This window comes from Podarcis tiliguerta, assembly GCF_965153285.1.
Source record: "Podarcis tiliguerta genome assembly, chromosome: 7".
Classification (NCBI taxonomy): Eukaryota; Metazoa; Chordata; class Lepidosauria; order Squamata; family Lacertidae; genus Podarcis; species Podarcis tiliguerta.
The window spans coordinates 51153509-51209804 of record NC_139540.1 but is presented as its reverse complement, the minus strand read 5'-3'; the positions used below and the strand labels follow the sequence as shown (position 1 = coordinate 51209804).

The window sequence follows — 56296 nt, the reverse complement described above, 5'->3', positions numbered from 1 at the left end:
AACCCCTGTTTATGCATTTCTGTGCACAAATCTTGGCTGTAGAACTGCATTGCAAAATCTGGAGAACAGCGGATTTCAAAAGATGGCTGTTTGGTTCCTCCATTGTTTCATAAAGTATGAATTAGGTAGGTTTGCCTTTAGATGCAAACTGAGATGAAATTTTCTCACACCCATGTTCAAAGTAGATATTTTACTACAAGGCTTTCACAATATTTGTATTTTTAAACACTGACAGTTTTACCTGATTTTGAGCACAATTTCAAGAAATTAAATGCAAAAGAGTTCACAATTTTTTGTTGAGGGTCAACTTAATGATGCCTGAAAGACACCACATGCTGAAGGGGGTATAGGTGAAAATTTTAGGTGTCAAAGTAAGTAAAAAGATGTTTTCTGTACTGAATGCCATAGTTGCACTGGTCTTAGGTTAGGGCCAACTATTCATCAGCAACTTTGAACTTTATTGTATAGCCGCGTATATTTGAAATGCCATGACGTATTAAAATATCAGTTACCGTATTTTTCGCCCTATAAGACGCACTTTTCCCCCTCCAAAAATGAAGGGGAAATGTGTGTGCGTCTTATGGGGCGAATGCAGGCTCCTTGGCTTCAGCGATAGCAAGGCGAAGCCTCCAAAGCCTGTGCTCTGGAGGCTTTGCGTTGCTTCCGCTGGAGCCAGGAGAGTCTGCTCTTTGAGGCTGGCGGTGGGGGAAAGCAGCGCCTCCTCCATCGCCAGCCCCAGAGGATGGGGGGCAGCGGGAAGGCGCGCGACGCCTTCCCGTTACCCTCCAACCCGGCTTTGAGGCTGGCGGTGGGGAAAGGAGCGCTTCCCCCATCGTCCGCCCCAGAGGATGGGGGGCAGCAGGAAGGCGTGCGACGCCTTCCTGCTACCCTCCAACCCAGCTTGGAGGCTGGCGGTGGGGAAAGGAGCGCTTCCCCCATCGTCAGCCCCAGAGGATGGGGGGCAGCAGGAAGGCGCGCGTCGCCTTCCTGCTACCCTCCAACCTGGCTTGGAGGCTGGCGGTGGGGAAAGGAGCGCTTCCCCCATGGCTAGCCCCAGAGGATGGGGGGCAGCGGGAAGGCGCGCGACGCCTTCCCGCTACCCTCCAACCCGGCTTGGAGGCTGGCGGGGGGGGAAAGCAGCGCTTCCCCCATCATCAGCCCCAGAGGATGGGGGGCAGCGGGAAGGCGCGCGACGCCTTCCCGTTACCCTCCAACCCGGCTTTGAGGCTGGCGGTGGGGAAAGGAGCGCTTCCCCCATCGTCAGCCCCAGAGGATGGGGGGCAGCAGGAAGGCGCGCGACGCCTTCCTGCTACCCTCCAACCCGGCTTGGAGGCTGGTGGTGGGGAAAGGAGCGCTTCCCCCATCGTCAGCCCCAGAGGATGGGGGGCAGCAGGAAGGCGCGCGACGCCTTCCTGCTACCCTCCAACCCGGCTTTGAGGCTGGCGGTGGGGAAAGGAGCGCTTCCCCCATCGTCAGCCCCAGAGGATGGGGGGCAGCAGGAAGGCGCGCGACGCCTTCCTGCTACCCTCCAACCCGGCTTGGAGGCTGGCGGTGGGGAAAGGAGCGCTTCCCCCATCGTCAGCCCCAGAGGATGGGGGGCAGCAGGAAGGCGCGCGACGCCTTCCTGCTACCCTCCAACCCGGCTTTGAGGCTGGCGGTGGGGAAAGGAGCGCTTCCCCCATCGTCAGCCCCAGAGGATGGGGGGCAGCAGGAAGGCGCGCGACGCCTTCCTGCTACCCTCCAACCCGGCTTGGAGGCTGGCGGGGGGGGAAAGGAGCGCTTCCCCCATCGTCAGCCCCAGAGGATGGGGGGCAGCAGGAAGGCGCGCATCGCCTTCCTGCTACCCTCCAACCCGGCTTTGAGGCTGGCGGGGGGGAGAAGGAGCGCCTCCCCCATCGTCAGCCCCAGAGGATGGGGGGCAGCAGGAAGGCGCGCGTCGCCTTCCTGCTACCCTCCAACCCGGCTTTGAGGCTGGCGGGGGGGAAAGGAGTGCTTCCCCCATCGTCAGCCCCAGAGGATGGGGGGCAGCAGGAAGGCGCGCGACGCCTTCCCCCTACTCTCCAACCCTCCTGTGGGCTTTTGCGGGAGATGGGGGAATTCCCCCACCTCCCGCAAAAGCAGGCATAAGCCGCAGGCTCTTTAAAGGGGCTCCGCGGCTTCTGCTGGCTTTTTCTAGGAGAAAAGCCAGCAGGAGCCACGAAGCCTTTAAAGAGCGTGCCGCTCTTGGGGGCTTTTCCCGAGGAGGGAGAAGGGACTGACTGGCCGAGTCCGTCCCTTCTCCCTCCTGTGGGCTTTTGCAGGAGACGGGGGAATTCCCCCACCTCCCGCAAAAGCAGGCAAAAGCCGCACGCTCTTTAAAGGGGCTCCGTGGCTTCTGCTGGCTTTTCTAGGAGGTGGGGGAATTCCCGCACCTCGTAGAAAAGCCAGCAGGAGCCACGAACCCTTTGAAGAGCGCGCTGCTCTTGGGGGCTTTTCCCGGAGGAGGGAGAAGGGACTGACTGGCTGAGTCCGTCCCTTCTCCCTCCTGTGGGCTTTTGCGGGAGATGGGGGAATTCCCCCACCTCCCGCAAAAGCAGGCAAAAGCCGTGGGCTCTTTAAAGGGGCTCCACGGCTTCTGCTGGCTTTTCTAGGAGCTGGGGGAATTCCCCCACCTCGTAGAAAAGCCAGCAGGAGCCACGAACCCTTTGAAGAGCTCCGCTCTTGGGGGCTTTTCCCAAGGAGGGAGAAGGGACTGACTGGCCATTTCAGTCCCTTTTCCCTCCTGGTCGAAAAGCCCACAGGAGTCGCGCAGGGCTCCTGTGGGCTTTTGGGGGAGGTGGGGGAATTCCTCCACCTCCTGTAAAAGCAGGGAGAAGGTCTTGGAGTAGCGCACAGGCTGCGTGCAGCCTGTCCGCTGCTCCCAGAGCTGCGGGGGGGAAAACATATTTTTTTCCTTGATTTCCCCCCCTGAAAACTAGGTGCGTCCTATGGGCCGGTGCGTCCAATAGGGCGAAAAATACGGTATTTTAATCAGAAAGCCTGTGCTGGCGCAACGTCTGCACTGCAGAGTATCGATAATATTCACATTACTAAACACTGGCATTTAGGGATATTAATTTCAATGCCTCATATATTAAAGAGTTCCTTTGGGTAATCATTGGAGGGTTTCAGCATCCAAGAACTGCAACAACAGCTGTTAGTTGGGTAACTCCAATCAACCCTGCTTAGTATATACATTAAAAGCAGGTTGGAGCTTTTTCAAAAGAGGCAAAGTGGTTAATCTTTAAAACTTAGCTCTATAATAAACTATTGTGGCTAATTTGGCACTCATATCCAAAGTCATGCAGTGCCATATCTTATTAGTTTATGCTGGCAGCAAGGCCTTGTCATGGACCAGAAACTGAATAGTGTGGTCAACATGCTAGCAACAATGCAAAGCACGTTATTCAAGGGAAGATGGGAAATCTTTTAAATAGAATCCACTATACAGCATCCTCTTTGCCAAAAGGGCATTAGGGGTTAAAGAAAGCTAATTCAACCATCTCCATGTGTCTTGTCCTACAAGTTTTGAGATGGGCAATGATGGTTACTCACCAGCAAGGAAAGTCATTCTTTAAACAATCAAAGGCATTGTTTTGTTCATCATTGTTTTGTATATTCCGGGACTAAACTTCAATGTTCCTGCAAAATCAGCAGCCTGCTAAACCCCCATTAGAGGGAGTTGATTACAGCTCTATTTTGAGCAAAGCTCTAGTGCAGTGGTTTTTCAAATGTACTAACTTCATAGGGAAAACTACATTAATTTATCTGTTTAGGAACCTCTAACTGCCTGACCCAGAGCTGAAGGTACGTTGGTCCTCACCATCATGTGGAATGAAATGTGAGTTTGGCCTAGACCTAGAACATACACAACACTCCCACATGGCTTTGTATTGCAAGGGGAGATTGTTGATGATGGGCCAGATTTTTGCCTGCCATCTGCAATGTTCACCTGAATAACTGCAGATTTTCCCATAGTGTGACGAAAATGCCCTGGTAAATTATTTGAACTGCAACTTGCAATTCAGTAGTCAACCACATGCTCAATACTCAACAGGTGAGATGTCACCTGTGTATAAGCCCTGAGAAATTTGAAAATGTGCTAGAAATAATAATGTCTCCCTGCCTTTGTATGCTCTAGTGGCACAGGTGCAAGAAGAGACTCATTTCATGTGCACTGGATCTGTGAATCCAATGAAGAAGATTTATTCATGCATACATAAATAGTTGTAAAACCCTATAACTTCTGTTTCCCTAACTGAAGCCATGCAAATCGGTTTCGGCTAAATACTTTGGAAAGAGGTGGAACTCTAGCAAAACCTGAAACTACACCTTCCAATAAAATGCCATGCAAAAGTTATGCAAGGCATAATGAGCAGGAAAATTACAGTGCAGTGAAACATCTGCCAGTTACAGCAATCAGAAGAATCCTAGCCTTTGTAAACAAGCTTATAAAAGTGTGGAGACTCCCAAATATGCTCAAGATGAAATAGCAACTGGAGGTGGAAAGGATACCTGATTTTTTTTCACATCAGTTACGACAAAACTGCTTATTTGCAAACTGCCGAATGATGCTTTTATATGCTTATTTGCTTCCTTTCAAATATATTCATGTTACTTTTTGTAATACCAAACTGAGTATTTGAAAAATATCTGCTAGTGAAAAGATGTGTGTAGTATTACAGGTGGTAACATGTGTAGTATTACCTGTATACCTGAACGAGCGTCTCCACCCCCATCATTCAGCCCAGACACTAAGGTCCAGCACCGAGGACCTTCTAGCAGTTCCCTCACTGTGAGAAGTGAGGTTACAGAGAACCAGGCAGAGGGCCTTCTTGGTAGTGGCTCCTGCCCTGTGGAACGCTCTCCCAACAGATGTCAAGACAATAAGAAACTATCTTACTTTCAAAAGACATCTGAAGGCAGCCCTGTTTAGAGAGGTTTTTAATGTTTAATGCTGTACAGTGGTACCTCGGGATGCGAACAGGATCTGTTCTGGAGCCCCATTCACATCCTGAATAGAATGTAAGATGCGATGGTGCATCTGCATGTGCACGGGTCACGTTTTGCCGCTTCCGTGCATGCACGTGATGTCATTTTGAGCATCTGTGCATGTGTGAGCGGTGAAACCCGGAAGTAATGCGCTCCGTTACTTCTGGGTTGCCGCGGAGCGCAACCCAAAAGCGCTCAACCCATGCACATTCAACCTGAGGTATGACTGTATTGTGTTTTTAATATTTGGTTGGGAGCCGCCCAGAGTGGCTGGGGAAACCCAGCTAGATGGGTGGGGTATAAATAATAAATTATTATTATTAGCAGTAGTAGTATTATGAAGCCTGCAGGGCATTTTACATCGGCTCTCTAGGTCACCATACTTAAGTAAAATATGTTTCAAGAGGCAGACCCAATGGGGAGGCTGATACCTTACATCTGGTGTAAGGAGATTGAGGTCTCACCTGCTACAGTGATATGTGCATGGACTGATTTACATTAGTGGATTTGCTCAGTCCCTAGTGTTCGTTTTCTACAGAATGGGACGATTGGGCTGAAAAGATAGCTGATGTAGCAGCATGGATGATACCACTCCAAGCTGCATTTTTATTAAATGACTATTAGTTTAAAAATCTCTGCAAATAGACCTCCAGCACTGGAAGCAAAATGTGGTGATAAAAGCCTTCCTGTTACATGTGCCAGTTTTATTTTTATGAGGTGTTTTATTATGTGGGCACACATTCCGAAGCCACATCCCACCTGTACTATGAAGTAGTACAGTCCATTCTACAATTCCATCATTCTACCTCTTATTCCTATCTCATTCTGCTGCATGTGTTGACCTACCATAAATAATTGGATTTTCTTATCATGCATGATCAATTTGCTTTCACAATGTATTTTACCCCAAATGGAACTATGCACGTGTTTCCACTGCAATTTCTGTTCATTTTGAACATTTGAAGAGAGTGGCTCATGCCTTAAATTTGTGTCACAAGTCTTTAAGGTACCAAAGAACTTCCTTATTTGGTGTGTGTGTGTGTGTGTGTGTGTGTGTGTGTGTGTGTGTGTGTTTTAATAAAACCAAAGAAAGTTACTTTTGTTCTCATTTCAAAGCTCATGTTTCTATAGGAAGTACTTGGACAGTTTGGATCTTTCTTCAAGTGGGGATACAAAACAGAATAAAAAGGCCTTTTGTGAAGGTGGTAATAATCAAAACAATCTGTTGCAACGCCAATAAAAGTATTTAGGGTGATAAAGTCAAAAGTAAATAGAAAAGCTAAAAGATACGTTCTCTGTAATGGCTCAAGGGTCTATTCCAAGGATGGGAAAGATCCCAAGAATCTAAAAATACTTCCCTTTCTGAATTTGTCTGCATTTTATAATGTATGAATAGCACTTCACCATCTGCACTATGCATTTAAAGTGCTATTGTGCCACTTTGAAGAGTCATGGTTCCCTCCAAAAAATCATGGGAACTAAAGGCAGGTGGAAGGGGAAGCTTTGCACTGGTGGGAGGCCAGCTGAGCTGGCAAAAGAGAACAATCCTAGAGGACCACAGATCCCAAAATAGTAAGTAGGAAAATGACATCATTTACTCCAAGGCACCACTTCCTAGGAGAAAAGAACCAGGTATAAGGGGTGTCTGTATTTATATGAAAGCAATTTTGCTTTATTTAGATCAATTTACCACTCAAGATCTAAATTTGACATGTTAGACAGGGTTGTGTATGGGGCCTGGGAGATTTTATAAATGATCTGAAAAAAGGACAATTACAATGACCCCTACCAAGGGAAAGATTCCCATGGTGGGCATATAGTTACTTGGCATATTATCATTCTATTGCCTTGCCACATTGTGTGAAACCATTTTACCATAGTTCTCTACCTGATCAGAAAAGTAGGCAATGGTCATCTCTAGCCATAAACTTGTGTGGGGCCTTCTAGGCTGTCAAACATGTAGGAATTTCTACCTCTGAGCCTGATTGATCACCCGTCCCTGACTTATTGTAAAGCAGATTTGAAATTTCTAAGGAAATTTTTTTCCTGGAATTTCTGGGTGGGGTGTTTTTCATAGGTGATTGTGCAGAATGTTATGTAAGAGAGAGAAGGAGATACTGCTGTCACTTGCAGCAACAATAAAAAAACAAAATGCAACATCTGGATACAACAGAAAGAAGCTGTGTTACTATCACTGCTAATATTGATAAAATGGAGAATGTATGATGGGATGTGTGTGAAGTATTTGTGCACAAGTCTTGCCCTGTTAGAAGCAGTGGCTGATGGTGCTTTGAGTGCCTTTCTCCAGCTTAATAATACATTCCTTGCTCCTTTTCTGGTAGCAAAAACACTCTGACTGAAGCACATAAACATTGCAATTCATGTATATTACGGTGCTCCTCTAAAACTCTCAGTGTCACTGTCATTTTCTAACATTTCGCCAAAAGTTCCATTCCGTTGTTTGTGAATGCGGATTTGGCTGCTGTGATTGCTCTTTCCTGTTCTTCATATTTTGCTTCCTTTTTAATTAGGTAGTGCAAAAATGGCAGCTATGCACAACCTGTTGCTTTAGCAGGAACATCTCTTGGTAGATTCAAAGCCTGTTATAGGCTTTTCATTATGTTCTGCAGACTGTGTTGCTTTATCAAAGTCTTAGAACATTAAGCATAGTTATTTGGGTTTCATCAAAAGAGCAAGGATGGACTAACATGGATGTAGCTGGGGGGGGGGGAGTCAGGGGGCACCTGCCACCCTCAGATCAAGAAAACAATAGAAATACTTAACTAACTGACCAATCATGCCGGTTCTGCGCCCCCAACCAAGTCCTGTCCCCTAACAAAAATCCTTGCTACACCCATGTAGACTGAGTAATAATAATGTCAGCTGACCCAGTTCAATCACAGTAGTTGTGGAGACAGGTACTCCATGTTTGAGACAGAGCTTTCCATACACTTCCTTGGGGAAAATGTTTTATCTGAAACTAAAAGCCAAGGTAAGGATAAACAGAACTGGTCTCACGTGCTCAAGGGCCTCCATGATGCTGTGACAAGAGACCTCTTCTGCAAAACTTTCCACTTGACCAACAACCATGAGAAAATTGACAAGTAGAAAAGCAATATTGGCAGTCACACACACCGAAACACTATCCAGGACAAATCTTCAGAGTGCTGCTGTGATTATTGTGACTGCCTTGCTGGTTTAGTGTAGCTGTTGATAAGGTTAACCATATGCTAACCCTTTCTCTTAACCCAGCAATGCAGGTTCTGATGGTGATAATCTTTTCAATGGTGTGCATAAGTTAAGTGCATTAGGCATGTAGATTCCAGTGCAGGAGAGGGCCACTGAAGAGGTAATCAAGGATATCTACATGGAAACTTCAAAAAATGTTGTTAACCATGAAGTGTTTGCTTCCCCACTTCCCCAATCTGTGAAATGCGAATAACAGTGACCTTCTTCCTTAACAAATTTACTTTGAAGGTGACAGGGAAAAGCAGAAGAAGAAGAAGAAGAAGAAGAAGAAGAAGAAGAAGAAGAAGAAGAAGTTTGGATTTGATATCCCACTTTATCACTACCCGAAGGAGTCTCAAAGCAGCTAACATTCTCCTTTCCCTTCCTCCCTCACAACAAACACTCTGTGAGGTGAGTGGGGCTGAGAGACTTCAGAGAAGTGTGACTAGCCCAGGGTCACCCAGCAGCTGCATGTGGAGGAGCAGGAAAGCAAACCCAGTTCACCAGATTACGAGTCGACTGCTCTTAACCACTACACCACACTGTGAAAGTGATATATAAAGTAATAATAAACTTTGGATTATTTCTAATTGCCCTTTTTGTTTTGCCACAAAACCTATATGTATCCAATTGGAGGAGAGGCATATGATACTAGGAAAAAGAAGCTAATTCTGTTTTGCAGTTTTGGTTTAATCATCGTCGTTATGCTTGGTTATATTTTTAGTCATCATGAATACTACAGCTTGAGTTTTCTTTCCCATGGAAATTAAAACAGAGCTATATTTTACCATAATAGAGAAATGGCAAACTCTGTTACCTATGATAACTCAGTTCTTAGTTATATGTGTTTAGTTATAAGCTGCAAAATGATAGATGAAGCCGTTTTTTGAAAGTGAGAGATTATAAAGATTAAAGACTGTGGTGACTTATCAAAATCTCTAATGCTTACTTTTTGCTGTTGCTTTTAATTCTTATCAGTGACACAGCATAAACTCCAACATATTGGATTGAAATGCCATTTATTTTTATATAGTCCCACTATTGTGCAGAAAAATATTGAATTTTGTAATTCGATGAACCAACATCCTACTGAGCATTAGTTATAGAGGCAAATAAAACTCAATATGCTGTGTCATAATGGAAGATAAAATTAGGGGAAACAGTTCACCAGCTTTATTTGGAGTGGTAGCCAAACATAATTTGGCCCATAAAACATGAGACTCGTGCATTTTTTGATAGGGGAGAAATGTCCTAATTGAATAATATGCAAGCCATAGTAACAAATTATATCAATTACTGCTAATCTTGGCTGTTACCAGAGTAATTCAACCATGTGAGAGAAGCACACTTGGTCCCACTGAAGCCATACATATTATATTTCTCTCCCTCAGCCTAAGTTGAGAGTGTCTCATGAGCAGGCATTCCAACAATCATATGTTATTTTCCTCATGAGGCTGTGCCAATGGGATAACTTTTCATGGCAAATTGTAAATGTATGAATTTGAGTATTGTGTGAGAGATAATATTCTTGGTGCACACAGCAAAATGACCAACTCCCATGATCCACTGACAAAGAAATAAGGTGGTTTGAATGATGCAAAATGGTCATCACAATGGCATGTTGCCCATGAAGTCATATCAGCATAGCTGTAACTGTGTTGTCTGCTGTAGCAAAAATGAAGTGCCTTGTTGTATCTTAAACAGAGTTACAGTGGTACCTTGGGTTACAGACGCTTCAAGTTACAGACGCTTCTGGTTACAGACTCCACTAACCCAGAAATAGCACCTCGGGTTAAGAACTTTGCTTCAGGATGAGAACAGAAATCGCACAGTGGCGGCAGCGTGGCAGCAGCAGGAGGCCCCATTAGCTAAAGTGGTGCTTCAGGTTATGAACAGTTTCAGGTTAAGAACGGACCTCCAGAATGAATTAAGTTCTTCACCCGAGATACCACTGTATTGTAGTATTTAGAGTTTCAGCAAATGCAGGCAGTAAGCAAAATCCTTGGTTGGTGTGTGTGTGTGTGTGTGTGTGTGTGTGTTTGGGTATAAAAATGGGAGCAGGGCAAAATGACAATGAAACACAGAAGGTGCAATGTTTCTTTACGTTATGCACTCTGTCAAAGGCTGATGTGTATTGGGAGGTGCATCGCATTATTCAATGAATCTTTGCTAGACTTAGCACAGAAAGGCGTACAGGTCAATTCAGTGAATATGATCTAGAAGATTTCAGATTTTCCTCAGACACTATGTTTATATTCTTACATTAAGTAATTTCAAAAACATCTTTGCTGAGGTGTGTCAGGAGAAATGCTACGTAACTGCAAGAAGATTTTTAATTTCCCCTAAATTGGCTTCCCACTCAGAAAACAGTCTGGGTTATTTTTGAAAGAATGTCTGAAAGGAAGGAAGACCTCAAATAAATTAATATTAGCTTACAGGACTCTGATCTAAAAGGATCTGCTTTCTAGCTACTCTTTCCTTCTGTCTCCAGTCACCTAAACATTCATCCTTTTGTATCATGTGTGGATATCTCAGTTTGGTTTTACGTTGTAGATTGTTTTGCTGCCCATTGTCTGTGGATTGTTTTTATGTGCACAGCTTAGAAATACAAATAATAATAATTTCCGCTTTGCCTATCTAGATGGATCAGGGGTATAATGATAGAACAATCTCATAGGACCCAGAGGAGGAGCTAGCTGTGCACCTGGGGGGGGGGGGGCTAGCCACCCACAGGGGCGGGACAAGCAGCGAGCATCCCATAGGGGTGGCAATGTCACCCCCCCTCAGGGATGACACCTGGGGCAGGGTAGGCCGCACCCACCACACTCCCCTTCCTCCGCCAGTGATAGGACCATAGGAAGCCCCTTCAGAAAGTGACTCTTTCCCATCCCTACCTGGAGATTCTGGGGAATGAACCTGCAACCCTCTACTGCTGAACTAAAGCCCTTCCTCTGTTCATTCTCCTCCATGTTCTTCTTGCTAAGAGAAGTCTGCTTTCTTTTGATGTTTTGCCAGCCTGCTTTTTCTTTTCTTTTAACTTGTTTTTTTTTAAAGTTAGAATGGTCCAATTATAATAAATAGCCTAGAAGCTATTTAACGCTGATGTTACCAAAATTACTACATCAGATTTCACTGGCTGTTTTGAGTCTATAATAACGTAATGGTTTCAACCATTGCAAGGTGGCAAAAAAACCCACCCCAGGCCTCGTATATCCTTGTGCCTTTCTTTTGTGTGATCTTATGCCATTAAATAATGCAGGTTACAACATGCCAGGACTTTCTCTTTGACAGAAGAAACACACAGTCACACACGGCATTGTCGCTCATTTAATTGATTGGACGTTTGTATTCTTTCCTAACAATGCCAGAAATATACAGAAATGATTTCTCTTATATTTTTCCAAGCAGAAAATGTAATGACATAAACTGGATTAAGCATGTAATATCCTTATATCTGCTGCCAAGTCCCCCCTCCTAATTTAGTATTCAATCATTATAATACAGGCCCTATATCCATATGTGTATACAAATGATGACATTGTCGGTAGAGATGGACCAGCTCCCATTGGTTTGACTTGGTCAGGTCCATCAAATCCAAGTCTCTTTCAAAATAAATAAATAAATAACCTCGGCCTCCACTTCCAAATTTGGTACTGTTGTGCTCCTGATTGCACCACTATATCTCCCCTGGGAACTGGGTGCTGCAGCATAGATAACAAAGAAGGCTGGCTTGTGGTTTTCCTGGGAACATCTCCCTGGCTACTGTTGTAGCGCATGACGTAGAATGACACTTGTTAATTCAACAATCGTTTTTCTTTGTTATTGTTCTTACATGTAATACAATCATGGAATGCTTTCCATTAAGAACATAAGACAAGCCTGATGGATCAGCTCAATGGCCCATCCAGTCCAGCATACTGTTCTCACAGAGGCCAACCAGATGTATGTGGGGAGCTGGTGTCAGAGACGGGCAGGACACTGATGAATGTGCACTGGAGGAGGGGAGGGATGGAGTCTGACTTGAGAGAGGAGGTCTGTGATTTGTGGGGAGATGTACCGGCAAGGAGGCAAGAGTCGGAAGGAGAGGAAGCTTCAGAGCTGGAGGGTGGAGCACAAGATGGGAGACCCATCCAGATAAAGGTAAAGGGTAAAGGGACCCCTGACCATTAGGTCCAATTGTGACCGACTCTGGGATTGCGGTGCTCATCTCGCTTTATTGGCCAAGGGAGCCAGGTTACAGCTTCCGGATCATATGGCCAGCATGACTAAGCTGCTTCTGGCGAACCAGAGCAGCGCACGGAAATGCCGTTTACCTTCCAACCAGAGTGGTACCTATTTATCTACTTGCACTTGACGTGCTTTTGAACTGCTAGGTTGGCAGGAGCAGGGACCGAGCAACAGGAGCTCACCCCGTCGCAGGGATTCAAACCGCCAACCTTCTGATCGGCAAGTCCTAGGCTCTGTGGTTTAACCCACAGCGCCACCCGCGTCCCATGGGTGGGGTATAAATAGTAAACCAACAACAACAACAATGCAAGTTGGTTACTGTCACTGCCACCTGTGGGAGTGCGTTCCATAGTTCATGTGTTGCAAAAATATTTTCTCTTATCTGCACCAAATATTTCAACATTCCTCTGAGATATTATTTGACTTCAAATCCCATCAGCCCCAGACAACATGTCCAACAGTCATGAACGAAGGGAGTTGTAGTCCAATAACATCTGAGGGACACAGATTAGCAAGTTCTGCCCTATAGTTTTGAGAATGAAAAAAAAGAGGGGCAGGACACACAAGAGATTTTATGATTTTAGAAGCAATAAACAGATAATTTTTCTCCACCATTCATAATGCAAGGCTTTGGGATCAGCTGATAGCATGTAGTAAAATCAGATTTTGTTGTCAGGAGTTTATGTGACTAGAATTATTAGTATTTTCATCAGCAATTATTAAGGAATAAATTGTACCTAATAGGCTAGCAGCATTGTAATTCTGAAAGAGTCACTCTTACTTAATGAAGAGACACAAGGACTGCTTTCTTTAAGTAGCAAAATGTTTTGTTTGATTAAACGTTAATGAGATTTAGGCAAATAATGACCGCTAGTTATTTATATTCAATTGACCGACTATTTCATTATTGCAAATTAGGATTCTGATGTCTGAAAAGTTTATGGCACATTGCATCTGATGAGATTGCCCACCAAAACAAAGTCACCACTGGAAGAATTGTGTATCTAAGGTTGCAGGTCTAACCACACTTTTATGTAATCATCTTCATCCAAGCACATTTATCAGGATTTAGTAGTAAATTTACGTGGCATTTACTTCCATGTAAGCCTGCTTAGGTTATCACCCAATAGTTTTGAGAGGTCTATTGCATGCAGAATATTATGGAAAACTCCCACCCTGCTTTCTTGTTCTACAGCCAAACTCCACTCCTGAAGGTATATGGGAGGTATAGTCCTTGTTCTTGGTGCAAAATGCCTGGATTGAGGCCAATATGTTTTTGGACCAGGTCTGTGGTCCCTTATCCTATGGGCAAGTCCTTGGTCCTAATTTTCACATTTAAACAGCTTACACAATGTGACCTACTTATGAAGCATGAGGAAATAACTTGCACAAGTCACGATACAGAGGTTTCTGAGTTTGGAATGTACCCTGCTCACAAAGGTTGATAAGACTCTGCCCCCTCATCGTACATGACAGCATTCATGCAAAATGTCCACTTGCATAATCTTCCAAATGTGCAAGTCAGATGCGGCAGGTACTATAGCTCAATCGGTTTCCTGGATGTGCTTGTATAGAAGCTTGTGAAGTGGCTTGGATGTTCATTCAGAGAGTCTTCAGTGTACTCCACCATACTCTCGCCTTAACATTTTAGATGGGAGCAATATCAAGGCTAGCATGGGTCAAGCAATCTATATAACCAGAAGTATGATGGCAGTGAGAGTTGTCTTATACTTAGGGATGGGGGGGGGGGATTCGGTTTGTATACCATCTTCACCTAATTTGCACTTCTCAAGGTAATACACAATCTGAAATGCAGCTCTCCTTAAATATCTGCATTTCTTCAGATTTTGCAGTGCGGTTCTCTAACTGAAATGGTCAATACATTGTTGACGTCATCCAACCTCCCCCCTCAAACTTTGTGCAAACAAGTTAGGATAAATGCTCAATAGATGGGCCACCTGGAAGCAAGCTAAGATACCTGAGTTTGATGGCATTCTACTGCAATTTGGGGGGGGGGGATATTTATGATAGGGTATACATTTCACTCACATTCTCTTTGTTTCATTTAATATGTGTATTAGTCAAACAAAGTTGTAGAGGACAAGCTTTGCCCTGTAACTATATTACTAGCTTCTGTCTTGTTTTATGACATAAAAATCTAACATCAAAGAATCCTGTCTGGGAAATGCCCAGACTCGCTGGCTTCAAAGAGCCAAAACTGGTTTTTTGGTGGGGTTTTTTGTGCACTGGAAATTCTTTTATGGTACTGTGCATGCCTACATAGCAAATCAGTAGAAAGCTCCAGGCAGCATTTCAACCAGCTCACAGCACAACAGTAGGTCCCATTGAATTCAGTGCAGCTTCCTCTTGGGTTAGTGTGTATAGGATTTCAGCTGCAGTTTCCTTGTGAGCAGATGGTACAAAAAGCTTATGATGGTTTTGTATGGCTAGTTTTCATTCAGCACCATTCCTTCAAAAGCAACAACATACCTTTCCTGCTTCCAGAAAACTGAATATTGGTAGGACACCAAAGCAGGCTTTGTTATGTAGTTTGTAAGAAAACAGGTGAGAGAAACCTGTCTTTTGGCTTTAACACCAAGGAAAGCAAGATGTAATGCTCTTCCTACAAAAGAAATTCCTTACACATAGATAATTGCCTTGTTAGGAAGAAAATTAACCTCTTCTGTTAACTGAACATTCAGTTATGCAATTCCTCCACAATAGTAAAGGCTAGCACAAGTTTACATTCTTATGTCCTGCTTTGTGAGGATAAAGCCTTGACCACACAATCTCTTACTGGCCTGATTCAAATTTTCCTCATTCTCCACCCCTCACCCTCTGTTTCTGTGTTACACACATTCTCAGCAGAATCCTCTTCCCAAACCCAATGTGCCACATTTCAGGCTCCAAGAACATCAAGTAACCATCCTTATGCTTCAGCCAAGAACCTTTTAACTGTAAAGATATACAGCAGCCCGAAAAATAGTTATGTTTTCACTTTGAACAGATAGAACTGTGATAATATTGAAGAAATCATTGAAGGAGAAAGCAGTTTTAGAAGTAATAACATCCAAGAGCTGAAGCATTAGGTTAGAAAGAAGAAAAGAACTGTCTGCCTTAACATGTCAGAGAGCAGCTAATTTCAAAGTTGAGTTGTCAAAATTCTCCATGCTTACAGTTTGTCTACAAGTAGTAATTGGAGACAAAGTGAACCTTACTCTGATGGGAACAAATCTACCCCACATCTCCAAAATATGGCTCCTCTTAACAGATTTGCACCAAATGTCACAGAGAATAGGGTTTACTTCCAGTGAATTAAAATATAGAAGATGGTACATTTTCCTCAAAGTAAGGGAAGGGAAGGTTCCTCTAAATTTAAGGATGTGCAATTTGCACAGAATGCCAAATATCAGTTCATCCAAATCTGTAAGAAGACATCTAGTGTCTCTCCTCTCCCTCAATAAAATAAATCCTGGAAGTATTTTCCTCACAAAAACATTAAATGACAAAATGGTTGTGACACTAAAAGGTGGCATTGAAATCAGGTGTTCCATTTGACTGGCAGGGCTACAGTTTCTCAAGAGTCATTTCTATGTCTCAAGTGAAATGGCTGCTGAGAAAAATCTATTCATGGTGGAACTAAAGTGGTCATGACAGCTTATCCTTAGTTTATCATTCACAGCTGGTGAACTAAATGAATTTATGCCAAGTAAGCTCTTACTTCTAACAAAGTAACAAAATAAGGAGATAATTGCAAAAGAAGCTTAAGCTTTTCACAGTTTGATGCAAACATATTAAATGGTGTGACTGACCTTATGTAATACCATAACTGAACTCATAAATGTCAGCAAACATATTCTTTAAAGCAATCAAATATCTGGGCAGCTACAAATTCCACAGCAAGAAAGCAAACAGTTCTTCTCTTGCTTCAACATCAGTGGTGAGTCTGGCTTACCAATGCTTGGATTCTAAAATAAATTTCTGGCACGTTTTATGAGCTTCAGTAGGAACTTGAGTGAAACCTCACCCTAACCACTGTAGCTTTGCATGTATGATAGGCTTGGGGTTGTTTTATTAGGAGTATAAATGCCACTAGATGGAACTGAATTTGGCTGAGAGAACATCAAAAAACTTTGATGACGATTGTCTGTCTCTCAACAGAACTACAGAACTTACTGAAAATCCACTTGTGATGGAAGGTAACTACATTTGAGCTTTAATGTTCCAATCTTAAATGTTTGTTTTGCCATGATATTAATAGAAAATTGACATGGCATTGTGCTTTGTAAGTTTAATATTTGGAACAGCAGTTGGACGCTAATTGAATAGGATGCTGAGTTGCTGAGTTATTTGTTGGTGCAGCTATTGTGTCAATAGCAAAGGCACAGGGAAATGAAAATTGCTAGCACGAACCAGACTATTGGTCCATTTAGCTCAAGTTAACTGGATGTGCTAAGGAAACTCAAAAGAAATAATGATGGCATTTGTTTCCCCCTTCTTTGAACGTGGAGGTTCTGTTTCTGGCTGTTGCAGCCAGTTGTCTGATGGACAAGTGAACATACGGAAAGTTTAAGAAAATATGCAGATTGCTTCTGTTACATAATTAGGTTCTCATTATTCACATCCTTATCCCATTCTGTATGTATAGCTCAACATTTAGCAGTCATGATATTTTATATTGTTCTGATGGCTTTTTATATTATATTTTTAATGGGTGGTTTCCCATGTTGTTACTGTGCAGATGGAAGGCATCCATCAGTGGAATGGGAAGGAATGCAATTTTGGGTTATTTCCCTTGCCCCAACAGCCCCCTCATGCTTTTCTCTAAATCTGCTCTAGAGTGTTAGTGAAGTCCAACTTTACGAGAATATTTGGCAAGATTGGGGGGGGGGGGACTTGCAAAACAAAAAAACCCACCCCCTTTCCCATTCCATCAGCAGAACAGCACCACTAGATTTCTTCCTTTGCATATTTTATCAACGCCATCAACTGCTTTAGCACTTCTGCATTGAAAAAGGTCCATAATCATAATAATAGCAATAATAATTCAGGCTGCTGTATCTGGCAAGAAGAAAAATCCTGTTAATGTGTCAGTTTGCTCATTTGTTGTATTCTGTTTCTGTAGGAAATCTGAGATCTAGGCAGCCTGTGAGAAGTGGGGGGTAGGAGTTGTTATGCTGTCCAGAGCAGCAGTAGCAGCATAATAGCAATTAAATCTAAGATGGCAGAGAAAAAGTGATGAGAGCCAAGGTGCTAAAATGAGCACAAAGACAACATATAGCACCCAGTATGGGGGAACCAGCTGTGCGGCCCTAAATCCGGTTATGTTTGTATAATCAGAGGCAATAGGCTGTGTTTCCATCTAGTACGGATACTTTTAAAGGAAATAAAATATTGTCTTCTAGTGAATGGAAGCCAAAGTTACGTGGCATGGGAGACATTATCACTACAGTGTGACATTGAATCAGTACTATTAGAAGCACAGCTCTAAGATCAGAATTTGCTAATGTCCTGCAGTGCATGGCAAATAGGAACTTTATATACTAAACTGTGCATGTAAATCCATGATTAACCTGCAATGTCCCTTACATTGACATCACGATTGATTTCATCAGAGCATTTCCAGACTCATGCAGAGCAGTTACACAAGAAAACTAATCGTTCTGTACAAAGGGTTGCAAACCTGACATTACACAGTATTAGTAGAAGAAGATCAAAGCTGGTTAAGCTTTGCACCTGAGGAGTGTGAAAATGTAAAACTCTGTCTCCTGCCATCTTTCCTTTTTTAAACAGCCCTTGAAATGCACATGGAGCAGAGCAGCATATTGCATACATTTGTTCAAGGAATTTCTAAGATACGATAGAAAAACACACACACATAGACGCAGAGATATAGCTACATAACTTCTAGATGGAGTGTTCTAGCAGCTTAAAACATGCCAAGGGTGAGGAACCTGAAGCCCCTCAGATGTTCTAGGACCAATAGTCAGGGATGATGGGAATTGTAGTCCAATAATCTCTGGACGACCCTGAGTGGATGTGCAACATAGTTAAAGTATGATGTATGCTGACATTGCACACTCTAGAGAAGAAGAGTCCCCTTGGGAAGCTGTGATGCTTTTTATCTCTCAAAACAGTATAGTATTATGCACCTTCTTCTAACAGTCAATGAATAACAGCCTGTTCCTGAGGGAACAGTCTGAATGGTATGTTGCAGCAGAGACAGCACCTTTAAGTGACATCTTATGGCATCTAAAAGATAATAAATTTATTGCGGCATAATCTTTTGTGGGCACCTTAATCAGAAGCATAATGTAGTCCTCTAAGGAAGCAGACAGTGCACTTCAGTGTTGTTTAATTACTTCTGTTGCTAAACTTGGATGGATTATACAAAGCCTCAAAACTTTGTTAAAGCTCCACAAAAATTCATAAACAAAAGGTAATAAGTGACGTATATAATAAATTCCTCGTGGAAAAACTATATAAAAGATAATGAAATCCATTTTAATCTTCTGGAGCAACCTTTCAGTGCAAGAAAAGAGAGCATTCTCTTTCATTTGTCAACACCTCAGTTTTTGTTTGTTGATTCAAATGACAATTTTGAAAAATGCTAATAGCCACATGTAGAGAAAGGGGGTGGGGAGGAGACAGATGGACAGACAGGTGTGTTTGTTTGTGTGTGTGTGATTGTCACAGCAAAAGCATAGAATGGAACCTTGTGTTCCTTCAAAGAAGCATTTGGGTTCCATTATATGCTTTAGCTTAATTGATTCAAGATGTACCTTGTGGTGCTTAGCATACCCCCCCCCCCCCCAGGAATAATTGTATGGATTACAATAGGATGTGGAAATCAGAAAAAGGGACTTTTTCCATTAAGGATAATAACATGTCTATTCCTTGCAGTTTGAAAATGATTAAAAGAGACATATGAAACTAACACAGAAACAAAAATGTGTGCATATTTATTGCTTTCCTTAGCCTTCTTCACATCTTCAAAAGTGTGGCTTGTCAATGTGTCACAGTGAATGGATTTGTGGCAGCTCTCCTCCCTCTCTTCCCCGCATAATGTTTTGGTTGGACCTGGATACACAAAGCTGGTGCTCATATATACTCATATGTTATGCAGGGTCTGTACATGTGCCTGGTTATGAAGGCATGAAAAAACATTTTTCTGGAAAGATTATTGTGGGGGGTGGGGCTGGTTCCGATTTTTAATTTGCTGCAGACTAAGTACAACATCCTAATAAAATCTGGTATGTTAATCACATTCAACTCAGAAATTTTAATTAACCACCACTGTCTTGTTGCTGATGTGCTTCTCAGGTTCACATCAGAGCTAAACAAAACTATGGCACACTCATTGGGTTGGACTCAGAAGTTCCTTGCATAAGAAGACAGATATGTTTGTTTTTCCTGAAGTTCCCCTAACCCTCAGAATCCGAGTTCAGAGAATATTAGAGCCCCATACTATTTATGGAGCAGTGGAGGAGATATTGGAAGCCCCATATCACTCATGGTGCTGCTAAGTTGGGGGGGGGGTATTTTAAAAATTATTTTAAATATTCATTAATCGGTCCTATCATTATTTGTTTTCCTGCAGTCCTTGAGGTGAAAAATGTAGACCTAAACTGTGCTCAGAACTGCAACAACCATCACACACAGTTTTTTAGTTCTAATAAACTAATTGTGAGAAGAGGCCAGCTGTTTGGGTTCTATGTGCATTTCCAAAACCGAGAATGGGATGATGACAAGGACAAGATCACATTTACGGTGGCAACAGGTAATTCTTTTATACGATAACAAACGTGCTCCATAAAGTCACTAGAGGTCTTATGTTAAAAGCTTTAGTGTTTAGGGAGAACTTCTGTTTACTGTATTCCTAATGGTTAAGTACCACCGATTTAGAGCTTTTGTTACAATCAGGTGGTATGTGAATTTTGTTAAATAAAATGTATCATACAGGATTGATGATCTTTGAGCTACTTCATACCTACTTTCTCTGCATTAGCTGATGTTGGCACTGTTATGACAAAGAGTCGTATTCATAGAGGTCTGCAGAGCTTTTCTGTCAAAGGAGAACACTGAATGAACATGAAAAAAAATCATTTTCATGGAACTATTCATAGAATTCCCTTAATACACTTCGCCAACAGTAGATGGCTCACACAGATAGATAACCTTTCTGAATATTTCAGTAAGCCAAAAACAACCTGTGTGTTGACTTGTGCAGCTTTAGCCTATGCTTGTTTACTCAAAGTAAGTTTCTGTGATTTCAGACAAGGTTACTCCCAAGTAAATAGGCATAGGATTGTTATTGCATTGAATATATGGGGTGAAATTGCAAAAAACAAAAACAAAAGCCAAACCAAACCAAACTAAACCACCCAAAATATATATTTATAAAATTGCATGCAGTTATTAGAAAAAATGAAAAGAACAGACCCCACTTACTTTCAGAATTTAGTATAAAGAGATCCATACATATTGTATCATGTTCATTCTTTGATCTTCAGAGGACCTTAATTCTAAAGATACAAATCTTTGCTCATCTTTGGAAGCCAGCCATTATCTTCATTCATTCTCCTATGGTTCTTTGAAGTTCAGGATCATATTAATCTCACAAATTATATATAAAGTTTTGCATCTTTATTCTTTCACCAACAATTGTAAATAAGTTTAGGCAAAACAGTTATTGCGTTCACTTCCTTTTTGAACAACTTTCTTGAACAGGTCCGAAACCCTGCGAATCTCTTGGAACAAAGAGCACCTTTCCTTTAGGGAAATGTCCAAATCAAAGCCACTGGAATGCTTGCTACAAACTCCATAATGAACAAAGCCTCCATGTCAGTCTGTTCCCTCCTGCCAGTGCCTGTATTGGCTGCTACACTCTGAATATGTGTCTGGTGTCATGTGAACACTCAAGCACCCAACATCTGGGAGACTTTTATGTTCTCTTCAACCCTTGGTGTTCTGGTAAGAATCAATAAGAAACTCATTGTCTGGATAGTCTTGCTAAGCAAGTGCCTGCTGAAACAGAAAATTAGTGAGAATGTGTATTTCTGTAGTACTAGTAGTGGTGAGGACAGACTTTTGAGTTGAGTCAGGAAACACACATATATATAAGCAGATATTAGGCATGGGAGTACGTGGGATGTCAACACATCACATGCTTGTATACAGAAACAAATATACTGTATTAGCACACTCAAGGTAGTATCATACGATTAATGAAACTCTGGAAATGGTATTAGACCTTTTTGTATTTAATTTAAATCCCCCCCCCATTTTCCCCCCAATTTGAAATAAACATTTTACAAACTTATTAACATCCAATGACTTCCCTTCTTCTCTTTCCATGGTTCATTTTAAATATCTTCCATTCCTGCATATTTTACTCTAACCATTCAAGTCAGTTTTCCATTTTTACACCATTCAAACATTAATTACACTGTTGAATTCATCTTAATGCCACCAGCGTTTTCAGTTGTGTACAATTATCTTTCATATACTGTATTCAATAAACACTTTCCACTCTTCTTTAAATATATGTCCTTCTTGCTCTCTTATTCTATGTGCTAGACCTGCAAGTTCTGCATATTCTAACATCTTAAGCTGCCAGTCCTCTTTGTCTGGGACCTCACTCATTTTTCATTTTTGGGCTAACAAAACACGGGCCTGGTATTAGACATATTTTTACTGAACCATTCCTTAAACTGTAGCTATTGAAAGCAGTACTGCAAAGCAGCCATTTTGTTTATCCATTATTTGATGGATTCATTTGCAGCATGTAGATCCAAATCAGTTTGCCATATTTAAAGCATGCTTGATATTAGAGGCCTGTCCCAAAGGTATGATAATAAGGGGTCATTTACATATGCAACAAAATGATCTCATCACAGCTGAATGCATGAACTGCCTGTACTGGGGGAAATATAAATCTCATGCCTGATCTGGTATGTCAGAGCTGGTGTAAATTTTATGAAAATTCTGTCCTTGATATTGGAACTTGTTCAGAGACCTTGTCTATATTGTTTTCTCAGATGACCCTGTCTATTTAGACAACCAAGCTCACAGAGAAGAGTATGTCCTGAATGAGCATGGGATTGTATTCCAGGGCCTTCCCAAACACGTAACTTCTCATCCATGGTATTTTGGACAGGTAAATGCAAGATTATGGCTCTTGAATGTATTATGAGTTTCACCTTAGTCTATAGATTAGATTAATTATACTCTTGGACACAAATCGTCTATGGAAAAAGAGACGTACATGAAGTGCTTTCTATCCAATGGCTGTAGCCAGTGTTGCATATTTAAAAGTAAAATTCCCACACACTCTTTCATGGCAGTAAGCCCCGCTGAATCAGTAGGAGTTACTTCCATATAGTTACTTCCATGTACACACAGTTTCACAAATGGAGGGTGTGTTCATTGACTTAGTCCAAGTCCTTTGTCTGCAAGCCTCAGTGGAAGATAAATAAGAATATTGCCCAGGCAGCAGCTATCCCGGTCTCCAAATACACAGGTGTTTTTAAAACAGGTAGAAGCATACATTTTTGTACCCTTAAGTTTATATAACTTCGGGCCGAATTGCAAGTGAAATCCATTGAAATTAGCTCTAAAACACACGTCACCCAACCCTGTGCATGTTTACTCAGAAGTAAGTCCCATGGTGTTTGATGGGGTTTGGTCTCGAGTAAAGTGTTTAGGGTTGTGGCTTCAATTTTGTGAAATTAGTGAAGTATCTTTCCTAGTAAGTGTTTTGCCTTATTGTACATTCATCCTTGTGTGTCTTATTGTATATTCATATAATGGACAAGGCTCCCCAGATAGGAAAAAAGCCACAATAAACTTGATAAACCTTATGTCTCTTTCTTACTACAGGATAGCCTTTAGTAATATGGTGTCCTGAGTGAGGACAAAATTTGGCTGCAAATGTTTCTTATTTTCACAATCATTCCTTTTGGTACAATTGCTTTTTAATGGATATTCTCAGTAGGTACCCATATAAATATAGGTTTAAGATGATGATGATGATAATAATAATAATGATAATAATAATAATTAATAACAACAACAACTATAATAATAATAATAATAATAATGTTGTGCCCCCTTGCCTCAGCACCCTGTGGGGGAGAACTGCCTGAACTGCCCTAAATCAATTGCTGCTTCATTATTTCCTTAAAATGAAATAATAACCTTCACTGAAGCTTTGCAGCATGTACATTCATTTACATTTTAATCATTATTTGCCGAACCAGTTCAGTTAGAAGTTTCATGGGGGGGCGGGTGGAATTTATTGGTTGTTAGCTCTAATGCAAAGCCATCCTGTTCAAATTTCAAAAATGGCACTAACTCAACAAAGACACCCCTTTGACTTGAAAAGCAAAGTGAGAAGCAGTTATTTCTACTTATATTTAGCTAATCTACATTTCTTGGTGTCAGCTGCATTTATTGATTGATTTATTGTTGCCTCACATTTCCAATTCTACAGATTCCTGGCAGTCCAGTACTGTAGTTGTCCTCTGCTATAACAGGGAAATTTTTGTTCTGAATATTTGTGTCACAAATGGCTTCAAAATGAGTGCTCATATTTTGTGTGTTTAGTTCCAAGATGGCATTCTGGATATCTGTCTGAAAATTCTGGACACAAGTACAAACTTCCTTCGTGATCCTGGCATGGATTATTCCTGTCGCAATGATCCTGCGTACATCAGCAGGGTGTTGAACAGTATGGTAAAGTTTGAGTACAGGACGTTTAATTGACTCTTGTGGATATGTTTGCCTATAACCACTCTTGGCATTCGTTTGCCTCTGTCTCTCCAGTCATTACTAGCTGCTGGCTCATCACAAATCTGTCAGCAGGCACAACCCCAGAGAAATTCCTAGGAAATGTGTGTTTGGCTTATGTAAATTGCTAAATTGCCCACTGATAGTCAGCTTTGCAAACGTGACTGTGCCTGTCTTTGTTAACGTGGGGGAAATGGTTGTTATGATGATTGGAGAACAGTAGTACATCTCTTAAATGACAGCTCCCTGGCCCCGATAAATATCTCTTAAATCCCTGGCAGCAATAAGAACTGCAACAAACATTTATATATAAATATATATGAAAAATCACCCACCACCATCACCTTTAATAAGAAGCAGATGAATTTCTATTCCTAATAGTTTTCTGCTATGTTTCAGAAACCCATCTGACTTCTCCTAGACACTAGGCATTTGGTGTTGTTGGTTCCATGCTGTGGAATGCTGTTCCAAAAGAGATTTGGCAGAGATCCTTGCTGGCAATTTTCTAATATCTCTCAAAGTTCTTTTTATGCTACCTGGCCTATTCAGTTGTTTAGTTGCCGCCCAAGATAGGCCAGTCATTTTTATGATTGTTTTGCATTGCTTTTATCGTATCTTAGTTTTACACCTGTATGTATCTTTATGCACTCCATTGATATTTTATATGAGGGGGTACTTTGTAATATATATATATATATATATATATATATATATATATATTAAAAACAACAACAGGGTTCTGGATGGTAGGATTAGAATCCAAGAGATGAAAGTGATGAAATAATATAAAATCTCACCCTACAAAGGGAGGTTTCAGGATGGGGGAGGGAAGAGAGAGAAGAATATGGCCTGCAATTCATGTACCCTGTGCTTCAGTATTGCTAAATGTATGGACATATTAGTGACTGGATGAGGACCATTGGGAGCTCTATGGAAATATTTCTGAGTATTCTATGAATAGAATATAATAGCAATATTTTTTAAAAAAGAGAAGAGGTACGCATTGCTATTTATTTTTAATTTCCCTGGAGTTTTGTCTAAACAGCTCTTAGTCAAATTTAATTTCTTCACACAAACACACATAAAAAGTCCTGTGCATGCAGATGATGTATCACATACCAGGGTAATGTATAGTGAATTTTAAACTCACTTACTGTGGAGTGGGGGAAAGTCAGAGTACCATGTGCCATTGCCCACCGTAAAGGGACTACCATTACTTGTTCTGATACTTCATGCTGACTATAGCAACTGAATGTGATCCAAACTCTGTTTTCTCTTTGTCTCACCCCCCCTTTAATCTTGTAAAACAACATGGAGATGACTGATTCTCTGTAAATATTTATATAAATGTCCATCTTCTCATAGCCAAAAGCAGAGAGCAATGACCTCTGAAAAACGGTATGCCTGCTGTATAGTATAATAAGAACTGAGCAGGTGAATTTGTGCTTTAAGCTATTGCATTTACATGCATCTCTCCCAGGTCAAGATTAATTGTTTCAGGTATATGTTAGTCACATACTGTTGCCTTTTATGATAGGAATGATCATTGTGCATGAAGTGATGTATGTTGATTCAGTGGAATGTTCAAGATGGGTATGGCAAGGATATTACTCTTAAGCACTGAGCACCAGCACCTTTCTTCTTTTCAGATCTGTTGCCATAAGAAGAAAAGCATTCTGAAACTTCCACCCAGCAATAACTACTTGCAGGGACACAATCCTTTAATGTGGAATGGAAGTGCCCCTATCCTCCGCCAGTGGTTTCAGAGCAAGTGCAAGCCTGTCAAATATGGGTACTGCGGGACTTTTGCTTCGGTCTTGTGTACAGGTAGGGGGCATGAATGGTCCTAACAGAAAAATGCTTTCTCAGATGCAGATGGCAACTTCTAAATTCAACAAAAATTTAAATGGCGTCTGTTTGGTGTGGTGGGATGACACCCAGTAATGTCAGATAAAGAACTATCCCCCCTAAAAAAGAATGCTAGTTATTAAAAATGTACAGAGTAGAAAGGCTGAAATTCTACTATTTCTACATAGCTCATGTCAGTTGGTAGAGCATGAGATTCTTAGTCTCCGGGTTGTGGGTTCAAGCCCCACATTGAGCAAAAGATTCTTGAATTGCAGAGGGCTGGAGTAGATGAACCTTGTGGTCCTTTCCAACTCAACTATTCAATGATTCTACTATTTCTACCAATCCATGAACATTTAGTAAAGAACAAAAAACCAAGTCAGAGAGTATAGCAACATTATAAGGAGGAAAGGAAGTATAATAACAAAAGATATTTTGGAATTCAGGAGGGTAGTCTTCTCAAGGAATGGTGTGAGACTGAATTGCCCTAGTATTTGGTATGCAGTGCTCCCCATCATGCCCAGGAACATAGGAACCGCTGTCTGTCAAGTCAGATCACTGGTCCAGCTGGCTCAGTATTGTTGTTGACATGAACTGATAGCAGGTCTCCTGCATTTCAAACAGTCAGTCAGTCAAATTTATTGCTTATAGCCAAAGGCTGCTGCAATGTATACAATATCATTCAATAGAATATATACTAATTTGATACAAAAACTTAGAAACATTTATATTGTCAAAACATGACCTAATCTGCATAAAGCTATAGAAACTCCTTAATATACAAATTGAAACATTAGACATAAAATTTATAAGCTAGAATCACATACAATAGACAATTATGTACAAAGTTTAGTGAGAAAAATACAGCTTGGTGTAGATGGGGTCAAATAAATTTATCTCCTTTATAGTTGATAGCTATCTCGGCTATATATTTTTTTTCTAATTTTCCTGGCGGCAGTTGCAAAAAGTGCTACACGCCAGGTCACATACTTATCAATGTCTGCAAGGAGATAGAGAATCATGTCAGGAGGATTCTGGCCAGGGGACCTTATCATTATAGGTGTCAAAAACCGTTCTCTTGCTTCAGTATATAAGGGGCAGCGCAAGATATAATGCGTAAGGTCCTCTAATTCAGGGACACTTCAAACAGGGCTTTCCCCCTACACTTCTCTGGAGATGTCAAGGATCAAATAGTTTTACATAAAAAGTATGTGCTCTGCCACTGAGCTGTGGCTTTCCCTAAGCACAAGCGTGCTTGAAACACCATGGCTATTTCTGAGCAGAACATTAGTGTGCAGATTCCATGTGCTCCCAAAATGTACTGACTTTAGCATGATAACTGCATGTTCAAAGCTTCTCTCTAAAGCAGGGAATCAGGAATAGCCCAATTTGCAGTAGTTAAATTAACCTCATTAGATGGCAAATTTTGGTACCTTTAAAGGCCACAGGTTACTGGCCACTAGGGTACTCCTGGCATTGGGTTTGGATGAATCCTGAGACAAAGCAGAATGCCTTGGAGCTATTTTGAGCTTGTCAATGGCAAAGTAGGTTATCTGCTGATAGCAAAAGGAATGCTTTTTTAGCGTTCCATAGCCAGTGGGGGATGATAGAAAAAGTGACTGCAAAGACCAGGAAGAACTTCATTTATTTACTAGCTGCATTTGAAAACTTTTACAGGAAATATTCAAATAATATAAAAAGGCTGTGAACATTAGATTTACATTAAACAGGATAAAGATGAATGAATTGTTGAAGCAGCTGGGAAATTAACTGTAAGATGTGCTGAATATTATTGGCCATTTGTATACTAGATAAAAGTAGGCAGTAAAAAAATGTCTGCCATATACAGAAATGTCTGGGGTTACAGAAACACATTGCCAAAGCTGCAATAGTCTATTTCCTGCCCTGATGTTATAAAACCATCTGTACTGCTGACATATGCTGCTGGTTAGATTGTCAAGTAAATATACAGAAATATACAGAAATATACAGGGTGAAGCGAATTCTTACTACAAAAGCCTTAGAATCCATTTACAAATATGTCACTGGGTCATATCATTTCCTAACACATTGGCTGTTCATAATAGAAGTAACATAGTAATCTGAGACTGTGTGCAACCCATACATTTAAAACACATTACTTTCACCAAAACATCCTGAGAATTTTAGTTTGTTAAGGATGCTAGGTACTGTAGCTCTGTGAAGGATAAACTACTGTTTCCGGGATTCTTTGAGGGAAGCAATGTGATTTCAATGTATGATGCATAAGCAGATTAAAGTTAATTAGTTCTCCACAAACAGGACTGAAGCCAAGATGGGCCAATGAGAAGTAAGAAGAAGGTATCTGCATGATATGAAGTAGTACAAACTTTAAAAACAAAGGGAGCAAAAATAACTCAATGGCCATGCTCAGTGACGTTGAACAGTCATAGGAAGTTGAGTATCAGTTAGAAAAGAAAACCAGAAAATTGAGAAGGAAACAACTGAATTACCCTGCTTGAGCCCTTATTAGGTTAGCCAATATTGTGTCATTCAGGAACTCATTGACAATGAGGTATGATAATGATGGGACACCACATTGTGATGACACCTCATTGGCTACCCTTGCCTTACAACATCCTGGAAGAGGGCAGACTGGCTGGAGCACTAAACAGAAGCAAACCTGTTAGGGGCTGAGCCTGTGTTGCAGTGGTATATACAGTGGTACCTCGCAAGACGAATGTCTCACAAGATGAAAAACTCGCAAGACGAAAGAGTTTTTTGGTTTTTGAGTTGCTTCGCAAGATGAATTTCCCTATGGGCTTGCTTCACAAGATGAAAACGTCTTGCGCCTTTTTCTTAAAACCGTCAATGCATTCCTATAGGAAACTGTCAATGCATTTCCTATGGGAAACCGTGCTTCGCAAGACGAAAAATTCACAAGACGAAAAAACTCACGGAATGAATTAATTTCATCTTGCGAGGCACCACTGTATGTGTTAAAAGAGTCATACTCTTCCAACTATAGATACACTTGACCAGGCTTTCCTTGGAAATAACACATGCAGTTTGATAAGCAGGTGGTTTGTTGCCTGAACTACCAAAGTCTATGTAGCCTGAGTACTTATGGGCTTTGTTGCAAATAGTTACGTGGTTTTTGCTGAGGTAGGAAGGCAAGTTTTCTGTGTGTGTGTGTGTTTGTGTGTGTGCAGAACATATAATATCAGTGTTTGGGTATTTCATCTGTTTACAGTTATGAGATGTTTGGGAATCCCAAGCCGAGTCGTCACAGGCTTCTATTGCGCTTTGAATGCTGTTGATCCTCTCACCGTCCAGGAGGTTTATGACTATACAGGCAAAACTTTAAGTGGCAAAGAACACATCTGGTAAGTGAGCAACAACAGAGATGTTGAAGAATAAAATCAGAGAATTGGAGAAGATTCAGCATGAGAGTGACCAAGGATTCACAAGTATGGCTTATGATAACTGCACTTATGATGATGTCCACTATATCAGCTACAGTCTCCATTGTAAAGAAATAAAAACATTCATTTTCTTTAAAAGTAGTTACTTTTTTGGAGCCCTAAAGTCAAATTAAAATTCTAAATAAATAAATAAATGTAAATCCAAAAGCATTTTCTAAACAACATGGGATCTTTTATCCTAAATCATTACTGAATGCTCAGGTTTCTTCAGAATTAGCTTTGTATTTCAGCACAGGAAGTGTCTAAATTTCTGTATTCTACAGGGTACATCATTGCTGGAATGAATCTTGGATGGCCCGAAAAGATATAAACCAAGCTATGAGTGACTGGCAATATCTGGATCCGACACCTATAGAAACTAGTAAAGGTAAATGAAGCCTCTTTCACAGGGCTTTTTTTCATCCCAAACTCACCGGAACTCAGTTTTGGCACCTCTCAGGTGGGCTCCATTGCCATTATAAGAGAACAAGGGAGGCATTTATGGTGAGTTCTGGCACTGCTCTTTCCCAATCCAGAGATAATCATGTGTAAGAAGGCATTGCAAATTATTAGTAACCCGCAAATAACTGATGGACAAAGAGAAGAGAGCTGGATATTATCTCCTTATGTATGGCAGATTGTAATATGCCTCTTCCTCTAAACTCTGAAGTGCTGGTGAGGCTGCATTAGTAGGTATTAGTAGGCTGCATTAGTAGGCCCCAGTCCACATGGAAGGTGTCCAACCTATAGCTGCATTGTAGGTATCATATGCTCTGGAACTCAGCAGCATGGGAAGGGTTAGTGCCTCAGTGGCTTCCATGCTGTCAGCCAGCATAATATGAGTATTAGTCCCACAAATTGAATTTGTCTCATACCAACAGCAAAAACAGGAGATTTAGCAAAGCAGACATATATGGCTGGTATTAAGCTTGGCAGGTAATAAGTTGCACGACTACGTTAGACTTTAAACATGATAGCCATTTCCCAGTATGGATAACCAGTATGGTGTCCCTCAGATGTTGTGGATGCTGGCTGGAGCTGATAGGAGTTGGAATCCACCAATATATGGAGAGTACCATTTTGGTTATTCATGCCTACAAACTTTCATAGCAGGTTCTTTCTTTCTTTCTTTTCTTTGGATGAAGCTGGATTCTCAGGGATTGCCAGCTGTATTGTTAAGATAAATACAGATTCTTAAAGTTTAGGATGGTGATCAATCAGACTACCATTGAACAACATGTTTGTCTTTGTTTACCTTAGGATCAGTGTGCAGTGGCCCTATCTGGGTCAAAAGCATCAGAGATGGAGATGTGGATACTGATTCTGATGGCTCTCGTGTATTTTGTATGCTAAATGCAAAGAGTACAGCCTGGGTTTCTCAAGGTAGAGGCAAGAAGACAAAATTGCACTGTGATATCTGGCCTTGTGGGCAATGCATCAGCACCAAGAGTGTTGGCGGAGATTTGCGTGAGGATGTCACTGATGCTTACAAGCATGAATTAGGTAATGACCAATTTTAATGGGAATAACTGAAGTTTAACATGTTGATATAGTAAAGTGAAAAGTGATAATTGGAGATATGTTATTTGCCCCCAACCAGGTTCTCTGCAAGAGAAAAAAGCCTTCTATAAAGCTTGCAGAAAAATCAGTTCTCAATACCTCAATGCTCCCAATTCCGAAATTGACAAAGATATAGCATCCCAGAGAAACAAAACTTTGAAAGACACTGGGGTGACAATGAAATTTAAGATGGCTAATTGTCCCCTTTATGGTCAAGATGTTCAAATAAAGTGGATGCTTGAAAACTTGTCGAATGAGGCTAAAGACAGGAAATTCAACCTTTGTGCTCAGGGAATGATATATAATGGCTGTTCACTGGATCCAATCTGGAAAGACTGTGTGCATGTTACACTTGGCCCCAAAGAAGGTAAGTCTTAACTATTTATTTAACTTATTTATATATACTGTCTTAATGCAGCATATTAAAATAAAAATATATTACAAGGCCCAAAGACAATTAAAAAATCTTCATCTGACACTCAACGTTTTGGTGTACAGCAGGCATGTTTTGGGACTACAACTCCCATAATCCCTAGCTAACAGGGCCAGTGGTCAGGGATGATGGGAACTGTAGTCCCAAAACATCTGGAGGGCCAGGTTTGGTGTACAGCAACCCCCTGCTGCCTCAGTTTAATTAGTCAAAAGCCTAGAAGAAGACACATGTTTTTGCCTGGTACCGAAAGATATGTTATGAAGGTGCCAGGCAGTCCTCCCTGGGGAAAGATTTCCACAAGCATTCCATGAACACGATGCTACAATCAAGCAGGCTCTTACCTATCTCATATCAGATGGTAGGAGTACCTGGAAAGACACATTGAGATTTTTGTAATGCAGCATCCAAATGTATGTTTGGAGAGCAAATGAGGATTCAAATTTAGATAATTTGAAATCATGCATTTGGGCCTGTCTTCTGCCATTTGGTGACATTTACTGAGAGCTATTAATCTGAAATATAAAGTGGAAAAGAGCATTGCACTCCCACAAATTAGCTGTACATTCTGGTAATATAGATTTCATTTGGAAAACATGAACATGCAAAAACTGCTTTGGAATTGCATGTAAAACACTCTCAAGTTTTCTCTTTGTTTCAACAAATAGCTGTATCAGATCTAGAGAATGTTCACCATCTAACACTCTGATCCTATAATCATTACTTGTAAAGAAATCCTACTAATTTATAGAATTTACATTTAGGCAACTCTGCTTAGGCTGCAATTTATGACAGAGTCAACCATCCTTTATACAGCAGGCAGCAGACCCACTTGTTCTACATTATTGACAATCATTTAATAATCTATCACTTGAACATTTAGATTTGGTTCCGTAAGCGATAACATGTTTCACAAAATAACCTTCCTCAAACTGGTGCTCTCTAAAGTATGATTCCCATAAGCCCCATCTAGCATGTCTTGGATGACAGTAATTGTTTTCAGAAACATCTGGAAGACATCAGGTTGCAGAAAGCTCAAATGATTTGACTTTTATGTTGTTGTTTATGTTTCTCTTGTCACAATTTCCCTCAAAATGACTCACTGATGAGACTCAAGCCAACCCTTAGAATGGAGAGGAATTCTTGAAATTCTCTAGAATGGAAATTCTGACTCTAAAAAGTATGTTCAATACATTTTGCCTTACAGTGAAGACGATTAAGATAGAGATACCCTATGAAAGTTATGGGTCACACCTTTGTGATTATAATATTATGAGGGTAGCAGCTGTCTCAATGCCAGAGCCTAAGGGAGAAATCATGATGGTGGAGAGAGATATCCTGATTGACAGCCTTCCCATTGAGATAAAGGTAAAGACCATTTGACCCTTACAGTGAACAAGCAATGGCAGTCTCAGACAATTCGGCAAGAGGATAACTGAAGTCATGAGGATAACTGAAGTCAATATCTGTTTACCTTGGAGGAGAGAGCATAAAATATATATAATATTTTTGTGGCATTTGCTTATTTTTAATTTGCAATGTCTTCATGGTGCTAAATAGTTCATATTTCAATATTGTATGAACTGCTCAGAAGTCTATTGACTGAGGGGGAAGGGTCAGCAAATGGTCTAAATTACACACACACACACACACACAAGAAAATCATACCAAACAGCAGATCTGCCATTCCGCATCTTATCCCTATACTGTTGGATCCCCTTCATCTGTGTGTGAAGCTCCAAATCTTTCATGTGTGTGTACACAAACACAAACCCACAGAGAACAGTAGTGGCTCATGTGGTGTGGCAGAACCATGAAATTGCCCTCCTCTTGCCAGTATCGCTACACCTTACCTGAATGGGGATGGAACAGGGCAGAAGCCATGCAATGAACCAGCAAGAGCACCAATTCACACAACCTATCTGTACCAGAACTATCAAGGTAGCTCTACCTCACAACACTGGGTGCTTACCCGCCATACACCTCCCTTTAGCTGGAGAGGGTGGAATCCAATTCTCTTTCCTAAGATGCCTTTTCCATTCTAAACATGCAAGATATATCAGTACATCAAGATACCATTTCCTAACACTTATCTCCTGCAAAAACTCACCAATTGACGATTAAAGATGATTACCCAGTAATATACCTAATGGTCAGCATTAGCAATATACTAATTAGTATAACAATGTAAAAACAAGTTATAAAAATAAAAAATAGTCTAGTAGCACCTTATAGACCAACTAAGTAAAAGGTGCTACTAGACAATTTTTTATTTTTTATTTATTTTTTATAATTTTAAAATTTATTTCGACTGCATCAGACCAACATGGCTACCTACCTGAATGTAAAAACAAATGCTCATTTTTTTCCAAATAGGTTTTAAACTATCCGAAATTGAATGCACCATGTTCAGCTGAAGTCACCTTCTCTAATCCCCTCAAAGAAGATCTCAAGAACTGTGTGCTGCACTTGGAGGGTTATGGACTGTTTGGTGAGCCGATCGCTACTGAGTAAGTTAAGCCACAGTTTTGGTTTGCATCTACCTTGAGGTTATCTGTGGTTCCTGTTTCCACCTTCACTCTTGCTGTCAGCTATGAAGTTCCACACTGTAGCTTTAATGACAATGTTCACTGAGCCTGCCTGCATCCCATGCATTTAAAGCACATGATTTCCCCCAAGGAATTATGGGAATTGTAGTTCACCCCTCACAGGGCTACAGTTCATAGCACCTTTAACACACTATGATTCTCAGAAATGCTTGAGGGAGGGGGGTCATGTGCTTTAAATGTAGTGTGTAATGTTGTTTGTGACATCCTGTAGTCAAAGAGGTCAACTCATCAATCAACCAAAGGTGGTTTGCCTAAATCATTGCATGTACAAATATCATCACATGCACCCTCTCTCCTTTATCTCTTCTGCAGACTGGGAACACTGGCTGCTAATCACAAGGCACAAACGTGTGTTGAGTTTACTCCATATATGAATGGCAAACACCGATTCATTGCCAATGTCAGCTGCAACAAGTTCTGTAACTGCAAAGGATATGCCAACGTAGACATGGGGAATCCCCCACCAACCTCTGGAGAAGGAGGAGCATAAATAATACAAGAGGGAAAATACTGAATCTGTAAATAATAAAGATATGTTTTGTAGTTCTATTATAAGGAGTTGGATAATCTCAAGGTGTATGGTATGTATCTTATATGTATCTCATAGAACAAAAGAACTTTTTAGGCTACCCTAAATGTCAAAGGCCACTTCACAAAACTCTACTGACCATTCCAGAAATGTGTTTTGACAATTGCTGGATCATTATTTGTTCAAATACAATTTGCAAATTTTCCTGAGAATACTGAGATATTTCCACATTCTGGAACTGACTTGTAACATAAAATTACACATGTATTTGAAAGATGGTTATAAATCCAGACATTCTTTAAGATTCTAGATTCCAGTGATGGAGCAGGGTATAGTTTGATACATTTGTATTCTTGCATATATTTTAAATGCCCTTCTACTGATGTCAAGCTATATAGCAAACCCATCTGAAGTAAATGGGAATTTAACATGAATTATGAAGTATTGTATCCCTTGCTAGCTCTACTTCACAATTTTACATTAAAATGTTACCTTCAGGGTCTCGGAGTTACACAAAGTTCAGAGAAGATCTAAGACACACAGAGCTCTCAACTTGGAGCTCTACACAAGTAAAAGTAGGTTAGTATTATTCCTGTGATCACCTTCCACAGTCACATTGAAGACATTTGTAGCTTTGGCTTTTGAATTGCTGAATCTCTAATTGTACAATCACCGGAATGGAAATGATACCTGCTGCTAGGAATCACAGGTAGACAGAGTGCTGTTGCGCTCACATACAGATTGCAGGCTTCCCACAGGCATTCCACTGGCCACTGTGAGAACAGGATACTGTGGAAGAAGTTATTCATGTATGCTAGAATGGTGGCTAGGATCTTACTAGCCCAAAAATGGATGGATGACAAGATACCAATGGAGGAAGAATGGCAAGTTGAACTTATGGAATACACAGAAATGGCGAAACTTACAGGAAGACTTAGAGACAATGAAAATAGGGACTTGAAAAAAGACTGGGAACCGTTTATGTTGTATCTACAGAAACATTGTAAAGAATGAACTCACTAGCAGGGTTTGAGTAAACACTTACAACTAAGAAAACAGGTGTACAGGTTAAGAAACAATAATATGCAAATTAATCAAGTGTAAGATATAATTTGAAAGAAAATTTGGTATTAAAATGATAAGAATTAAGAGTATTTAGCAAGAAGATTATAAAAAAGAAGATTAAAAATTAAGCAGAAGTAGCACATATTAAAATAACCAGGAGGGGAAGTTGAGGGAAGTTGCAAAGTAGAGGGAGTTCTATTTTCTTCTTCTTTTTTATTTTTCTTTTATATGATAAATGTGTTGAATGTTAAATTGTAAAAGCAAATAAAAATTTATATATATAAAAAAGAGAACAGGATACTGGACTAGATGAGCCATTGGCCCAATTCAGTAGGCTGTTCTAATGTTATGATCAAAAGGCCGCCTGTGTCACAACTTTCTACAGTCACATTCGAAATTCTCTCCCGATTTGACCCATATAATCCAAACTATATTGTGCCACAAGGAGAAAGTAAATCTGAAATGGTTTTAGCTGAACAAATAGTTTCAGACGGCTCAGGGCATGTTTCTCATTCCTGATTGTGTCTGCTTTTTAGGCTGTTGCAAATAAAGATACATTAAGGATGATGCAAAGGCCAGGCAGTCACTCCAATGAATGCATAGAGAACTAAATTGTAGCATTACAGGATTGTTGGTCTGCTAAGAGTTGACTTGACCCTTGATCAAACAGTCTGCCTGCAATCTTATGCACACTTTCCTGGGAGCAAGCCCACTCAAAAACAGGGGAATGTATGTGTCAGAGCTGGCTCCGGGTCCCAGCTCACCAAGGACCAACGCTAGCCGATAGTATATTATCAAAGTCTTTATTGAAGAATAGTTTCCATTTCAAAGCCTCAGCGTCCCAGCTCTACGTCTGAACTTTAGACCGGCGAAGCTCCATCTGAGTCTTCCCCCCCTGCGCACCAGTTTAAGACTCTAATCTTACTCCACCTCTTCCTTCTCTCTCTCTTCCTCTGGGTCCTACTACCCCCCGGGGTCTCCTCCCTCCTGGACTCTTCTGAGGCAGACGTTGACCCCTCTGACTCCTCCCCCTCTCTTCGGCGGGCTTTAGGACCTGGCTCCCTACCCGGGCTGCCCACCTTGCCGCCTTCCTGTACATTTGAACTTGGCGCGCGCGCGCGTTTAACTTTCCTGATGACCGTTTCCTCGCTCCCTGCCGAGGGTGTGGTCGCTCCTGCCTCACGTTCTCCCGCTGCCCGCGTGCCACCTGATCCCGATGCTTGGGACTCCTCCCCCCTACTGCCCTCTGGGGGGGACGCTGGTCCGGATTTCCAGCTGCTACTCTCTGAGTCCCCTCTGGCCCCTTCTTCCTGAGGTGCCCCCCTGGGCACTCCCCTTGCCCTGACCATGGGAGCCCCTTTCTGTGAATCTTCCGAGTCACTGGAGAGACTCAGAGACCTTGGACTGCTGTCTTCGCTGACATTTCCTTCAGACTCCTCCCCCTCGCTCTCCATTTCCTCCCTCTCCTGTGACTCTGCTCCTGAACCCCTGACAGTATGCAAGCATGCATAAGATTGCATTGTAAAGTACCCTTAAAAAGGTAAAGGGACCCCTGACCATTAGGTCCAGTCGTGGCCGTCTCTGGGGTTGCGGCACTCATCTCACTTTATTGGCCGAGGGAGCTGGTGTACAGCTTCCGGGTCATGTGGCCAGCATGACTAAGCCACTTCTGGCGAAACAGAGCAGCGCACGGAAATGCCATTTACCTTCCTGCCGAAGGAGTACCTATTTATCTACTTGCACTTTGATGTGCTTTTGAACTGCTAGGTTGGCAGGAGCAGGGACCAAGCAACAGGAGCTCACCCTGTCAAGGGGATTCGAACCGCCGACCTTCTGATCAGCAAGTCCTAGGCTCTGTGGTTTAACCCACAGCGCCAACAGCGTCCCTTAAAGTACCCTTAGATTGCCCCTTTCTTAAATCACTGCAATGCAATCCCAGTTGCATGGATATTCCTAATTGGGGGCCAAAGCAAGTTTGAGTGCAAGATAAATAAATCCACAGGAAGCAGTTCCTTTTTGATTTTGGCTTGCAGACTGACTAATATATGTCCAGAGAAAAGCTGCTTTGGGGTTTTTTGGGTGTTGAGTTTGCTTTGAGGTTAGTCTTCCCTGTGGTGTGCTGGCATCTGCTCACCCACGATACCTGCTCAATTGTACATGCACAAATAAAAAGATTATTATAAAAACTCCACAAGTATCCAGTGCTCTCTTTTCTAAAAGAAATGAGCACTGTAAAGGCTGCACAGAATTTCCCACTGTGCAGAAAACAAAGAATAAGAAACAGTGTCGTTTTCAGACAATAACAGTTTCCAAGTCTTAGGGTTGCCCATTTATTTGTGTTCTATCATAGTAGCTACTTACAATTTTGTCTTGGCTTCTTGTTTGTCACATTCTGCTCTGTCATGCACTGAATATTATTTGCTCCTTAAAATCTCCCTCCCATTGTTTTCAGATATAATGCACCCATGTCCTTTGCATGAAAATTAAAGTTTTGAAAAAAATGCTACCTCTTTTCAGGCTGGATGCTCTTTTCCAGTTAAGCTTACATACTGCATACACATGTGCGACCTCATTCAGAAATGAGAAACCAGAGAACTAATGCACAGGGATCGGGGATGTCTAAAGAATTACCGTCATAAGGAGCAAGATTACCCTTTCATCCCTGCCAAGAATTTGATTAGTTTGCCCTGTTGTAATTAGTTAGATGTGATCAATAGCCTTTTATTTATTGCCGTTCAGTGAGTTTCACTGTGAAAATTTCCTTTGCATGAAAGAGAATAAAGATTCAAAACATGAACAGCAATTCATGCTCTCTTTAGAGATCTTCAAAGGTAGAAGCAAGCCACCCACAGGGACTTTGAACTGAGGACTTTCACTTAGTTCTCACTACTAAAATGTTCATTTCCCCCCTCATTAAAAGTTAGCAATGATGAAGCAAATAGTTGCAGTTTGAGACCACAGCGATGCCTATACAGACCAATTCAATCCATTGAAACCGGAGGCTCTCATACGATTGGCAATGACTTTGTGGCAATGCGTAGTATCCATAGGGAAGAATATCTGGTAAAAAGTAACTTTTCCCTGTCCTTTCCTTTGGAAACTTTACCAGCTAATGGGAAGAGCTCAAGCTTTTCTCAAGATAGAAACAGGTTTTTTAAAATACAAGATGAAAGCATAAAGGTTCTGGCTGTTGAATTAAGAGCCAGACGTCAAATGCTACTATTGCACTATGAAAGAGTAGACTCTCATTCCTCTCATTCCTACTTCATTCCCTTAATTTTTTTCTAACCTATCAAAGTGAATATGACATTGAGAAGTTATAATAACTTTATGTTGCTCTGGCTTTCCCGGTAAATTGAAGATTGCAGAAGATTATTCGTCTGGAAGGGAAAACCCCCATCCTTGTGAAACAATGCTCCCAGCAAAGGCAATTTTTCAGCAGTGCTCATGTGGTTATCCTATTAGTTTCTTCTCTTCAATAATGTATTAAGTGTGTAAATAACTGCCAGCAGAATGGACCTGTGTTTCTTAAGTATTTTGAAGCCATATCCTCTAGCATCTCATTACCTTAGTAAATGGTTCAGAGGAATGTGGTACTTAAACTGTGCAGTGAAAAGGGGTCATTGCTGTCCCCAAGGCTTTTCTGAGCAAGGCACTAATGAAGGTGTTATAATCCTCGAGTAGAGCACCTGTTATCCTTTCACCTAAAGAAAAGAAGCTGTTTGTTTGGAAAGAGCAGTGGAGTTCAACTTTCCCACCACTTTAGCAAGCAGACAATAGCCGAGTAATGGGAAAAGTCAAGGTGATTATAACAATGCTGCTCAGGAAGGCAATATCTACAAATCTTTGCTTTGACATTCCAGAAATGAATAGCTCTGACAACTGCAAGCTTATTTCCAAACCACAACAGATTAGCTGTTTTCACTTACTTCATCAAAGCCTAAAAATGGATCTGTCTCCAAAGTTGCTTGGCTCCCCACCCCCTGCTTCTGCAGGACAGCAGTCCAGGCATGTAGATGACTGTGCTCGACTACATCCTTAACCTGCATATGTCCATAACCACATCTAATACAGGGTCATTATGCGTTGGGGAAAACTGCATGAGCTTGGAGCACAGCACAGCTTCTTGCATTTGGGTTATAGTTTAGGGGTTTTTGTTGAGGGTTCTGTTGCTGTTAGAATTTGTCTAATCCACTTTTGAAGCCATCCAAGTTTGTGGCCATCACTGTATTTTGTGTGAGCGAATTCCATACTTTAACTATGCAGAATGTGCCCCTAATTAACACACGAATCTGTGAGATGTGGGTCGAATCATTTTATAGAAGAATTTATAAAGACTGGATTTCTTGAGCATCTCTACTTGTGAATCCCATCTTCACATCTGCATTCCTTTCCTAGCACAGATAGTAGCCCAACCCTTTACATCTTCATTATTGTCTGCAACCACTTGTAACACTTCCTTCCTCTAGGCTCTTTATTATTATGTCTAAAACCCAACTTTGCTTTCCTCATCAGTTCTGAACTTTTGCTCCCTTTCACCTCTTGTTCCCTTTTTCACCACCACCACCATCATCATAACTATATCTCACATCCAATCACTCTGCTACAGGATGTCTAATGCTCTCATTAGCAGAGCTGTGCTCAAAGCTTCTGCTTCCACTAACGGGTTCTTTCCTGTGTAGTGCTGAGTTTCCTCAGTGACTGAGTGTGCTCAGGACCCTGTAAGAAAGAAGCTTAGCAATGATAGCTGTCTAACTTGGCTTCTTCACACCTTCAGTCTCCTTTAGTGCTTTGATCTTCTGTACAGCTTCTTGCAATAATGTGAGTTTAAGTTCATGCTCTTTTGTTCTTCAGAGAATTAGTAAAAAAAGAAAAAAGAAAATAACAAATATATTTTTTGTTATGTATGTGTTAGAAGCAGTAAAGGTCATTTGGGGGGGAAGCAAGGGTCTACATGCAATCTTGAGCGCATTATGACAGCTGCAGTGAACTAATGAAATAACATGAGGGTAAAAATGTTTGCTTCCAAATATATCAAAAGATAGCCATCGATATGAGATACACGGCTGGATCCAGCTAAGTCCCTGTGTGAGTGGAATGACTTCAGCAAGCACAGCAGAACTCACCCCCTCTCTTCTCCCCCTGTAACCCCCTCAAATCTTCTCTGGAGGGTTGAGGGACTTTGAAAAAGGCATATACCTTATATTGGCCATGATCTGTCATTAAATAAATTCATTCTGCATATCAGGATCCTCTTGCTCCTTTTCCTGAACAGTAGCAGTTGACTAGACTTTCACATCAGTAATCGTATAGACCACAGGTCTTGTGCCCTTCCAGATGTTATTGGCCTCCAACCCACAGCATCCCTTACCATTGGCCATGCTGGCTGGGACTGACAGGAGTTATAGCCCAATAAATTCTGGAGGGTCATAGGCTACTGATCCCTGGCCTAGAGAGTTTTACAGGTGAACTGCTGCTTGCCAGGAGAGAAAGAGGGCAAGATGGAGAGGAGTCAGTGCAGAGCAAATGCACTGGCAGGAGTGCTGGATTGGTTTGACTGGTGAATTTGCACTGTGCTGACCTCACCACTGCCTCCTCCATCTCCTCCTCGTAAGCAGCAGCAACTCACTACTGGGAGGTTGTGTAAGTGTTTCTGCGCTACCATTACTGTTGAAGAAGAAGAAGAAGAAGAAGAAGAAGAAGAAGAAGAAGAAGTTGTTGTTTTCCTCTGACTGGTTTATGTTCTTACGGGCCCAAGACCTGTGTCCTTCACATTGAAAACCATCCTAGGCCAACCTGATCCTGCTTGTTCTGCCTTTGGTCAGCATGCAACTGAGTCCCACTGAGCACACTTATGCTTACTTCTGTAAGACTCCCATTCTCATTTGCAATGGAGTTCTTATGATGCTGACCTCAGTGCATGCGCACTTAACAAATGTTAATTCTTGGCCCAGCAACCAATGAAACTTGTACGAACATGACCAAGTTGTCACCTTAGTGATCCAGGTGGGCTATTGCCCGCTAGCCAGGCTCCCAAAGTGCCCAGAATATAGACAAACCAAGATACCAAATACCTTCATGGAAGACATTTCTGTTGGTGAGAGAGAACTGCGGCACAGGCAACCAAATCCACTTCTAAGGGATTTTCATGGACTACTGATTTGATTGTGTGGTGTAATTCCCCTTTAAAGACTAAGGCAACAACAGGCCTTAGTCTGAAGCCCTCAGGGTCAGGGTCAAGTTATATGTAATAACTGGCCACTTTGTAGGAGTTATGCTATGGCATTATTTCCTGAGCAAAAGCTCTTAGAGTCGTCTTTAGAAATAGAGAACAATTGACTACTGTGTAATTGACAGAGCCTGGTCCTGTCAGAAAATAAAATGAAGTGAAATTGACAGGATTGTCATTTCACAGGTGGTTACATGGATTGGTTTCCATTTCCCCCTCTCAGTCTCAGCCTCTCCAGATGTCACTCTTCTTCTGCATTATCCTTTTTGTCCATAATTTGCTATTCAGATTCTAAGTTAGTCTTTTAACAACCTGATCTATATGTCAATTAGGCCCAGAGTATTTGGATTTTCACTGACAATTCCATTGAAGTTGTCAGGGTAAATCAACTTAAACTGGTTTGTGGATCAGGATGTCAGGTACTGAGCTTTATCTTTAATTAAACTTTGTTGAATCATAATTGCTTTTTAATTCAGGTATGTAGCCATGTTGGTCTGATGCAGTCAAAATAAATAAAAAAATAAAAAAATTCTCCAGTAGCACCTTAGAGACCAACTAAGTTTGTTCTGGGTATAAGCTTTCATGCTTATACCCAGAACAAACTTAGTTGGTCTCTAAGGTGCTACTGGACATTTTTATTTATTTATTTTATTTATTTCAATTGCTTTTAAAAATATCTTTTTCCTGTTACCACCGGGGGAATAATGGGTTCATTTTGCCTCTACTCCCCACATTTTCCCCTATTAATTCCCTTTTATGTCTTGGTCTAAGTCCAGAGTAGGCTGATGGGAATTGTAGTCCTACAACAAATGGAAGAACCATGTTGACTGACACTGCTCTAAACCACTTTTACACTTCTAGTGGCTTAGCAACATGAATCTCATAAGAGCAAAAGTAGTGGTGCCTCAATACATATTTTTTTTTTGTCTTTTAAAAAATGTAGAAGCTAGAGAAGGCAAAAAAATAAAAAAAAGATGGGGAAGTACCCTGGATAGAATTTCCACATATTTTTAATACATTGGTACCTCAGGTTAAGTACTTAATTCGTTCTGGAGGTCCATTCTTAACCTGAAACTGTTCTTAACCTGAGGTACCACTTTAGCTAATGGGGCCTCCCGCTGCCGCAGCATCGCCAGAACACGATTTCTGTTCTCATCCTGAAGCAAAGTTCTTAACCTGAGGTACTATTTCTGGTTTAGCGGAGTCTGTAACCTGAAGCGTCTGTAACCTGAAGCATCTGTAACCCAAGGCACCACTGTACCTTAATACCTTGAACATTACTCAAACATGTATTTGAATGTGTTGCAAGCTATTGTTAATTTAGTGACTGTGGGATTTTTTTCCAAAGCATGTGGAAGATGCTGAAAATTGAATTGTACACATTTTGTCATTTTCTGCATTGGCAGCTGCTTGTGGGGGTAACCTCACTGCACACATGGAGAGGTCTGAAGTAAATGTTTGTCAAATTAGAAGAGTGGGTTCCTGTAAAAGATCACCTGTAAGCTAATTTGATATTTACTTGTAAGGAGGGGTTTAACTTTAAAAACATGAATAAACCCCAACAACAACCAAATATTATTCTGCAAACAAACAAGCTTGGAGATCCCTTGACCATTTTAACCCATCACCAGGGACATTCATGCAGTCTGTCCTTTCCTGATATTTATTTCAGAAATCCCTGTTGTTAGGTCCTCATTAAGGTGACTTGCTTGTAAACATCAGGGAATAGCCAAAGAATTGTAATGTAGGATTCTCAGTGTCTTGAGCTGAAGGCTCAGGCATGAAAATATGTTTCTATGAAGACCCACTGCATGAACTGGACCCCCCTACCCCTGCTCCTGCCAATTGCATTAAGTGCCGTGTATTTATATTCCTGGAGCCTCTTCCTAGTTGTTGGCAGCTCAGATTGACGGCAGAACAACTTTAAATACACTTCCAATGAAGCACACACCTGCTCATTAAAAATAACGCTGGAGAGAACTCTCAGCGGTTTGGCAACACAGGCAGTTACTGTTAATGACTCAGGTTGCTTGACAGACATACAAGGATGCTAATGACCCCTATTGCCAATGTATTTGAATGCTTGATAAGTTAGTGCACCCTTAAACAGCTTCTCCTCCATCTCCAGCTTTCCTCTCTTTCAAATGTGAAAAAGGACAAGCAGCTGCTATAGAGAACTGGATACACCTGCTACCTCTTTAAGAGAGTAATATATGAACTGGCCCCTAAACTCAGCACTCAGTATGCGTGCGATGGTTGAGTCATTTGAAAAGTGTCCTCACAAATTTACTCCTTTTCATGTATTGCATGAATTGCATTCCCTGAGCTGGGTATTTCCCTAGGGCTTTTTTGGGGGGCGGGGGAGTGGGAGGGGATAAGTTATTTTTAAGTTATTCTCCCCCCCTCAAAAAAAATCATATTGTTCAAATCCGGAACAAGAGCTGTAGCTTTCTATTCTGTTGTCACTCACCAGAACAATGCACAATAAGAAATGGAGTTGCTGTTAGCCCTGAAGGGTCCAAAACTGATCAGTAACATTAACTGAAGAAAGCTAGGAACTTAGTCAGGTGCCTTGGAAAAGGAGGGTCAAGCACATGAGAATTCTGCTGATGGGAAAGGCAACGAAAAACTGAGTCTTCCCAATCTGTTCATGAAAAATCTCAAAAAAGAGTTGAAAAGGTGGGCTGATTTTTACCACCACTATTTATAGCCCTGCATTGTTATCACTGGATGTCTCACTGTTCAGCACAGTAATAAGGCCACAAACAGACTGGGCACTAATATAATATACAACATGTATTAAAATAGGGGAAAATCCTGATGTAGGTAAAGTACACACATCTTTGAATCTGTTTATTAATAAACATATACTTCTTAAACACATGTACATATCAAAATAATCAACAGTAGTTCTTAAACATGTCATGTTGCAAAACCTTAGGTACTAAAATTTGAAAAATAAAGCTTTTAATTAAGTTTCAAATCTTACCCAGCTCTGTCAAAAAGATATTACAGCTAGCAAGTACACATGGCAGAAATGTATTTTTATTGATTATAATGACCATACTTTTATACAGTTCTGAAGGCATATTTCAGGTAAAAATAACTCAACCATCTCATTAATTTAGTTATCTCTAAACATTCCCAAGAGATTAAAATATACGAAGGAGGCTTACTTACAGACTGAAAATTATTTTCATCTTGCTCCTAATTATTATCTTTAGAAGTTTCTATGAGTTTCTATGAGAAGCAAGGACACACGTACATTTCTTCCAGATAATGCAGGTTTTAAATTTATGAATTAGTTTCTGATAAATCTTAACTCAAGGTTTTACTGCTACCTTATTGGGATGACATACATATATGCAGTTTATCGTGTCCATATGTCCTTTATCACAAAATTTATTGACCATTATTTATTGGCTATTAAGTCATAAGTAAAACTTTAAGTATACCTTTGACCTTGAATGATTGATCTCCCAAGAGACTTCTGAACTTGAATATTTAAAATGTATCCAAGTTTTATCTCCACATTTTTTCACTGTGTAGAATAAAATCTAGACCATCAGTTGGGGGGGGGGGCAATCCTATGGCAGGATCCACCAGAATGAGCAGTTTATGATGCAGTGAATCCCTAGCTCAGCTGGGCTCAGCCAGCATTCAGACCCAAACTCCAGTTGAACCAAAGATTTGCCAGTGTAATTTGCTCATTCTATCTCAGCCAGCCGAACCAAGGCTTATGTAAGTCCCTAGAATGGAGTTTTCTAGAGCAGGGTAGAGTGGAACTAGAAAAGGGGTATTTAGGCTGAATCCTAGACAGTCACATGACCTGGCAATCCAGCATAGAACACTATTTTAAAGGCTTGTTTTCCGTCTCCCAGGCTCAGGCATCCCTATAGTCTGTCTTGAGTGGCACCCCCCAACACACATCTGGATGTTCTGAGATAGGAATGCCAGGTGCACTGGGTTACCATAGCAACACCAGCGAGCTTGAGTATATGTCTTACATTGGTTCAAGACTGCAGAGATGGGTATAATCATCTCAAGGGCATTGCTTTCATCAAGTCCTGTTGCAAATCCTGATGCTGCCCTGTTTGTGTGTCAGGGTCTGACTCTGAATCTGTGAGAGTCAATCAAAGAGGCTGCCTAGAGCATGGTTTGAACCACAAAAAGACAGCATACAAATAAAATTATATATGTATTGCTACATGCCACCCCGGGGCACGGGTGGCGCTGTGGGTTAAACCACAGAGCCTAGGACTTGCCGATCAGAAGGTCGGCAGTTCGAATCCCCACGATGGGGTGAGCTTCCGTTGCTCGGTCCCAGCTCCTGCCAACCTAGCAGTTCGAAAGCACATCAAAGTGCAAGTAGATAAATAGGGTACCGCTCCAGCGGGAAGGTAAACGGTGTTTCTGTGCGCTGCTCTGGTTCACCAGAAGTGGCTTAGTCATGCTGGCCACATGACCCGGAAGCTGGACGCCGGCTCCCTCGGCCAATAAAGTGAGGTGAGTGCCGCAACCCGAGAGTCGGTCACGACTGGACCTAATGGTCAGGGGTCCCTTTACCTTTACTACATGCCACCCCACTCTCTGAATAGTGTGAGAATCTAGGGGTCCAGCTGATGCAGGCTTCATGTTTCCTTTGGAATGAGGCACAGTGGAGAGGGTGGTGTCTTTATGATATATGGTTTATTTACGCATATATAAAACCTGAACCTACAATGGAGGGATTCACAGCATTAGCACCCGAAAGGAATCTTGTTTCTCCCATAGTCTTGGATAAAAGCAGAAATCAAATTTTGTGCGCTCTCTCTCTCTTTCTGCTTGGCATCTAGCTCGTATCACTTCAACTCTCTCTCATTTCTGGCTTTGTTTTGCAGAAGGTGAGTTGAGGGAGGGGCTCCACCCATTTGCCACATCACACAGTGCTCCTTCCTTTGTTCTCCTTAATGCAATCTCTCATGCAATCACCTCATCAGGATGCTAGCCTGGTTTATAATTTAACACATACTAGATTCAGGTATTAGAAGGGTCTCTGCATACAGCCTACTTCCCCTACACACACACCCCAAACTCATAACAATAGTATGCAAGTCTCTCTCCCATGCAAGCCTTATTGTGTATGAGCTGGTTCTCAGTCACAGCTCTTAATTTTAAAGCACAACGCAGCAGAATGTAGAAAGGTATTTTCTGTTGTTCCGAATGTATTGTTTGTCTGAATGAAAGGAGCTGCCCTATTTTCTGTCTTCCAGAGAAGTCTTTTTTTCCACTCTTGTCAGTTCCTCCGCCTCTTGCATGATTAAGCTTAGATCTGGGAAGACAGATTCCCACTGCCTTTGTATGTCAGCTCTTTCTACTTCCTCACTGTTCTTAATATTTCACCCCGCTTTTGGAAGTCAAAGACAATTATAATGATTCTGCCATCCTACACAGTTTGACTCCTCCTCCTGCAGCTTTGCTCTACAGAGGAGGATCTTCTTTTGTACCACATTCAGATGCAAAGTATAATAAGAATAATAGTTCGGAAGTGCAGGCTCCAAATGTTTAGCTTTAGGAAGTTGGTTTTGGTTTTTTTTTAAATGCAGGAATTCTAAAACATTAGCAATATTTATAAGGAAGCAAGTCCTTAAAAACAACTGCAACATTTCACATTTTTAGTTTGCATTGAACGCCAGATAGCAATATTAAAGACTCTCCTCCCAGAAGGGAGGGGAGTGGTTGTGGACGGGAGCCCCAACCCCGCCCATGCAGGGGCGGGAGCCCCTGCTTCTTCCGGCTCACCTGGCCGGTGCCTCACTCCCAGGAGGCGGCTCCCACCTGGAGCCGCCCGTAGAGGGGGAGGGCTTGACCTTAGTATATATGCTGGGGCCGGCCCCCTCCTCAGCCTCTTTCTACGTCGCTGCTTCGAGAATTTGGGTGTTATGCTGTGTGGGAAGGCTAGGTGTGGCCATCGCCTACGCCTTCGATTTGGGTATTCCGTTAAAGGAATCCGGCGGTCGTGTATTCTGTCCGATGCCTGCTTGGCTGGAGGCCATGGCACGACCCCGGTGACATCAGGGGTGAGCCTATAGTTGGATAGGCATCAACTGGCTCCGCCTACCCTACTGATGATTCAACCCCTCTGCTGTGGTCATCCAATGCCTAAGCCAATACCTTTGCATTGCAGTAACCAATAAAGTTGTGGCCTTTTCCATGCCCATAAACCTTATACCACGCGTCCTTGTGTGTTTATTTCCACCTCACGGGGGTTGGGGGTCCTCGAACCACAAATAATAATTTTCTGAGCGCAACATTTTTAGTTTTCATTCCGTTCTTTTTATTAGAAACAAAGTATCATTTTTGTTATTCCTTCTATTTAATCTCAAGTTTTCATATTAATACCCCAAATATATGGCAACACAATGCATTTTTTCTTTTAGTCCATTGTTAGATTGCAAAGAACATCATGGTTAGAGGTATCACTGGCTTGCCCCCCCCCCCCCAGCCATTGTGTAACAGATTCTATCTTTAAAGCCTTTTCAAACTGTGCAATGCTGATTTTTCACTCTAGCACAACAAAGCTGCTCCATCCCCCACACCCAGCTATGACTTTTTGCAGTAAGGAAAGTGATGGGGAAAGTGTGGGATAACAGTTGCTTCAGGCAATATATAGCTTCCTGTATTGCTCCCCCTAGCGGCCACCCCAGTGGTCACCAAGCAGCAGAAGGTTCTTTTGGATCTCAGTGAATGGAAGGGCAGGCAAGCTATTAAGTGGAAGAAGGGAAGTTTTTATTAATTGGTAAATGTTAGCAAAGAAACAGATTACAGAACATAATTTGATAATTAATATAATATATAAAGCTAATAATATAGAATATAACACTAAATAACATACATAATCAATAGAATAACAGCTAAGATATACTCAGTAGAGGAACAGCTAAAATAAGCAAAGTAGCTTTAATTTATGGAATGAAGCTCTGCAGTTTGCCCCTTTGGTTTTTGAAGAACAGCTGGCCGACACAGCTCTCTGATTTGGCCCGACACATCTCACTGCTGCTGGGGATCTCTGAAGCAGCACGCTGGCTACCCAACAGGATGGTGGTTTCCTAATCAAGTCCAAAACACTGGCATCTTCCCTGAATGGTTCAAAGATGAGATCTCCGAGTCTTATCAGGTTGCTGGCCCTTGCATAATCTGTATCAAGGACCTCATGCCAAGCCAGCAACGGATGTTTCATGATGTGATTCCGTTCGCATCCTTGGATGTCGGCCTGAGAGCGGCATGTCTGGAGACAGCCTTCCATCTGCACTCCTTCCTTAGCTGTGGTCAGCTCAAATGAAGTTACTTCCCCTGATTCTCACGGAATGGCCTACAGCTGCATTGAAAGGCAGGAGCACCAGAAAACTGCTTATTCTCTGGCAATACACTTTCCTGCAAACAACAAAAAATGTTTGTTTTTTGTGCAAAGTTTGTGCAAACAAATCAGGATGAATTTTGATAAAGTGGTTTGTAAGTCTGAGCTTGCTATGACTTTTAAACTAGCAGATCTTGCCGGTTGGGATTGCACTTTCCAACAGGGTTCAAATTGAAATGCTAATGTTGCAGACTCATGTAACAGCCCTGATTTTTGCATAATAAAAGGGTTGTTCCCCCATCCTCTGGAGTGCATTGGGGGCTTCACTCTTTCGAGCTCATGTTTACCTATCTCTCCCACCATATCCCAACACAGCAAATTACCGTAATTAATGTATGAACTGTGAAATAATAAACAGCTCAACCCTCAGTACAAATGTTTAATGTAAGATGTTTTTCTTAAAGCGTCTTCAAAAACCAGAGTCCACTTACTTTACATACTTATCATTCTGGGTTCCACATCTTGCAGATGACACTGTGACCTTATACAGTCTGCATTTACTTATTCTACAACACACTGAAAACTGCTGCTTATATTTCTCTCTACCAGTTTTAATTCAGTCTATCAGGACAGCTTCTCAGTTCCTGTTGTCTTTGAGTGCCACAACTGCTTTCACCTCCCCCATTAGTTTACGTCAGGGGTGGGGAACAAGATGTGGGGACTGTGTCAGATCCCTATGTCCCCTACCCCCATGGGCCCTATTGACAAGTGGCTGGGGTGCCCACCTGCCAATCATCTGATTTCAGGAAAACATCTGATGATGCTGTGCTTTGAAGCCCCAATAATCAGCTGATGGTTGAGACTTCAAAGTGTCTTGGGTGGTGCCAAAGGCCAGCTAATTTTCAGGATGTGAAAGCACAGTGTAGTGCTCTTTTCAAGACTGTTGCAACTCATACAGCTGTCAAAAATCACCGCCCGACCCCGGTAACACCATTAAGTCAGGGATCTATAACTGCCTCCTTGCACCATTGCACAGGAGTGATTTTCAGCAAGTGGTGAGCTACTGAAGTTGCAATTGTTATGCACCTGATGCTCTAATGTTGAGTTGGTTGCAAGGACAGCAAAGGTTAAGAAGAAAGGATTGGATTATCTGATTGAGTCAGTGCTGGGAGACTAGACCTAATCCACTGCTGTTGTTGTTTAACTCCTGATTGCTGCTGCTTTGCACTGTACAGCAGGGTAAAAGTTTAACATAAATGTGGAATATCTATCTATATCTATCTATAATCTATCTATCATCTATCTATCTATCTATCTATCTATCTATCTATCATCTATCTATCTATCTATCTATCTATCTATCTATCTATCTATCATCTATCATCTATCTATCTATATCTATCTAATCTATCATCTCTCTATCTAACTTTAAAAGAGAGTTTCAAGCTATGAAGCAGGGGTAGGGAACCTCAGTCCAAGAGGCCATATGTGTTCCTACAAACTTCTCCATCTGACTCCCAGGACTTTGCCCAAGCTGCACACAGCTCGCCCAAGCCTCACCGACTCTACTACATGCCTTTCTCAAGCATTTTGGCCTGGCTAGAAACTGGTCAAGCCTCTTGTTTGCCTGGATTTAAATCTGTGCATTTTTGTGTAAATATTGTGCATGTCTGGCAAGGGAGCCAGCTATACACAAGTAAGATTCACGTGCATTGTCTGGCCCATTTTGGGGCTGTGACCACTCCCTGCCATTAGGATGTTACCTGTGAAAGAATATGGCTTTGGGGCTGAAAAACATCCTCTGACCCTGCTATAAAAAGCACAAAGGAGAATAGAAAAGCATTAAGGAAAGCTTATGTCACAGAATGACCTAGCTGTTGGTTTTTTACACTGTAAAAGACAATGACTGTAGCAGAAGGTTTTGCATTGCCTTTAAATTATTTGGGGTACATGTTCTTTCTTTCTTTGTGGGCTCTACAGAGAATGAGATGGAGGTGTGTTGGTAATGGAACCCTTAAAACTGATGTTGTCTTGAACAGATGGATCCTATAAAAACTCACTTAGTCAAACAGAAATGGACAAGGCACTGAAAGGAACCTCTTAGCAGAAGGTCATTTAGATTGTGAAACAGTCTGGGAGCTTTTAGAACATTTTGCGGGATTAATGGGGCAGTGAATCTTACTCATTTCCCCCCAGTAATATTTCTCCTCCTCACTCTCATCTTCCCGTCAAGACTATAGCTACCTTTCCCCCCCAGTGTGTTGTCAGTTAAATCAAATCAAACTCTTTCTCTCTAGGACATCAACACAAGTGAAATTCGCATGCTGAGAAAAACATATGCTCTCACCACCTCCTTTTGTTTTTTTTAAAAAGGACAACTACAATATCCTTACAAACTGTATAATGTAAGCAAAGCATACAGTGATTCACACATAACCAAACTGTCTTTCTTCCTTGCATGATCAAAGTTTTAGAACTTGGGTGTTTTTGAATGGAAGAGCTACCTAACACGAATAAGTTGATCCCAGCCATATTGGGGGAGGTTTTTCTCAAGCTTTTTACTATCCAGATGTTTTCTTCATGGAGTGCTATAGTGATGCCCACTACCCAATAAACTCCTACAGCTTAAAAAGAGACTTGCATCAGACCACCAAAGATTTGGAAGCTGAGGCTCCAATACTTTGGCCACCTCATGAGAAGAGAAGACTCCCTGGAAAAGACCCTGGTGTTAGGAAAGATTGAGGGCACAAGGAGAAGGGGACGACAGTGGATGAGATGGTTGGCCAGTGTTCTCAAAGCTACCAACATGAGTTTGACCAAACTGCGGGAGGCAGTGGAAGACAGGAGTGCCTGGCATGCTCTGGTCCATGGGGTCATGAAGAGTCGGACACAACTAAACGACTAAACAACAACAACAATGTTGATTGGCTCACTTCAGTATCCCATCCCTTAACACTTTACCCCTGATTATGCATCCTATTTGGATGTTCACTGGCCTCCAATTTTGGGGGTGAACGTGGGGAGACTTACTGCACAATTTAGAACTCTGCACAATCAAGGTTCTAAATCAAGCAGGGAGCTGACTTGAGTAGAGGAGGCTTCCCGGATCTTTGCTGCAAAATTCTTGAAGAAAAATTTGTTAGCAATGTCACTTAAATAATGCAGATGGTGTCAGAAGGGGGGGGGACCCCAAAACCCTGATAATACTTTATTGAGGACACTGAACAAAACCAGTGTATGATTCAAGGAGAAAGGAACAGAGAGGTTTTTTACTTTCTTACTTCAGGCCTTATACACAGCAGGGAGATGTTCAATCAAATATATGGAGGAAACCTCATTCAAAACTCCGCAGCCATTCAGGACATGTACTACCTCAGCAAGCAACACACCACTCTGCCCAGTTGCTAAGCAACACTTCCTCCTCTCCACTAACAGAATTAACCTTTGCATAGAGAAAGTTATCTGCTGTTTCACCTCCAACACAATTAACATTCCAGGGGATTAGGGTTTAGCAGTGTGGCTTTGCTCCCTGTTGTGTGTTTGCTTACATGTCAGTAGAATGAAAGCCCAAATAGGGCTAGGGTGAATGACAGAAGGCTAAATGAAAATAAAGCAATGAAATGGTACAAGGGAAGTCTATAGAACAAATTCCACAGCAAGGTGAAACAGAATGCAGGTTTCAAAGCTGATTTTGGTCCAGAGGTGTAATTTTGATCCTAAATCATTCTCCACCAAGCTCCTGCTGTAAGGTCCTTTTGTTGTCCGGGGGGGGGGGGGGATCCATTTTGCATCCAGACTAGTTTCTGCTGAGCTGATTGGAGCTACTGATTCTGCTGCCGCTTGGTTATGATGGGAGTTAACTAGTTGCCAAAGAGAACTTACAAGATTCTTGTTCAAGCATTCCATGGATTCAATGAGATAGATCCATAGACAATTACAGAATGATATTGTGGAGCTTGGAATTTTGTAAGGGCTGTAATACTATATGATGGCTAGTAAAAGGTAAAGGTAAATGACCCCTGGACTGTTAAGTCCAGTCAAAGGTGACTCTGGGGTTGCGGCGATCATCTTGCTTCAGACCGAGGGAGCGGGTGTTAGTCCACAGACAGCTTTCCAGGTCATGTGGTCAGCAGTACCAACCCGCTTCTGGTGCAATGGAACACTGTGACAGAAACCAGAGCTCACAGAAATGCTGTTTACCTTCCCATCCCTGTTGCACTGGTGTGCTTTCAAACTGCTAGGTTGGCTGAAGCTAAGCCTGGCCTTTTTGGCCTCTCATTCGAGCAGCATTTTAAACTAAAAATAAAATAAAATGGAAGGCATATATTTCACCTATGGTTTCAACTATATATGTAATTGCTTTGAATGTAAGGAACCCCAATGGATCCAATTAAATTATTGCTTGTCTCCATCACAGTTCAGTGTCAGGTCAGTGAAGAGTTTCTGATCTTTACCCAAATGACTAATTATTTGTCAGCTTTCCTGAAGTAAAACATGGAAAGAAAGGGGACAGGAATCGCTTGCTCCAGATGGACTATTTAGTAACTAGCTAATTGATATTGTAGCTTATATGCAAAATTGACTCATTTAAGGAACTTTTTTTGTGTAAAGGTGGAGGTGTGTTTTCCATGGTAAAAGTACTGAATTCTAAAATTCTAAATCTGTTTTCTAACGGGCAGTGTTGTTACAAAGGTTCATGGCTTTGTTTCTCCTTATGTAATAACTTTGCACATAGACTTTTCCTCCTCTTTGTCTTCTTGGTCTCTTCACTTTCCACCAATTCAATTGAATGTTTCTTATTTCAGGATAGTTAGTGTAACGCAAGACTTATCCACTTGACTCTAGTACTATGCCTACCTAAACGGTTAATATTTATGTAGTTTCTCCACAAATTGTTCTCTGTACAAGCAAGAAGAAACTCAATGCTAAACTGAAGAACTCATTGTGATGTTTGATCATATTTATTTATTTATTTATTTATTTATTTCATTTACTTCCCTGCTTTTCCCATCGTGGAACCCATGTCACTGATCTGGCACAAGGACCACTGAGCTTCAACAGTTTATCCTACTGATGCGCTTATAACGATTTTGCTGATGGAGGATCATACGGTGGCTAGTGGTTGTGAAATGGGGCTTGGACTCTTTTTGTTCTTGTCTCTGTTTGGCTTTTCACTGCAATGAGAAGAATAGCTTGCTTCATGGCCTCATCAATGCAATCCTCATTGTTTACGTAACCATTATCTAGATTTCCACGGCCTCCTCAAACATGGTAAACAGTGAAGACCTTTTTACTGAGTGATTGATTTAAATATTTATAAACTGCATTTTCATTTATAATATTATGGATAGTTATGGTTATGGTCTCTCTCTCTGTGTGTGTGTGGTGTGTGTGTAGCTCACATGCTCATCTGCACTGCTTCCCTTTCTATTTATGTGGACAGAATGGCCAAAGAGAGATCTAACTTCACTATCTGGAGCAGAATAAATTATTTTCCCTTCATCTCATGGAAGCTTTAAGTCACTAACTTGGGACCTAAAGACTTAAAGTGCATTTAAAATACCACCTTCTCCAGTACTTACTACGCCAGGCTTTGAGATTGGTGTGATTTATAATATACAGGGCAAGTTTCTGAGATTGGAGTGGGACCTAATGCTCATGACCCCCCTGCCATGACATCAATAATAATTAACCAAATCAAAGATGAACATAGACACCAGAGTTCAGAGAGATCAAAATCTTTATTGCTTGACATTTCTCATCATAGTTCAGAGAAATCAAAATCTTTACTGCTTGACATTTCTTAATGGAAGTAATATTCATTTAGTTTCTGGCATATTTTAGCCTACATTTTTCAACCTAGTCAAGGTTCTGTAATAATGTGCCCTTTATTCATCTGAGTATTCCCACAAATGTGAATGTGGTCTTTTTGGCTAATCAAGTGGGATAATTGGTCGTGGTAAATTTTGGACCATGCATACATTTCCTCCCAAAGTCTTGCTTTGTAAGAAACCCTTCGATATCTCCTGGGTTTAAGAGTCTGTTTGCAGTGGCTTAATGTAATCTTAGCAGGACAGATTTAAATTGGAAATAAAGTTCAGAATCAGCATAGGTTGCTGAGAGAAACTGCACAAACCTGGCTAGCTTAACACACATCACAGATTTAACCTCAATTTCTTTTGAAGTATTGAAGCTATCCATTTGGTAGGTTGCCTAACAAAAAGCGGGCGTGCTTGAAACCATTTTCCATGAGACCCTTGCCCTTTCAAAGCCTTCAGCTGCTTGAAAATAATTGGCTTGCTATAAAACTTAATAAAGAAAATCTATTTCTAGCCATTAGACAGTTGATCTAAGCTGTGTGAGTGTGTGTGAACAGAAATCTTGCTTCTCCAGTTTGTGCAATGCGGGAAGAATCAGATTCTCTAATCATCTGCAACTACAGGTTATCAAAGTCAGATGGGGCCTACACCTCCACTAAGAACAAGTTTGTCATCAGGCATTACAAACTAGATTTCAAATTGGTAATGGTGCATGAATTCAAGTATTGTACTGTATTTCATTTTATTAAAACTGCATCAATATATGTGGGGAAGTGTGAATTTCAAAAGATAGTTGTGTTTCAGGTCATGTATTGGTTTGGGGAAGTGTGAATTAGGTAGTCTTGTAATAAAATGCAGACTAAACTAAATCTGTTGTTGGCATCTGTCTGCCTCAGGAGACAATAGAGGAGTACACCCCCAGGAGAATAGATGGAGTATGCATGCACATTCAATTGCCTATCAGCGTCTATGGTTAAGTCCAGTCAAATGCAACTATGGGGTTGTGGCGCTCATCTTGCTTTCAGGCTGAGGGAGCCAGCGTTTGTCCACAGACAGCTTTCCATGTCATGTGGCCAGCATGACTAAACCACTTCTGGAACAACGGAACACCGTGACAGAAGCCAGAGCACATGGAAATGCCGTTTACCTTCCCACCACAGCAGTACCTATTTA

At 41.4% G+C, this 56296-nt stretch overlaps 1 protein-coding gene across 1 annotated transcript; it reads left to right on the top strand.

The window, feature by feature from the left end:
* The first annotated feature begins 16631 nt into the window (after nt 1-16631).
* On the top strand, nt 16632-34694 carry LOC310681807 (protein-glutamine gamma-glutamyltransferase 5-like). Its single transcript, XM_083449757.1, has 13 exons — nt 16632-16664; nt 20066-20245; nt 21196-21438; nt 22506-22624; nt 24073-24201; nt 25905-26082; nt 29336-29468; nt 29831-29934; nt 30807-31049; nt 31147-31473; nt 32744-32904; nt 33913-34046; nt 34458-34694. Exons 1-13 carry the CDS (start codon nt 16658-16660, stop codon nt 34633-34635), a joined length of 2136 nt encoding a protein of 711 aa, XP_083305883.1. The 5' UTR covers nt 16632-16657; the 3' UTR covers nt 34636-34694.
* Nucleotides 34695-56296: the final 21602 nt, after the last annotated feature.

Bases quoted from the DNA above. Each gene is read 5' to 3' on its own strand.
- LOC310681807 (XM_083449757.1), top strand. The intron at 26,083-29,335 runs GTAGGGGGCATG...ATCTGTTTACAG, and splicing joins TGCTTCGGTCTTGTGTACAG to TTATGAGATGTTTGGGAATC. The intron at 29,469-29,830 runs GTAAGTGAGCAA...TGTATTCTACAG, and splicing joins AGTGGCAAAGAACACATCTG to GGTACATCATTGCTGGAATG.